The sequence below is a fragment of the Pseudophryne corroboree genome, unplaced genomic scaffold (assembly GCF_028390025.1).
Source record: "Pseudophryne corroboree isolate aPseCor3 unplaced genomic scaffold, aPseCor3.hap2 scaffold_1457, whole genome shotgun sequence".
Lineage (NCBI taxonomy): Eukaryota > Metazoa > Chordata > Amphibia > Anura > Myobatrachidae > Pseudophryne > Pseudophryne corroboree.
The window spans coordinates 87-72175 of NW_026968086.1; the positions used below are offsets into that span (position 1 = coordinate 87).

Sequence of the window (72089 nt, forward strand, 5' to 3'; positions counted from 1 at the left end):
GTTTCCACTCACAGGAAGCGCAGGCAACATCAGCCAGCCCCAAAAAGGACCGAGACACACCTGCTTTTCCTGCCCTCCTCCCTCCCAATGCCACAACACCGCCCCCGGAGGCCAGCCGTCTGTCAATGACTATGTGATCGCATCCTTCCGGTATGTGATCGCATGGTGAAGGGTCACGCATGCGCACTACAAACTCATTATACTCGCCACAGCACTGTGGGCCATAACAGAGGAGGATGCCAGGATGCCGTGTGGTCCAGCAGCAAGGGAGCCGCAGGCGGCATCTTCACTTCAAATGCACTTAAGGGTGATGAGATTAATGTTCACCATTCATACTGGTGCTGCGCCATTGCGGCAGGGTCTCTAGTTTGTGCTAGGGATGACCATCGACCAGCGATAATTCAGACTCATTGATGGTCTATGACCAGGAGCGTCTCTAGAGAGGAGCGGATCCGTGTGCAGACTCCATGTGTGGGCCTCCTCCTCTCCCTTAGCCGTTGCGCCACTGCTAGCGCTCTGAGCACTGTAGACTCTGGTACAGTGCCAGAGTCTACAGCACATGCGCAGGACTCCGAAAAATGTCTGCCGTGCCATTTTTTCGGAGTCCTACGCATGCGCTGTAGACTCTGGCATTGTGCCAGAGTCTCTAGTGGTCAGTGCGCTATCAGCGGCGCGATGGCTTCGGGAGACGAAGGGGCCCACACACGGTCATCGATGGACTCCGGAAAGGTAAGTATAGGAGAAATAGGTGCAGTGTGCAGTGTGGGCCCCCCTGGGACTCAGGGGCCCATGTGCACCGCACACACTGCACCCATTATAGAAATGATAATGTCTATGACTGATGTTGAATACTTCAGCACTTCCTGATGGTTTCCTGCCATTGATAGTAAAGACCAACCAGATACTTTTTTTCTGCATGGTGTAGGGCAGGGGTGGCCAACCAGTCAGAGGCAAAGAGCCAGAAAAGATCTGTAGTCAAGGGCAAGAGCCACACCCCATTTTGTGCGCACACCTTTCATTATGACGTTTGTAGGAGTATGACCTTGTGTCATAATTCCGTTTTTAGTCATGTTGTACAGTGCCAAATACATATAATGCCCCAGTACAGTGCCACATACATATAAAAATGTCAAAAAGTGGGTGCCTCCACACTGCCAGAAACATATGTCCCCACAGTGCCAGATACATATATGCCCCACAGTGCCACATACACATATGTCCCCACAGTGCCAGATACATATATGCCCCACAGTGCCACATACACATATGTCCCCACAGTGCCAGATACATATATGCCCCAAAGTGCCAGATACATATATGCACCACAGTGCCAGATACATATATGCCTCACAGTGCCAGATACACATGACCCCCCAGTGCCAGATATACATGTCCCCCCCAGTGCCAGATATACATTTCCCCCCAGTGCAAGATATATATATATCCCCACAGTGCCAGCTATGCCCCTAGTGCCAGATATATATGTCCCCAAAGTGCCAGCTATGCCCCCAATGCAGGGTCCCCACAGTGCCAGATATGCCCACAGTGCCAGATATACATGTCCCCACACAGTGCCTGCTCTGCCCCCAGTGCCAGATATACATGTTCCCCCAGTGCCAGATATACATTTTCCCCCAGTGCCAGCTATGCCCCCAGTGCCAGATAAACTTGTCCCCACAGTGCCAGCTATGCCCCCAGTGCCAGATATATATGTCCTCACAGTGCCAGCTATGCCCCTAGTGCCAGATATATATGTCCTCACAGTGCCAGCTATGCCCCTAGTGCCAGATATATATGTCCCCACAGTGCCAGCTATGCCCCCAATGCCAGTGTCCCCACAGTGCCAGATATGCCCCCAGTGCCAGATATACGTCCCCCAAGTGCCAGATACATATGTCCCCACAGTGCCAGATATATATGTCCCCACAGTGCCAGCTATGCCCCCAATGCCAGTGTCCCTCACAGTGCCAGACATGCCCCCCAGTGCCAGATATACATGTCTCCCCAGTGCCAGCTATGACCTCAGTGCCAGCTATGACCCCAGTGCCAGGTATACATGTCCCCACAGTGCCAGCAATGCCCCCAGTGCCAGATATACACCGCTGCCCTGCCCCTCCCCCGTGCTGCTCACCGTGCTGCTACTGCTTTCTGTGAGGGGAGGAGAGCACAGCGTGCACCTCTCCTGCCCCTCACTCTCCGGCGGCGGCTGTGTCTCTCTTCAATTAGGCACCGTTCCGTGAGCCAATCAAAGCTCACGGTCCGGCAGCTTAATTAAAGCGTGACACAGCCGCCACCGGAGAGTGAGGGGCAGGAGAGGCGCATCCTCCCCTCACATTCAGCAGCAGCCACGCGGTGAGCATCATGGGGGTGGGGGTGGCCAGGAGCCGGCTGAGCCGCATGCGGCAGATGAAAGAGCTGCATGCAGCTCGAGAGCTGCGGGTTGGCCACCCCTGGTTTAGGGGTATGGTTTCTCCACCCCTGACACCGCCAGTCACTAATTGTCCAGCTGCCCACTCCATGGTAATGAATGTGATGATCATCGGTGGGTGAAACCATCAATGGTTCCTTAGCAGATGTGTTTTTATATATATATATATATATATATATATATATAGTCGAAGTCAAAAATATGACATAAAAAGAACATACAAACTACACACATTATGAGTCACTATACTAGCAAATACGCGCAGCGAGCACAGCAATATATGGTAACACACGCATTTACACGGACATGCCACAGAGATGGATTCGACACTTATTTCATGCAGTACATAATTATAATAATATCAAGCGCCAGACATCATGATGATTTAAAATTATATAATGAAGTAATGTCATGTATGTGTATTATTTGAACGAAACCAGATACACCAGTCCTATTTGGTATTAAAGCAAGCAGATTAATGTGTAGATTCATTTGATACTTGTTATTAAGTTGTAGGACATTGCAACAAATAGTTATGATTAAATGGATGAAAGGTAAAATCACTTTTATTAGAACAATAGATATTCCAAACAGGTAGTGGACAGGAAGCTCAGGCCAGCCCCTTTGGACGTCCCCAAGGCTGAACCTGTTCAGCACACGAATAGACTAGTGACTCATCATGAATGAGAAAGTCCCCTCCCCCCAAAACTAGATAACACATTGCTGATCACACAGGAAGTCAGTTGCTGTTTGTCTCAGAGGATGATGGAGTTGCTTCTACACCAGTTCCTGCATGATTTTACACACAGAGAGAGAGTGATATGGTGAGACAAATTAATATAACTTAAGGATAATGGTATTGTATGCTGGCCTGTAATTGTAACTGTATGTATTTTGTATTAACTGATTACTGTGCTATTGTATCCATGTAACTATAGGTATACTGTACATTGTAATATATTTTGAATCCATATCCTTTTAATAACAAATATATACATCAATGAGCTTTGGAACTCAGATAATGTGTGGGTGTATTGTTTTCTCTTATGGGATGCAGTGTTTTGCGATGTACAGCGTACATTCATGGCAAATGGTAATAAGATGTGCAGGCGTCTATAATATATATTAGAGCGGGCATTTTAAATATTTGTAAAAAAGCAATTTGGTATTTACAGATGAGGGCTCTTACGGGATATCATGGTCTTAATGATGCACTGTACATTATAAACGTGACGCTGTGGTCGATCAGCTTGTGATGGACGCATCCTGACGCTGAGAAAATCATATCCACGTGTATTGTTGTGATATCAGTAAGCCAATGATATGAAATTTCAAGGGACAATGCGTTTCTCATATTTAAAATGCTAAAATGTATTTTTATTGTTGCAAAACAAAGTTCAAATAAGTCATATTGTGTTTGATTCAGATTGGATTGTTTATCTGTTAAGTAGGTTTAAAAGTACATTTAAAAGTTGCTGCATAGCCTTGATATAGTTTTTTTTTAACTCAGGCCTAAAATAACTTCTGGTGCTTGTATAATGTGTGATTTCTTTGTGACAAAGGAAGCCGCATGGTCTGTCCTCCATTTTGGACTAACCACATAGCCTGTCCACCATTTTGTGTAAACCTCATGGATGTGGAAGGGGGAGGAGCAGTGGCCATTTTAGGAAGATCAGTTTCTAAATAGCTGATTTTCAGTCTGCTCAGAACAATCAATTTCCTTGGTCACATCAAGCACCATTTATGAGTTACCAATGCATTTATTTAACCCATGCCATAGTCAATTACAAATAGTTTCAATTGGGCCTAGTGAGAGTAAATGGTGAGATAAATGCTTGGTTTGGTGTAAGAAATTGCACGCAAATTTTTTTTTCTTCTTTTTTCCCAGGATTTAGTTAACTCTCTGTTTGCTATAAGATAGGCATTGAAATGCTAATTAACTGGTTCAACCACTTTTACAGGCAGGCAAAAGCCCATAGCTTTGATATGCAAATAAGAGGTAAGGTGTCTCATAGGAGACCAGTGAATGGTACATATATATAATATTATTATAATTATGTGTATATTTATATCAGTGTATGTTCTGCAAGATAGCTATCCAATCTGAATCATATCATTTAAATGATTGATTATTGCTAGATTCATTTAGATCTGTGTGAAATCGGATACATTTGTTGCTATATAGGTAAATTTGAAATAAATGTATTTAAGGGAGTAATTATAGACATGAAATGAAGTTCTGGCCCAGTTAAGAAAAAAACTGGGTGTTGTGCTAAGTGAGCGATTATAGTTAGTATTGCTCACATTTATAGAGACTGTGTGGTTTGTTTTATTGCGTAAGCACATTGGTACACGTGGTACGGAACATGAGGACAGCGTACAAAAACGTGCACGTGGCGCAAGGCCGCACACGTGACATAGGGGTACGTACGGTTGCGTAATCACGCAAGCTTGCGTAGGGTTGTGTGCGCATAATAAAACCATACGATATTTGTTCAATTAAGGTGGGATAGTAGCCATGCTACAATAGCACAAAACTACACGGTTTCTAAAGCAGATTAGTATAAAACTTTTATTTAAACTGTATTGCCTCTGGGGGTAAAGCTGCCAATCTGAATGAATTAAAATTTTCTGTACAGAAAAACAAAGTGTATTTGAGTGAGCGAACGTAGGAGTGAGTGGATTTGAACCCCGGAATTCGGGATCCCGTCGTGTGGTACACCAAGTAAGTGGAGGCTTGGTGGCGTGAGGCGGCTGACTCACGTTAGTATAGGATTTGGAATACGTAAGTCATGAGGAGACTTACACAGGAGCATGGCAGGGAATTGTGAATTATGAACTGTGTGACCCATGTAGTTTTTTGATACGCTCCTGCTGAGGTTTTGCAGCTTGTGATTCAATTCCAGTGGTCGTACGGCGTATAGGTAACAAGTACCTATACGCTGTGTGATTGGACCACGCGTTTGTGGGTGCTATATATATATAGCGCAACTTGATACCCCTTTTACGAGCTTTTGCGTAAAATCGCGGTATCATTAGCGCTGTATACAGCATACGCAAGCGTGATTTGTGTATAAAAAGTGCATAGGGAGTTTTCACTGGTCCCTCTCAGGAAAATCTCCAACGACAGATACTTTACTGGAAAGGGTAAGTTATTCCCAAAAACTTCCAGTAAATATAGGTCAATTAGGGGCCCTAGGTTGGGTACATCGCCTTCGCTTTCGACAGTGTATGGTAGTACTGGCCAACGTGGGCGAGAGTGGGTGAAAGCGCTCTGAGAACTTTCACTGTCACCTTATATTGAGTATTTTGGTGTTTGTGGGAAAAGGCCCACAATTATGGGAGCCAGTTGCTCAACTAAGGGACGTTTAGCCAGGGTTCAGGCTGAAGAGCCGTGGCCCAAGGGGTCAACGAGGTTTAAAAAAAAAAGGAAAAAGTATTATGTGGGGGAAATATGGTCCACACGCTGAAGACTTTTTGTCTGAATGGGTACGTATGACTGACAACGATGGGGTACCATTCCCTAAGGTGGGCAGCTTTGAACCAGAGGTACTGCAGACTGTAAGCAGTAAAATATGTCTGATAAAATCCAGAAAACAAAGGGTCAGACATACAAAGTATTTAAACCTGTGGCAGCAAGAGGGGTTGGTGAGTTTGATCCTAAGGTATTGCAGGTGGTATGTCTAACCAAAGTCATATAAGACAAGAATGGAAATATAAGAACTGTTTGAACTTGTAGCAACAATAAACAAGTAGGAAGAAAAAATAGAGAATGCAAGTACACCGCCATATGTAGATGTGGAAGCAGTTACGGCCAGCATACAAACTATAGAAAATAATAAAAATATGAAAAATATGACTGTAACCTATATATGTAATAATGAATGTTGAAGTTTTATTTAGGAGGAGAAGGTGACCTGATTGTTTTCAGCCATTTCTCATGCACCCAGAGGAGTATCCAACCGGTAAAAGAAGAGCAGTAGCCTGTGGGGGAAGTAAAACCCAAAAATAAAACAAAAACAAAAATCAAGAAAGTAACGTCAGAAATGGAGAAAAACCTGTCCGCACATCAGTATTTGCCAGTAGGAAAGCGGACAGAGACAGGGTAACACCTGGGTATTTCTTTCAGTTACCATATAAGAAGTATTCATTCCTAGTAATGCCCCTAGTCAAGATGAGCTTGGAAATGTTTGTTGGACCATGTACAGACCCTTAATACGGGATGAGAAGACTTGAATGAATACTTCGCATGACCTAGAAGCTTGTTATTTTTATTTTTTTTGTCTTTTGCAGTAATAGAAAACTCTGGATAAGACCACTGGTAAACACTAATTTTGCAAATGGGAGGTGGCTGTCTCTGTGCAAATGGACGGGCTCAATAAGGCATTGAGTGTCAGGGTGCAGACTTCTTTGCAAAATTGGAAAGGGGTCACAGTAGCTAATCTTAGATAGTGTGCTATTGAACATCACAAGAATAGTGCTGAGCGCAGAGAACAACAGGTGGAGAGGTTGAGGACGGTAAGTATACTGGCACATACAGGAAAGACCCATCAGTCCAAACCCCAGATCCCTAATGGTCAATAATATGTTACACTTGTAGAAAGGAAGGGCATTTTGCCAGAGATTGTAGGAGTAGTAGGACACATAGTCAATATAGATCCCCTAGACAGAAAACACAAGCCACATTATTAAACACATAGACGGGACCAAGGGACATATAGTAAGGAATCATAAGCCATGTAGAAAACACAGATTCGGCTAATGGGAAGAACAAAATAAATGCAACATTACCCTTTGACAAAACTTGCTGGGGTTAAGATGGGGCCTCTAAACTTTTGCTTCTTTTTCCCAGCAGAAATGGCCCCTGATTAAATTAATTTTGTTAGATATGATATACATATACTGTGCTCCCGCTCAGGAAGTACAAAGTATGTTAGACACCCACGAAGACTAATGTCGCATTCTACTGTTCTAGATGCATGTCCATCACAGGTAAAGAAAATTATCTCACAGATACCGGGTTCCCTATGAACTTAGGATGGACAGGACACTGGATTGATGGCTGGGATAGTCCCAATAGCGATACGATAAACACAGAATTTTTTTTAAGGGGAGTAGACCAAGTAGTGAATCACTTCCCCGTAGTGCCCAATCCAGTTGTCAAATTTTTATAAAATCTTCACCTCTACAAACTCATCTGTCACCAACCTCTATTCTGTTTCTCTACAGTTTCCTCTTCATCTTTTGCATTCACACAGGGTGGTACAATACATGGACCCAAGTACAGTTCAAACTCCACATGCCTAGGTCCTTCAGAGTTCTACCCAAGCCCAGTATATCTCAACAGCACGATAACACCAGTATTACTGCAGTGTGCCTTGTCATGCACAAAGGGTGGAGAATGGGAATACTGGTGAAGGGAAATTTTGTATAGACACTGATATGCCTGTTGGTGAATGGCAAACCTAACATTTTTCTTTTTCATTTTCTCCTTCTTTCTCTCCTCTAGAGATGTTTTTTTTTTAGTTATGCTCATGGTACTCTACATTGCAAACACACAATAGTAAATTAAAATGAAAAATGTGTGTTCCCTACAGGAAAAGGCAGTCTGGAGGACAAAAGGGGTATGGCCAGGAGTCCTCAGGACTGTGGACAGGTGGACACGGTATGTCAGTAGCCCCCAGAGCATACCTTCCAAGTCTAGCTGAGGTGGCACACGGTCTGACTCATCTAGGCAAAGAGGGTATGTGCAGGCTGATGAGAGCCTGCTGGTGTGCGCCAGGATTCTATTCTCATGCAGGTAAGAGAGCAATGACCTGTCTTGCTTGCTTGAGGAAGAATATTGGCAAAGCAATACCAACAGAGCCATCCCATATCTCTCCTGCAGATGAATCTTTTCAGAAAATACAAATCGACTTCGTACAGTTTACACCCTTTAGGAATTATTGTTATGTATTGGTGTGCACTGATGTTTTCTCAAACTGGGTAGAGGCATTTCCTGCTGCCACGGATGCTGCTGTGTTTACCACAAAGAAAAATTGCGCAGAAATTTGCGTGTAGATAATTGTACCCCTAGAAGTAGGAGCAAAGCTTGAAATTGTACTATTGTGATCATAGATACTGCCACTAGTATTATGTAGCATCGGAACCACTCCCAGATCTTCCATCAATGAATCACCCTCTTCGAAATTTGTTTTTGTTTTTGTTTTGGTATTTGTGTCTTTTTTTGGGTTGTTTTTGGAAGACAACCTCATGTCATGATTGATCTGCACAATGATCAGAAATACACCAATGAGGTGACAGTACAGTACCTTATTGAGATGAGCCAGCATTTGAGAACATGACAAAATAAATTGAAACTGTTGATTGCTGGTATGCCAAATACTAACTGTCTTGATTGTGAACCAAGAGACTGTGTGATTGTTCTTACGCTCAGGTTGCCTAATAGACAGGTGGGAAGGACCATACCAAGTTTTGTTGACAGCACTATCCCAGTGAAAGTAGCCGAGAGAGAGACTTGAGTCCATGATTCCCATCGCAGGAAAGTCAGTAGTCCGGGAGGAACTCGTAAATGGAGTGAGATCGCAAAAGTATCACCAGAGACTCTGTTCCGTGAAGACTGAGAGGCGGCACTGTTGAACACTACCTGAGCGTACTAAAGGATTGCAGAAAGACCAGTCATTGTAATTGATTTGTTATGAACAAGAGTTGTTTTGTTCTATTTCTCTTTTCTCTCTTTCCCGCTGACAAACATTTTCTTTCAGGATATTCTATTTTTGCGAGATTTTTTTATGAGGAGTCGAGTGTGTGACTGGAACTGGTTCTGGAGGAAGGAGTGATTTCCTCATAGGATCCCAGGATTAGCCGATCAGTTTGTTAAAGTCAGAGAAAAATCAAAGGTCTAGTAGTTATGGAGTTCGGAGGTAATCAGGAACAATCAGACAATGGCTATTCACACATTGCAGATAAAGAGCTCATTAATATATGTGGAAGAAAGGTTTATGAGTGGCTCTCCCCGAACTCCGAAGGTTTATGTTATTTAGGAAGGACACTACTTATAACCCTTGTTCAAATATTAAACAGACCTAGCATACGTTCCAGAAATGGAAACAATGTTCAGAAAATGATAGGAATATGTAGATCATGAAAATTTTATATGTCACTTTCACGATTTGTTTGTGTCTTCTTCATCTACCCAGTAGAACCTCAATCGAATCCAAACATCAGTGTACAAATACGTAGGTACATGTATGTATGAAATGTTCATTGCAAATCAGACATTATAGGCCAAAGCACTGTCCCAGCATACTCTATATGTTGAATATTGTCCCACACCCAACCAGTGGTCCCGTGACCGCCGAGTGCATATAGAGGATGTCTCGTCCTCCTCCCTGTCTTCCCCAAATATAGACAAGTGTCTGATTTGCGAAATGAATACATACTTGTGTCTAGGTCACCGATTATTGTATGAAATATTTTTTTTTATGTTAATAATTGATGGCAGTTATTGTTTACTGCCAAAGGGTGGACTGTCGAAGTCATAAATATGACATAAAAAGAACATACAAACTACACACATTATGAGTTGCTATACTTGCAAATACGCGCAGCGAGCACAGTAATATATGGTAACACACGCATTTACACGGACATGCCACAGAGATGTATTCAACACTTATTTCATGCAGTACATAATTATAATAATATCAAGCGCCAGACATCATGATGATTTAAAATTATATAATTAAGTAATGTCATGTATGTGTATTATTTGAACGAAACCAGATCCACCTGTCCTATTTGGTATTAAAGCAAGCAGATTAATGTGTAGATTCATTTGATACTTGTTATTAAGTTGTAGGACATTGCAACAAATAGTTATGATTAAATGTATGAAAGGTAAAATCACTTTTATTAGAACAATAGATATTCCAAACAGGTAGTGGACAGGAAGCTCAGGCCAGCCCCTTTGGACGTCCCCAAGGCTGAACCTGTTCAGCACACGAATAAACTAGTGACTCATCATGAATGAGAAAGTCCCCTCCCCCAAAAACTAGATAACATATTGCTGATCACACAGGAAGTCAGTTGCTGTTTTGTCTCAGAGGATGATGGAGTTGCTTCTGCACCAGTTCCTGCATGATTTTACAGAGAGAGAGAGAGAGAGAGAGTGATATGGAGAGACAAATTAATATAACTTAAGGATAATGGTATTGTATGCTGGCCTGTAACTGTAACTGTATGTATTTTGTATTAACTGATTACTGTGCTATTGTATCCATGTAACTATAGGTATACTGTACATTGTAATATATTTTGAATCCATATCCTTTTAATAACAAATATATACATCAATGAGCTTTGGAACTCAGATAATGTGTGGTTGTATTGTTTTCTCTTATGGGATGTAGTGTTTTGCAATGTACAGCGCACATTCATGGCAAATGGTAATAAGATGTGCAGGCGTCTACAATATATATTAGAGCGGGCATTTTAAATATTTGTGAGAAAGCAATTTGGCATTTACAATATATATATATATATATATATTAATATTAGAGATGTGCACCAGAAATTTTTCGGGTTTTGTGTTTTGGTTTTGGATTCGGTTCTGCGGCCGTTTTTTGGATTTGGACGCGTTTTGGCAAAACCTCCCTGAAATTTTTTTGTCGGATTCAGGTGTGTTTTGGATTTGGGTGTTTTTTTTCAAACCCCCCTCAAAAACAGCTTAAATCATAGAATTTGGGGGTAATTTTGATCCTAAAGTATTATTAACCTCAATAACCATAATTTCCACTCATTTCCAGTCTATTCTGAACACCTCATACCTCACAATATTATTTTTAGTCCTAAAATTTGCACCGAGGTCGCTGGATGACTAAGCTAAGGTACCCAAGGGGCCGGCACAAACACCTGGCCCATCTAAGAGTGGCACTGCAGTGTCAGACAGGATGGCACTTAAAAAAATTGGCCCCAAACAGCACATGATGCAAAGAAAAAAGAAAAAGAGGTGCACTGTGGTCGCTGGATGGCTAAGCTAAGCAACACAAACACCTCAATATCACAGTTATTATTCGTTCTAATCAATGGTATTTTTGGTCCAAATCACTGGAAGAAAATGACAAAATCACTGGAATTATTTGGCAAGATCGCTGTAATTAATAATTATAAATCACTGATATTAATTGGTAAAATCTCGCTATCGCCTGCCTAGTGAAGTGGAATCTAGATGGGATTTTGTACCGGGGACACAATAACTACATCAATTGTCTAAATCCCACTGCACTAATGGTGGAAAATGGGCACACGTCTAACAGCGCACTGATTATACTGAGAACTGATTATACTGAGAACTGATGATACTACGGAGAACTGACACTGAGCAGCAAGAACAGCACTGGACTATTGTACTATAGTATACTGGTCACCACAATGCAGCACTGACACTGAGCACAGATATTAAGTACTGATCAGGAAACTAGAAGTGACACAGAGCTGCAAGATACAGCAATGGCCTATTGTACTGTACTACTATATACTGGTGGTCACCACAATGCTGCACTGTACTACTATATACTGGTCACAACAATGCAGCAGATATTGAGCACTGATCAGGATACTAGAACTGAGTCTGACATGGAGCTGCAAGATACAACAATGGCCTACTGTACTGTACCACTATAATATACTGGTGGTCACCACAATGCAGCACACTGAGCACAGATATTACCAGGTGTATCTCACACATCGCTCAGTACAGATTACAGGATGTATAATCCCCAGGTGTATCTCACACATCGCTCAGTACAGTATATAGGGTGTATAATCCCCAGGTGTATCTCACACATCACTAAGTACAGATTACAGGATGTATAATCACCAGGTGTATCTCACACATCGCTCAGTACAGTATATAGGGTGTATAATCCCCTGGTGTATCTCACACATCGCTCGGTACAGTATACAGGGTGTATAATTAATTACCAGGTGTATCACACACATCGCACAGTACAGTATATAGGGTGTATAATCCCCAGGTGTATCTCACACATCACTCAGTACAGTATATAGGGTGTATAATCCCCAGGTGTATCTCACACATTGCTCAGTACAGTATATAGGGTGTATAATCCCCAGGTGTATCTCACACATCGCTCAGTACAGTATACAGGGTGTATAATTAATTACCAGGTGTATCACACACATCGCACAGTACAGTATATAGGGTGTATAATCCCCAGGTGTATCTCACACATCGCTCAGTACAGTATATAGGGTGTATAATCCCCAGGTGTATCTCACACATCGCTCAGTACAGATTACAGGATGTATAATCATCAGGTGTATCTCACACATCGCTCAGTACAGTATATAGGGTGTATAATCCCCAGGTGTATCTCACCCATCGCTCAGTACAGATTACAGGATGTATAATCACCAGGTGTATAACACACATCGCACAGTACAGTATACAGGGTGTATAATTAATTACCAGGTGTATCACACACATCGCACAGTACAGTATATAGGGTGTATAATCCCCAGGTGTATTTCACACAACACACAGTACAATATATAGGATGTATAATTCCCAGGTGTAGCTCACACATCGCTGAGTACAGTATACAGGGTGTATAATCACCAGGTGTATCACAAACATTGCACAGTACAGTATAAAGGGTGTATAATCACCAGGTGTATCACACGCCACACAGTACAGTATACAGGGTGTATCCCAGGTGTATCTAACACATCGCTCAGTACAGATTACAGGATGTATAAAATCACCAGGTGTATAACACACGTCGCACAGTACAGTATACATACTGGTCACTACAATGCAGCAGATATTGAGCACTGATCAGGATACTAGAAGTGACACAGAGCTGCAAGATACAGCAATGGCCTACTGTACTGTACCATATGTATACTGCTGGTCACCAAAATGCGGCACTGTCCTACTATATACTGCTCACAACAATGCAGCACAGATATGGATAGTATACTTGACACAGCTGCAAGATACAGTAAAGGCCTACTGTACTGTACTATTTTATATGTATACTGCTGGTCACCAAAATGCTGTACTGTCCTACTATATACTGCTCATAATAATACAGCACAGATATGGATAGTATACTTGACACAGAGCTGCAAGATACAGCAATGGCCTACTGTACTGTACTACTATAATTATATACTGGTGGTCCCCACAATGCAGTACACTGAGCACAGATATTTGCAGCACACTGAGCACAGATATAGAGCGTTTTCAGGCAGAGAACGTAGATATTTTCAGCACACTGAGCACAGATATTTGCAGCACACTGAGCACAGATATTTGCAGCACACCGGGCACAAATACGGAGCTTTTCAGGGAGAGAACGCAGCCACGTCCTCTCCGTTCCAGTTGACTGCACTATTGATCTGTGATGCTATGCTGTTTGTTTGACTAAGCTGTGAACTCTTTGACAAAGGTCCTGGTGTTGACCGAAATGTTGAAGGAGGAAATCGTTACTTGGAACTGTGAGATTGACCTTTTCATTAAATTTCCATTTCACTTGGTTGATTCAAATCTAGAGAGTGCTATTCTTTCCACACCAGTGGATAATACTGTATTGTACTTTGGGCCACACCCCCTAGGGGGTGTGACTTTGATGGGCACCCTAATAGTTGGCTGTGGTTTGTGAGAGTGCAGGGACTCCTGTTTGTATATATATATATATACAGCAAACAATAACAGGTGGCACTCACAGACTTGTAAATTGATGAAAAAGACTTTTTCATCAATTTACAAGTCTGTGAGTGCCACCTGTTATTGTTTGCTGCATGTTGGTGGATGGTCATGTCCACAAGGAAGTGTACCACAGCAAGCGAATCCAGAGGAGTGCCGGGGCAAACACTGGATATATATATATATATATATATATATATATATATATATAAATATATATATATATATATATTTATACTAGGTTTGGTGACCAGCATTCCTCTGGTTAATGCACAGCATGCACCTGTGCCCTTCCTCCAACTGAATGTATAGAAGGCAAATTGGACAGCACACAGGGGTAGATGTATGAAGTGACGTTATGGGTGACAAGCGTTATCAGCGCCATTATGTGCACTGATACCATTTCTCTCCCATGTAAGAATGCTGGGAAGTGTGCTCAGCGCTTTGCACCCCTGCCTATATTGGCGCTGCTATCTACAAGATAGCATGCTGATATGCAGGTGCAATGTAAGAACGGTCAGTGGGAGTGACAGTTCCACACCTGCAGCTGTCAATTTCGAGAGCTGCAGGTGTCATTGCCCATTCACCACAGCAGGGACAGACTTTAAACCTAGGATCGAGCACGGTGGCCAAAATGTAGTGCTCTGATTTCAACAGATTGACCACTCTTGAATCCTGGCAAAGCAAATGAAGGGCTCCATCTACGATTCCCACATACTTTGCGGAATCGCTCTATCTTAGCTCCTCCTTCAATTTCTCCAGCTGCTTCTGCAAAAGCCTGATGAGGGGAATTACCTGACTCAAGCTGGCAGTGTCTGAACTAACTTCATGTGTGGGAAGTTCGAAGGGTTGGAGAACCTTGCACAAGACGGAAATCATTCTTCACTGCACTTGCCTATATCGTAGGTGGATGTATAGGCTTGAATGGCCTTTTGCTGCTCCTCCATCCTCTGAAGCATATCGTGTTGAATTCCACCTCATTACCAACCACTTGCTTCAGGTGATGGCAGGGCAGGTTCAGGAGTGTTTGCTGGCACTCCAGTCTTCGGCATGCAGTTGGTGAATGTCGAATGTGGCCTGCAATTTTTTGGGACACTGACAGCATCTACTGCATGTCCCTGTCATTTTGAAAAAAATTCTGCACCACCAAAGTAATTTTATGTGCAGAACATGGGACGTGCTGGAATTTGCCCAGATGTAAAGCATGCACAAATTGGTGGCATTGTCAGATATCACAAATCCCCAGGAGAGTCTAAGTGGGGTGAGCCATTGAGCGATGATGTCCCTCAGTTTCCGTAAGAGGTTGTCAGCTGTGTGCCTTTTATGGAAAGCGGTGATACACAGCATAGCCTGCCTAGGAACGAGTTTGCGTTTGTGAGATGCTGCTACTGGTGCTGCTGCTGTTGTTGCTGCGGGAGGCAATACATCTACCCAGTGGGCTGTCACAGTAATGTAGTCCTTAGTTTGCCCTGCTCCACTTGTCCACATGTCCGTGGTTAAGTGGACACTGGGTACAACCGCATTTTTCAGGACACTGAGGATACTTTCTTAATGAATGCGTAGTGAAGTGCAATCTAGATGGGATTTGGTGACGGGGACACAGTATGTCCATCAACTGTCTAAATCCCACTGCACTAATGGCGTATATCGGACGAACGTCTAACACCAGCATAGTTGTTATGGCCTCAGTAATCCACTTTGCAACAGGGTGACTGCTGTCATATTTCATCATCCTCACAAAGGAATGTTGGACAATCAATTGCTTAGTTTAAGTAGTGCATGTGGTCTTCTGAGTTCCCCTCTGGGATGATGATCGACTCCCAGCAGCAACAACAGCAGCACCAGTAGGAGTACCACTCAAGGACCCTCTGGCGGAATCCCAGTTAGGAGAGGACTCGTCAGTCATGCCAGTGACATGGCCTGCAGGATTACTTACGTTCCTGACTGAGGAGGAAATTGACGTTAAGGGAGTTGGTTGTGTGGCTTGCAGGAGCTTGGGTACAACAGGAAGAAGGGATTTAGGTGTCAGTGGACTGCTTACTCCCTCACACAAGGTTTCTGAACTTGACAATGACTTCTGATGAATGCACTGTAGGTGACGTATAAGGGAGGATGTTCCTAGGTGGTTAATGTCCTTACCCCTACTTATTACAGATTGACAAAGGCAACATATGGCTTGACACCTGTTGTCCGAATTTGTGGAGAAATAAATCCACTTCGAAGAGGTGGCTTTTTTGGTATTTTGCCCAGGCATGACAATTTGCTTTCTCATCCCATGGACAACAACTGTCTCCACTGGTGCCTTATTCAAACAAACCACATCACCATCAGAATCCTCATCGTCAACATTTCTCCTTAGCGCCATCTACACCAATATCCACTCATCCTGGTGTACGTCTACAGTGATATGCTCAATCTCAATATCAGTAACTGAATTGGCAGTGCTTCTCCCAGCACATGCAGGGGGTGTGCAAATGGTGGTAGGAGCCTCCTACCTACAGTCTTGGGAATGTCAGGCCTAGACATTGCAACCGCGGACACACTTGGACTCTCCTTGGGGATTTGTGATATATCTGAACGCACAGTTGTTTTTTCATGTGCTTTAACAAGCTTAATTTTTCCTTATGAGAAGCTGAGCCACCAGTCATGAATATAGACCAATGCCTTAGCCTTTCCTTGCCACTATGTGCCGTGAATGGCATATTGCCAATTTTACGTTTCACGTATATTTATTTCTTTTTTTTCTCATTAATAATGTTTGCTTCTTGGATTTTACATGCCCTCTATGACATTGATGGAATTGCATCTTCAATATCATGACTAGTGACAGCAGCAGCTTCAGTACTAGTACTAGGAACTGGAAGTGGTTCCTGATCTTCCACTATTTTTTCCACCAAATTGTTGTTCTCCATTTTACAGAACATCACCCCTTTATTATAACAGCACACAGAACAGTGCCTCTTTATTTTCAAAGCACCCCTGTATTCTTACAGCATACAGGACCAGCGTGCTTTTATTTTAACAGTAGCACCCCAGTATTTTAACAGCATACAGGACCAGTGTACTTTTATTTTAACAACTGCACCCCTTTATTTTTACAGCATACAGGACCAGTGTGCTTTTAGTTTAACAACAGCAACACCCCATAATATTTAAAGCAAACAAGACTGGGCTAGCACTTCTGTATTTTTATAGCATGCATGACCAGTGTCCTTTTATTTTAACAACAGCACCCCTTAATTTTTACAGCATACAGGACCAGTGTGCTTTTATTTTAACAACAGCAACACAACTGAATGTTTACAGCATACAAGACTGGGCCAGCACCCCTGTATTTTCACAACATACAGGACCAGTGTGCTTTTATTCCAACAACAGCACCCCTGAATTTTTACAGCATACAGGGCCAGTGTCATTTTTTTTAACAGCAGCACCCCTTTGTTTTAACAGCATACAGGACCAGTGTACTTTTATTTTAAAAACTGCACCCCTGAATTTTTACAGCATACAGGACCAGTGTGCTTTTATTTTAACAACAGCAGCACCCCTGAATATTGACAGCATACAGGACTGGGCTAGTACCCCTGTATTTTCACAGCATACAGGACCAGTGTGCTTTTATTTCAACAACAGCACCCCCAAAGTTTTACAGCATACAGGGCCAGTGTAATTTTTTTAACAGCAGCACCCCTGTATTTTAACAGCATAGAGGACCAGTGTGCTTTTATTTTAGCAACTGCAGCCCTGAATTTTTACAACATACAGGACCAGTGTGCTTTATTTTTAACAACGGCAGCACCCCTGAATATTTACAGCAAACAAGACTGGGCTAGCACCCCTGTATTTTACAGCATGCAGGACCAGTGTGCTTTTATTTTTACAACAGCACCCCAGAATTTTTCCAGCATACAGGGCCAGTGTAATATTTTTTTAACAGCAGCACCCCTGAATTTTTACAGCATACAGGACCAGTGTGCTTTTATTTTAACAACAGCAGCACCCCTGAATTTTTACAGTATGCAAGACTGGGCCAGCACCCCTGTATTTTCACAGCATACAGGATCAGTGTGCTTATATTTTATCAACTGCACCAATGAATTTTTACAGCTTACAGAACCAGTGTGCTTTTATTTTAACAACAGTAGCACCCCTGAATTTTCACAGCATACAAGACTGGGCCAGCACCCTTGTATTTTCACAGCATACAAGTCCAGTATGCTTTTATTTTAACAACAGCACTCCTTATTTTTTACAGCATACAGGACCAGTGTGCTTTTATTTTAACAACAGCAGCACCCCTTATATTTACAGAATTCAAGACTGGGTCAGCACCCCTGTATTTTCACAGCATACAGGATCAGTGTGCTTATATTTTAACAACTGCACCAATGATTTTTTACAGCTTACAGAACCAGTGTGCTTTTATTTTAGCAACAGTAGCACCTCTTAATTTTCACAGCATACAAGGCTGGGCCAGCACCCCTGTATTTTCACAGCATACAAGTCCAGTATGCTTTTATTTTAACAACAGCACTCCTTAATTTTTACAGCATACAGGACCAGTGTGCTTTTATTTAAACAAAGACAACACCCCTGAATACTTACAGCATACAAGACTGGGCTAGCACCCCTGTATTTTCACAGCATACAGGACCAGTGTACTTTTATTTTAACAACAGCACCCCTGAATTTTTACAGCATACAGGACCAGTGTGCTTTTATTTTAACAACAGCAGCACCCCTGAATAATTACAGCATACAAGACTGGGCCAGCACCCCTGTATTTTCGCAGCATACAGGACCAGTGTGCTTTTATTTCAACAAAAGCACCCCTGAATTTTTACAGCATACAGGGCCAGTGTAATTTTTTTAACAGAAGCACCCCTGAATTTTTACATCATACAAGACTGGGCCAGCACCCCTGTGTTTTTACAGCATACAAGTCCAGTATGCTTTTATTTTGACAACGGCACCCCTTAATTTTTACAGCATACAGGACCAGTATGCTTTTATTTTAACAACAGCAGCACCCCTGATTTTTTACAGCATTCAAGACTGGACTAGCTCCCCTGTATTTTCACAGCATACAGGACCAGTGTGATTATATTTTAACAGCTGCACCAATTAATTTTTACAGCTTACAGGACCGGTGTGCTTTTGTATTAACAGCAGTAGCACCCCTTAATTTTCACAGCATACAAGACTGGGCCAGTGCCCCTGTATTTTCACACAGCATATAGGACCAGTGTGATTTTAGTTTAACAACAGCACCCCTGAATTTTTAAAGCATAGATGCCAGTGTACTTTTATTTTACCAGCAGCACCCCTGTATTTTAACACTATACAGGACCAGTGTGATTTTATTTTAACAACTGCACCCCTGAGTTTTTACAGCATACAGGACCAGTGTGCTTTTATTTTAACAACAGCAGCACCCCTTAATTTTTACAGCATACAAGACTAGGCCAGCACCCCTGTATTTTTACAGCATACAGGACCAGTGTGCTTTTATTTTAACAACAGATGCACCCCTGAATTTTAACAGCATACAGGACCAGTGTGCTTTTATTTTAACAACTGCACCCCTGAAATTTTACAGCATACATGACCAGTGTGCTTTTATTTTAACAACAGCAGCACCCCTGAATTTTTACAGCATACAAGACTGGGTCAGCACCCCCGTATTTTCACAGTATACAGGACCATTGTTTTTTTATTTTAACAACAGCACCTCTTAATTTTTACAGCATACAGGAGGACAGTGCCCCTGCCCCCTGTACAACACAATGACAGCCAGGACAGCAACGCCCATGTACAGCTGCAACACTCCTAACAGCACATGAAACACCAGTGATAGCCAGGACAGCACCCCTAACAGCACAGGTACACCTCAGTGACAGGAGCAGCACCCCTACAGAGCACACACTGACCCATCTGATGCCACCACCCACAGAGGAACAGAGGTCTTTCTCCCTCACTCTCCAAATCCAGAGTGAAAATGGCGGTGACACGCAGCTGTTTATATGGAATCCAAATCCTACGAGAATCTGACAGTGTGATGATGATGTATAGCCTCTTTTTGGTTTACGAGTCTGGCAGGGTGTATCGAGCCGGACTCAGATCTGGGCACAGAGCATGATGTTCGGGAGGGGGGTATGGTTCTCTGGGTACGGAACCCGCTTATCTCTAATTCTGACCATTTCACAGGTCACAATATTCATTTCATCCAGTTTAAGCCAAAAGGTTGCACCAAGCTAGCTCCTTTGAGCGAAATGCATTAGAGGGCCTGTTGCTGCAGTACATATTCACTGTGGATGTCCTCTGGGACACTGTTACACAAGGTGAAATACAGGTATGGCTCCACATTCACAGCCACGGACGATCATTTGATCGGGGCATTTGAGCCACGTTGAGACTATATAACAAGCCCTGGAGCCCCTTTTGTGTTCGCTATGAGGAGGAAATGGAACCAATTGTAGCTTCTTTCCTCACCACATAGAGAAGAGAGGGAGTGCTGCTTGAAGCAGTTGTCGGTAAACTTATTGGAAGTGGTAGCTATCCTCTTATTAATGACATTATATTTGTAACTATGCCACAGAGATTGCAAATTACATTTAACACACCCTGTTCCCAGAGTGGGGAGAAGAAAAAGGGCTTATATATTCATATTTTTTAAATACCAGTTAATCTGAGGATATTTGTCCCTTTGAGTTAGACTGACCAAGGTATGCACCTATATACATTTTTTAAAACATTTATTGTATGTATTCATAACAAATACAAATGTGTATATTTTATGCATTATGAATTGAACCGTTTTTAGTATTTTTTCAGTCATAGGGGTACATTTACTAACATTCGTAATTTCCGAAAATAGGTCAAAGTTCAATCACGAATGACATCGACAGTGTAAAACTGCAACTTTTTGAATTTATTACGATGGATTTACTAAGCTGTCGTATTCGGGTTTTTCTTTTCTTCCGATGTCGATGTCATTCGTTTTTTTTTACCTAATTTTACGGCAGTGATTAGCAAAACACTGCCGTTTTTTTTAACAATCAATCTCGGCCGGATCTGTGTGATCCGTGCTGGGGTTCTTTTTTTTTTTTTTTTTTAATTAAACAATGTAAAATCCCAAAAAAAAATGCGTGGGGTCCCCCCTCCTAAGCATAACCAGCCTCGGGCTCTTTGAGCCGATCCTGGTTGCAGAAATATGGTAAAAAAAATGACAGGGGTTCCCCCATATTTAAGCAACCAGCATCGGGCTCTGCGCCTGGTCCTGGTCCCAAAAATACGGGGGACAAAAAGAGTAGGGGTCCCCCGTATTTTTAAAACCAGCACCGGGCTCCACTAGCTGGACAGATAATGCCACAGCCGGGGGTCACTTTTATACAGCGCCCTGCGGCCGTGGCATCAAAAATCCAACTAGTCACCCCTGGCCGGGGTACCCTGGGGGAGTGGGAACCCCTTCAATCAAGGGGTCCCCCCCCCCCAGCCACCCAAGGGCCAGGGGTGAAGCCCGAGGCTGTCCCCCCCCATCCAATGGGCTGCGGATGGGAGGGCTGATAGCCTTTGTTGTAAAATAAAAGATATTGTTTTTAGTAGCAGTACTACAAGTCCCAGCAAGCCTCCCCCGCATGCTGGTACTTGGAGAACCACAAGTACCAGCATGCGGCGGAAAAACGGGCCCGCTGGTACCTGTAGTACTACCACTAAAAAAATACCCAAAAAAACACAAGACACACACACCGTGAAAGTATAATTTTATTACATACATACACACATACATACATACATACTTACCTTATGTTCCCACGCAGGTCGGTCCTCTTCTCCAGTAGAATCCAAGGGGTACCTGTTGAAGAAATTCTACTCACCAGATCCAGTGGTCCAGGCTCCTCGGCAAATCCAGGGTTAATCCACGTACTTGAATAAAACAAAAAAACGGTTGCCCGACCACGAACTGAAAGGTGACCCATGTTTGCACATGGGTCACCTTCCCACGAATGCCAGAAACCCACTTTGCCTTCTGGCTAAGTGGGTTTCTTCAGCCAATCAGGGAGTGCCACGTTGTAGCACTCTCCTGATCAGCTGTGTGCTCCTGTCTTCACTGACAGGCAGCACGCGGCAGTGTTACAATGTAGCGCCTATGCGCTACATTGTAACCAATGATGGGAACTTTCTGCTCAGCGGTGACGTCACTTTAGGTCAACCGCAGGGCACAAAGTTCACATCATTGGTTACAATGTAGCGCATAGGCGCTACATTGTAACACTGCCGTGTGCCGCCTGTCAGTGAGGACAGGAGCACACAGCTGATCAGTAGAGTGCTACAACGTGGCACTCCCTGATTGGCTGAAGAAACCCACTTAGCCAGAAGGCAAAGTGGGTTTCTGGCATTCGTGGGAAGGTGACCCATGTGCAAACATGGGTCACCTTTCAGTTCGTGGTCGGGCAACCGTTTTTTTGTTTTATTCAAGTACGTGGATTAACCCTGGATTTGCCGAGGAGCCTGGACCACTGGATCTGGTGAGTAGAATTTCTTCAACAGGTACCCCTTGGATTCTACTGGAGAAGAGGACCGACCTGCGTGGGAACATAAGGTAAGTATGTATGTATGTATGTGTGTATGTATGTAATAAAATTATACTTTCACGGTGTGTGTGTCTTGTGTTTTTTTGGGTATTTTTTTAGTGGTAGTACTACAGGTACCAGCGGGCCCGTTTTTCCGCCGCATGCTGGTACTTGTGGTTCTCCAAGTACCAGCATGCGGGGGAGGCTTGCTGGGACTTGTAGTACTGCTACTAAAAACAATATCTTTTATTTTACAACAAAGGCTATCAGCCCTCCCATCCGCAGCCCATTGGATGGGGGGGGACAGCCTCGGGCTTCACCCCTGGCCCTTGGGTGGCTGGGGGGGGGGGACCCCTTGATTGAAGGGGTTCCCACTCCCCCAGGGTACCCCGGCCAGGGGTGACTAGTTGGATTTTTGATGCCACGGCCGCAGGGCGCTGTATAAAAGTGACCCCCGGCTGTGGCATTATCTGTCCAGCTAGTGGAGCCCGGTGCTGGTTTTAAAAATATGGGGGACCCCTACTCTTTTTGTCCCCCGTATTTTTGGGACCAGGACCAGGCGCAGAGCCCGATGCTGGTTGCTTAAATATGGGGGAACCCCTGTCATTTTTTTCACCATATTTCTGCAACCAGGATCGGCTCAAAGAACCCGAGGCTGGTTATGCTTAGGAGGGGGGACCCCACGCAATTTTTTTTGAAAAAATAAGCACTTTCCCACCCCTTCCCACTGATATACATGCACGGATCTCATGGATCCGTGCATGCCTATCCAATCACGAATAAAAAAAAAAGGTCTGTTTTTTTTTAGCACTTTTTTACGAGTTGTAATTTTTCACGGCAGTGTTTGTTCTTTTTTGGCTTTGCACTTCTTAGTAAATGACCGAGATTCATACTTAAACAGCCGCGTTTTGACCGATGGTGTATTCATTCGTAATTTTTTACCTGAACTTGCAAAAAATTACGAATGCCCTCATCACTGCCGTGATTAGTGTTTAGTAAATGACCGAGATTAACCGAGATGACACTTTGAAGAAAAAACGGCATCTCGGTCAAAATCGGGAGCTTAGTAAATATACCCCATAGTGGTACAACTTCTATGGTTACAGCTCTATCTTCTATTTTGAGTAAGCTAAGCAACAGCGGTGGGCAGCAAACACATGGCAGTTAACAATATATTTTTAAATGCTGTAATCATATGTTAAAAAAATGTTTCAACTTTAATGTAGGATCAAGTTCTTCAGTTCCTGAAAGACATCTTTGACCTGGAGAAGGTTCGCTAATCATCTGTTTAAATTATTTTCAACCTCTATGTAGGATTAAGTTGTTCATCTCCTGAAAGACATCTTTGAAACGGAGAAGGTTTGCTCTTCAAGCTTGGAGAGATTTGTCAGAAGATATCATGCAGTGTTTGACTTTGTTCCATTGCACAGAGATGTTTTAGGCATATATTAGAGCCAATTTGTGTCCAATCCTATGTGAACCAAATTCAACCAATCATCTAAAACCTGGCCATCTGAGTGACTTCTACAGAGCACCTGTCACTAACATGCAAGGCGTGTGCAGCTATTTTGTGCCACATCTTTTGAATATTGATAACTATAGCGATTAGACCATAACTGGCTGCTCCCAGTGTGAATGAGTGACAGTTATGCTATATTTTTTTTGTAGATCTAATAGAAAGGTGGTGGCCTTGTTTGTTGAGGTGCTAATAGTACACACTGTAAACAGATGTTTATTTTGTGCTCAGGTTGGTTGTTGGGGATCATGGGACCAATATTTGCTGTTCTACATCAGAGAAAAGCAGCCTGTGGCTCTCCAGCTGAACTATAACTCCAAGGATCCATTCTGTCTGCTGGGCCTGCTGGAAGTTGTTTGTCAACAATGGGTGGGGTGCCTCAGGTTGCCTCAGCAAGCTTTGCACACAGTATGTACCATGTTGTAAATATGTATGTTTTTGACCAATATACACAACTCATGTTTGTATTTATTAATTAACTAGAGCAGGGGCCCAAGGGAGGTAGAGTACGTATGTAGTGGAAGGAAGGATTGATTAGTAATTTCATTTAATTTGTTTGATTCTACAAATGTAAATTAATCAATGGGGCATTGGTGATGGTCTTTATTGCATAGACAACAATTTTTATTGGTTATTGCACTAATCTGACTTTTACTTTTTCTTTGATTTTACATACCCTGACTTAAGCCATCTATGTCCTTAGGCATTGGCCATAGTAGATGATGTTGATGGACTTGTATCATCATAACTGGTGGCAGCTCCTGCAGCACTAGTATGTGCTTCCTGCTCTCCTCTCAATTGTTTGTCTTCCATATCTATCAACAGACATGAACCAAGTGGGTTACAGCACACACCACAATATGTACAAAAAATGTGCCACCTACAGTGTTACAATATGTGTATGAATCAGAGATAATAATCTAAAGCTGTAGTTTACGTTCACCTGCAGTGTCGCACAATACGCATATGAGTTAGAAATAGTAATTGAAAACGGCAGTTTAATTTTACCAACAGTGTGGAACAATATGTACATGAGATTATACACTGGGGACTAACTGGCAGTGTCACAGAAAAATGATAGTGTAGTACACTGGGGTTTAGCGCTAAAAGATATATATAGAAATGTTTTAAATGATATATTTAGCTTTTAAAACACTGTAGACAGCAGTACACTGGGGTTTAGCACTAGATAGATAGATAGATAGATAGATAGATAGATAGATAGATAGATAGGTAGATAGATAGATATATAGATAGATAGATAGATAGATAGATAGATAGATAGATAGATAGATAGATAGATAGAAGATATATTTTCTTTAAATTATATAATTTAGCTTTTAGAACTGGTGCGGGGCACCCCTAGATTGGCAGAGAACCCCTTTACGTACAACAAAGCACGGGCCACCTACAGTGTCACAATATGTGAATGATAAATAATCAGTATGCCCCAGTAATAAGTGCTCAGCTATGAGCTATGGTTTGTGAGTCTGGAGTCAGACACAGAACAGTAGTACAGTATGCCCCAGTAACAGTGTGCCTCGGCAGTACAGTAGTACAGTATGCCCCAGTAACATATTAATACAGTATGACCCAGTAACAGCATGCCCTAGTAGCACTGTAGTACAGTATGTCCCAGTAACAGTATGCCCCAGTAGCACAGTAGTACAGTATGTCCCAGTAACAGTATGCCCCTGTAGCACAGTAGTACAGAATGCCCCATTAATAACAGTATGCCCCAGTAACAGCATGCCCTAGTAGCACTGTAGTACAGTATGTCCCAGTAACAGTATGCCCCAGTAGCACAGTAGTACAGTATGTCCCAGTAACAGTATGCCCCCGTAGCACAGTAGTACAGAATGCCCCATTAATAACAGTATGCCCCAGTAAGATGCACTAGTGCGTTCCTGCCTACACAGCCCCTACAGCAGAGTACAGCATAGCTAAATGCGCACTACACATGAATGACGCTGAGCCTCACCCACGTCGCCTTTTAAGGATACCAATTCCTGTGAGAATCCGACACCAGGTGGTTCAGCCTCATTTTCGATTCAGAAAAAGCTATGCTATGACATAAAGCAGTTATTAATATCATATGGTCGACAAAAGCATAATTTTAATTACAGAAAGTGCTTATCACTTTATTGTGCTATTACTTTTATGTCAATGCATTATTGATTAAGAGCTAATTATAGAAATATTGTATTTGCAGAGGAAATACATTTGTACATGATATTATTTTTCATATATGTTTTTTATTTACCTTCAAAATAATTGAAAGAATAAAATGCAGGAATAATAATTGATTTGTGATCATGAAGCGGTTTCCTTTTCAGATCAGTTAATTGGATAATTTAGCTATAAAATCTACCTCAGCCACGTTATTTTATTTAAAGCATACCTTTCTGCAGAGTTTTAAAAGCTTATTAAAATTTAATAGTTTGAATCTGTGTTTAATCAAAACCTTTATCAACACATGGATAAATAGTGTTGCTCACACAATCCTCCAGTTTAGAACCTAAGATCTGGAATGTTTTAGAACCTTAGATTTAGAATGTTGTTGTTATAGATTAATATAACCATTGCAGAATGACAAATATAGCAGAAATTTTCTTTACGACATGAAAAAAACAAACTGTATTCAATATTAAGGGGTATATGCAATTGCGGTCGAATACCGGCTGGAATTCGACCGTTTTTAAATTCGACACAAATCGACAGTCGAATTCCGGCCGGGGGATGCCGGAATTCGACATATTCAATACAAAACGGATTTAACAGTCCCGCTGTTGAAAAACGGAGGAATTGACGGATAAGTGCGTCCTGGATTCGACTTTTCCGACGGCGCAGAAATGGTTAAAAAAGACGGGGAAAAAATGCGTGGGGTCCCCCCTCCTAAGCATAACCAGCATCGGGCTCTTTGAGCCGGTCCTGGTTGCAAAAATACGGGAGGAAAAATGACAGGGGATCCCCCGTATTTTAACAACCAGCACCGGGCTCTGCGCCTGGTCCTGGCGCAAAAAATACGGGGGACAAAAAGCGTAGGGGTCCCCCGTATTTTTTGTACCAACACCGGGCTTCACTAGCTGGGGAGATAATGCCACAGCCGGGGGACACTTTTATACCGCTACCTGCAGCCGTGGCGTTAAATACCCAACTAGTCACCCCTGGCCAGGGTACCCTGGAGGAGTGGGGACCCCTTCAATAAAGGGGCCCCCCCAGCCACCCAAGGGCCAGGGGTGAAGCCCGAGGCTGTCCCCCCCATCCAAGGGCTGCGGATGGGGGGCTGATAGCCTTGAGTAAAATGAAAGAATATTGTTTTTTGCAGAACTACAAGTCCCAGCAAGCCTCCCCCGCAAGCTGGTACTTGGAGAACCACAAGTACCAGCATGCGGGGGAAATGGGCCCACTGGTACCTGTAGTTCTTCTGCAAAAAAAAATACCCAAATAAAAACAGGACACGCACACCTTGAAAGTACAACTTTATTACATACATGCCGACACACATACTTACCTATGTTGACATGCTGAGTCTGTCCACATCTCCAATGTCGACGACAATCCGGGGTACCTGAAAATAAAATTATACTCACCTAAATCCAGTGTCCAGTGATATTTGTAATCCACGTACTTGGCAAAAAAAAAAAAAACGCATACCCGATCCACACGGACTGAAAGGGGTCCCATGTTTACACATGGGACCCCTTTCCCCGAATGCAGAGACCCCCCCGTGACTGCTGTCACAGAGGGTCCCTTCAGGCAATCAGGGAGCGCCACGTCGTGGCACTCTCCTGATTGGCTATGCGCGTCTGAGGTGTCAGACGCGCATTGCACAGCCCCCTCCATTATATTCAATGGTGGGAACTTTGAGGTCAGCGGTGATGTCACCCGCGGGTAACCTCACCGCTGACCGCAAAGTTCCCACCATTGAATAAAATGGAGGGGCTGTGCGATGCGCTGTCTGCCAGCTCAGACGCGCATAGCCAATCAGGAGAGTGCCAAGACGTGGCGCTCCCTGATTGCCTGAAGGGACCCTCAGTGACAGGAGTCACGGGGGGGTCACTGCATTCAGGGAAAGGGGTCCCATGTGTAATCATGGGACCCCTTTCAGTCCGTGTGGATCGGGTATGCGTTTTATTTTTTTGCCAAGTACAAGGATAACAAATATCACTGGACACTGGATTTAGGTGAGTATAATATTATTTTCAGGTACACCGTGGATTCTACTTGGACAAGTGGACAGAGGTCGGCGTGTCAACATAGGTAAGTATGTGTGTGTCGACATGTGTGTAATAAAGCTGTACTTTCATGGTGTGCGTGTCCTGTTTTTATTTGGGTATTTTTTTTGCAGTAGAACTACAGGTACCAGCGGGCCCGTTTCCCCCCTGCATGCTGGTACTTGTGGTTCTCCAAGTACCAGCTTGCGGGGGAGGCTTGCTGGGACTTGTAGTTCTTCTGCAAAAAAAACAATATTCTTTCATTTTACTCAAGGCTATCAGCTCCCCATCCGCAGCCCTTGGATGGGGGGACAGCCTCGGGCTTCACCCCTGGCCCTTGGGTGGCTGGGGGGGACCCCTTGATTTAAGGGGTCCCCACTCCTCCAGGGTACCCCGGCCAGGGGTGACTAGTTGTGTATTTAATGCCACGGCCGCAGGGAGCGGTATAAAAGTGTCCCCCGGCTGTGGCATTATCTGTCCAGCTACTGGAGTCCGGTGCTGGTACAAAAAATACGGGGGACCCCTACGCATTTTGTCCCCCATATTTTTTGCGCCAGGACCGGATGCAGAGCCCGGTGCTGGTTCTAAAAATACGGGGGATGCCCTGCCTGTTTTTCCCCCGTATTTTTACAACCAGGACCGGCTCGAAGAGCCCGAGGCTGGTTATGCTTAGGAGGGGGGACCCCATGCATTTTTTTTCTTGATTTAAACCCATTCCTCCCACCCCTTCCCACTAAAAACCATGCTCTCTCTATTTTAGTCAGTTAAAAAAAATATATATTATTTAAAAAAATATATAAATAATACTTGTGTCCCTCTAATAGACAAACCATGTTTCCCTTCTAATATAACTATATATGCTATTAGCAATAAAAAAACACACACAAAAAAACATGTTTTAAATTTTTTTTATTAGATTCCGCCAGCAAAGTGAGGCGGAAGGAAATTTACGATATTACTGTCGAAAAGCACTGAAGTCGAATCGACATTCTTCAATTGAATATACTTTTGTCGAATTGCCGCATTTTTACCACTGCAGATATGTCGAATTTACAAAATGTCGAATTGCAAAAAGTCGAATCTGAAAAGTCTGTTTTTTTGTCGAAAAGTACTGTATTGCATTGTCGATTTTTTTTGTGTGTCGAAAATGCCCCGTTTTTCGACATTTTCGTGAATTCGACTGCAATTGCATATACCCCTAAACATGTTTCTTAATTTTTTAATACATAGGACACCATATTGTCCAGAGGGGTTCAGTATGCTTTACCGACGTACGAGATGCCGAATGTCAGTATACCGACATCGGCATCCTGAGCGGTGGAATGCCGGCAGGGGGGTGAGTGCAACTCTATTCTCTCTCTATAGGTGTCGTGGACACCCATAGAGGGGGAAACACCTACCTCGCCGGTATACCGCGGCGGTATGGTGCAACCTTTGGGATCCTGGCGTCTGTTTTGTGACTACCGGGATCCCCACGATCGGTATGCTAACCGCATACCGTCCAGAGAGATCTGAACACCAAACATGGAAAACGCTATTTATTGGTACAGTACTGTTTTGTGACTTTGCCATGTACACAGACTTGATCAATTAGTATCTGTTTTTATAATTACTATGAGAAGCGCTATAGCTCATTTAGAGGAGGTCAAATTTGCTGTCTGTAAACAAACAAACAAACAAACTCACTTACTTAAAGGTGGGTACACACTGGCCGATATATCGCTGGTCCGTCGGCCAGTGTGTACAACTCCGTCATTCACAGAGGTATATCTACCGATATATTGGCACTTCGCTGTGTGTGTACGGGCGGTCGGCCGACCGCCCATACACATGCTGCGGCGGCCGGCGGTTATTGACAGCTGAACTGGGCGGGCATGTGTACACGCCCGCCCAGTTCATGACGTCAGTCCCCAACGGATCGGGCAGTGTGTATGCACAGCACACTGCCCGATACGTCCATAGATATATCTGCCGGTCAATTGGTCGGCAGATATATCTTCCAGTGTGTACCCACCTTAAGTATATTAAGTTAGGTGGATCAAAACATGCATCCTACTCAAAAACAGCTGTACTGTATATTGTATGTGTCAGGTGAACGTCAAGTATACAAGCGTGTAGACTTGCACCTAAAAATAACAGAGATGTGTTGCGACAGTGTTAGTACAATTGCCATAGGCATTCCAGGTAAGTGGCTGGGGGTATGGCTTGTGTCAACAAGCGTGTTGGGGGGGAGTCCATGTCTGGGACTGCGGTGAAAGACACAGTTCCACTGGCACCAGCAGCCATGTACCGTCGGACATTCTGAGCAACCATCGGGTTGCAACAATGGGCCTAATTCAGACCTAATCGCAGCAGCAAAATCTTTCTCTAATGGGCAAAACCATGTGCACTGTGGGTGAGGTAGACATAACATGTGCAGAGAGAGTTAGATTTTGTGGCTTATTTTGGTTCTATGCAGAGTAAATACTGGCTGCTTTATTTTTACACTGATTTCAGTTTGAACACACCCCACCCAAATATAACTCTCCTTGCACATTTTATATCTGCCTCCCCCCCCCCCCCCCGCAATGCACATGGCTTTCCCATTAGAGAAATGTTTTGCTGCTGTGATCAGGTCTGAATTAGGCCCTATGTCTGATGGTGATGCCGATGTCCGCTCGATGATGTGACTTTCCACGGACCACAGCAGAATGGAGCTGAAGCCAGTGGCATCTCAGTTGGCAGCCCATCGGCAGCTGCGACAAAAAGCTCAGCCTCTACTGTACCTCCGTCCACCTCGGAATCAGGTCTCTCAGTCGCTATCAGATGCTTTAGGTCTCTAAACCTCACAAATCAATCAGCAATTACATAGAAACATGTTTGTGCAACATAACCCAGAGTTGCACAACCTAAGGAATATATTTCTATTCACAGACCCTGCCGCTAATGCAACTCACAACGCAGTTGCTGCATTGCAGCAGTGCGGCCACACACATTGCTGTCGCATCCCCAATGGATGCGAACGCAATGTGATTGACAGCGGCAGGCTTTTGAGGGGCAGCAACGTGGTATTGGGGGGCCAACAGGGGCGGGCCAGGGCCGTTTTCGGGGCGGCTGCGTGATGACACATGCTGTCGCTCTAAAAAAAAGCCTGCTGACCACCTGATCGCGCAGTCAGGCTGCGCTGCCAGGGGTCAACCGTAGATCCGATGCATTCACAATCAAATTGCGAACACATCGGAGGCAGCCTTACACATGCTGGACGGCCTTGCCCTGTGCTGGGCGGCCCCCAGCATGTGAGGACATGAACGCAGATCTGGCTGTGTATGCAGCGATCTGTGTTCATCTCTGAATAACCCCCTTTGTCCTGAAATGCTGCACTACAGATGGGCAGTGCTTGCTTCCTGACAACAATGTATTTTTGCAGTATGTAAGAAATCCTTAAACAAACATAGGCAATGTGCATGGTGGCACTATTTTGGCATTATGGTTAGCCACTCTAGAGACACAGGTTTGAATCCTATTGGGGCCCTATCTGTGCGATGAGTTTGTATGTTCTTTCTTTGTTTGTGTATATGTTTACCCCCACACTTCAAAAAAATCCTACTGCTGGGTTAATTGGCTTCTGTCAAAATTAACCCTTGCATGTATGTGACCATGTGCTAAGGAATATGGGGTAGATGTAGCAAAGCTTAGAGAGAGATAAAGTACTGACCAATCAGCTCCTGATATTTTTCAAACAGCCTGTAAAGTGACAGCCAAGAGCTGATTGGTTGGTGCTTTTTATTTTTCCACTTTATCTCTCTCCCACCTCTGACAAATCTGCCCCAGAGATTGTAAACTCCACTAGGGGAGAGAGTGATGGGAACGGCCACATATTCTATGTAAAGTGCTGCATTTTCACAATTTCATAAAATATCAAGTACAGGGATTAACACTCTATTTGTTATTCTGCAGAAATGAAATTTTTGAGGGGCAGTTACACCTTTTTAATAAAATATTAGAACTCACGTCCTTTTATTTTATACTGTGCATTTTAGGTGGATATACAGACTATAATATGGATAAAAGGGTTTGGTATGTTATCCTGGTCGTCAGGATGACATCGGAATCCTGACACTAAAGAGCCCAACGTGTGGGGGGGGGGAGTATTTTTACCCCCACTTCCCCTACTCTAATCCTCCGAGGGTGGCGTCTAGGGCTAACCCTCGGGAGTGGTGTCTACGGCTAACACTTGAGGGCTGGCAGCTAGGGCTAACCTCCCTAGTGCCTATGCCTAACCCTCCCTAGGGCCTAACCCTATCTCCCCAGGTCCTAACCCTAACAGTGGGGGTCATTCCGAGTTGTTCGCTCAGTATTTTTTTCTCGCAACGGAGCGATTAGTCGCTAATGCGCATGCGCAATGTCCGCAGTGCGACTGCGCCAAGTAAATTTGCTATGCAGTTAGGTATTTTACTCACGGCATTACGAGGTTTTTTCTTCGTTCTGGTGATCGTAATGTGATTGACAGGAAGTGGGTGTTTCTGGGCGGAAACTGGCCGTTTTATGGGTGTGTGCGAAAAAACGCTACAGTTTCTGGGAAAAACGCGGGAGTGGCTGGAGAAACGGAGGAGTGTCTGGGCGAACGCTGGGTATGTTTGTGACGTCAAACCAGGAACGACAAACACTGAACTGATCGCAGATGCCGAGTAAGTGTGGAGCTACTCAGAAACTGCTAAGAAGTGTCTATTCGCTATTTTGCTAATCTTTCGTTTGCAATTTTGATAAGCTAAGATTCACTCCCAGTAGGCGGCGGCTTAGCGTGTGCAAAGCTGCTAAAAGCAGCTTGCGAGCGAACAACTCGGAATGACCCACAATGTCCCTGATACTTACCTTCGGGATGTCGGCTGTCAGTCTTTTGGCATCGGTCTCCTGAGTGGTGTCGGATTCCAGAGTCGGCAACATGACTGCCGGCATCCCACCCATTGGGCAAGACTACAGTATATATGCATCTTTGAATATCTTAGGGCAATTTTGAGTTGGATGGATCTCACTCATTTCTGTGAAAGAGGCATTTCTGGGTGCAACTGGGCAGCAAAAATGCGGAGACATGCAGAAGATACTACTTATGGGAGTGTCATGGGATTAGCATGTACAGACAGAGCTGCTTCCTATTCAGAGTCATGCATATATTTATTATTTATTTATTATTTATTAACAGTTGCTTATATAGCGCAGCATATTCTGTTGCGCTTCACAATTTGGTCACCAGTAATAGAACAAAACTGGTTAATAACAGACAGACCTAGAGGTAGGAAGGAGGGCCCTGCTTGCAAGCTTACAATCTATAGGGAAATAGGTATTAATACACAAGGATAGGTGCTACCTGTTACATAATGGTCCTGCTAGACTGCAAAGGTTCTTAATGGGCTGTATGATATCATCATACAGCCCATTGGCCAAGAAACAGAAGAATGTGAAAGCTAAAAAAGAAAAAAATGTAAGGTTATGTGTGGACTGTACACAGAGGATGTAATTAGATAGGAGACATTGAAGGTTACGTTGGTAGGCCCGGAATTTGATAAGCTTGTCTGAATAGGTGATTTTCAGGGAATGCTTGGAGGTTTGGAGACTAGAGGTGAGTTTTATTGTGCATGGGAGGGCATTTCACAGAGTGGGTGCAGCCCGGAAAAAGTCCTGTAATTTTGAGTGGGAGGAAGTAATGCGTGTGGATGAGAGACGCAGATCTTGTGCAGAGCGGAGAGGTCGGGTAGGGAAATATTTTGAGATTAGTGAAGAGATGTATGTAGGTACAGTTTGGTTAATAACCTTGTTTGGAAGTATATGTATTTTATATTGAATACGGTAGAATACAGGTAACCAATGGAGGGACTCACATAGTGGATCTGCAGACAATGAACATCTAGCGAGGAAGATCAGACTTGCACCTGCATCCAAAATGGATTGTAGTGGTGAGAGCCTATTTTTGGGAAGACCAGTAAGGAGACTATTGCAATAATCAATGCGGGAGATAATGAGTGTGTGGATTAGAGTTTTTGCAGTGTCTTGTGTAAGATATTATTGTAATTTGGATACGTTTCTCAGATGAAAGTAACATGATTTTAAGATAGATTGTGGGGAACAAAGGACAGTTCAGAGTCAAGAATGACACCTAGGTAGCGAGCTTGTGGGGTAGGGTTGATTGTTGAGTTATCAACAGTGATAGAGATATCAGGTATTAGTGTCCAGTGGAAATATAATTAATTAATTTTAATTAATGTTTTGAAAATATTAAGTTTGAGGTGGTGAGATGACATCCAAGATGAAAGGCATTCAGTGACATGTATCAATACAGATGGTGACAAATCTAGGGGGATAGGTAGATTTGAGTATCATCCACACGCAGATGATACTGAAAACCGAAGGAACTGATTAGTTGCCAAGAGATGTTGTATAGATTGAGAAAAGCAGAGGACCTAAGACTGAGACTTGCAGTACTCCAACTGATAGAGTGCATACACAGAGAGGACTCCTGTTTCAGGTGGATTATTTGCTCCCAGCAAGGGGAACATTTAGATGCTGTTTGTAATGACTATGGTAGTGATGGTGGCTGGTAAAACAGTGGGCGGTGGGACTATTTGCATGAAGATGTGTACATAGCTGCATTCTCATATAGTGCCAATCTAGTTGCAGTAGCCATTTGGACTGGTATCCACTTGGCGACCCTGATTTTGCACAAACTCAGCTTGTTCTCAGAAATATAGCATTGCTAACTGTAATGTTTGTATTTGCTCATGTTACATTCAGTGTAAGGAAGTCAATAAAGACAGTGATATGCAGTATTACTGGCTCTACTTTATACTGTACCAGTAGATAATTAGGGGTGGTCTTCAGTATGCCGAATGTCGGGATCCCGGCGCACAGTATACCGGCGCCGGGATCCCGACACCCGGCATACCGACACATATTCTCCCTCGTGGGGTCCACGACCCCCCTGGATGGAGAATAAATAGCGTGGCACGCGTAGCGCGCCACTGTGCCCGCAGCGTGGCGAGCGCAGCGAGCCCGCAAGGGTTTCCTTTGCGCGCGCCACTCTGTCGGTATGCCGGCGGTCGGGCTCCCGGCGCCGATATGCTGGTCGCCGGGAGCCCAGCCGCCGGCATACCATACTACACCCGATAATTAGCCATAGGAAGGCTAGAATTGAATGGTACATGTCACGGTTAATGAAGGCAATCTATAATATAATCCTAAATGCTGTCCTATTTCTGTCAAGAGCAGTGGGAGCTGAAACATGCAAACACAGCGTACACCCCCCTTCCCCTTTCCCCGCTCTTGACTGCAAGTGGCTCCCACTGCAACAAAGGAACAACTTGAAGAAGGTGGCTCCCACTGCTTTGATGGAAAACATGAGGCAGAAGATGTACAATGTCACAGCAGTTCATGGCCTTGCGAGAAGCTAGCAGAAGATGCTCCATCAAAAAGAAAGAAAGAAAGAAAGGAAAGAAAGAAAGAAAGAAAGAAAGAAAGAAAGAAAGAAAGAAAGAAAGAAAGAAAGAAAGAAAGAAAGAAAGAAAGAAAGAAAGAAGGAAAGAAAGAAAGAGGGAAAAATAGGTAGCAGAGGGAAGAAATAATTAAATACAAGGAGCATAGAGAGAGAGAAAAAAGAGTGAGAATAGAGAAAAAAAAGAGAGAAAGAAAAAAAGAGAAAAAGAAAGAAAGAAAGAAAGAAAGAAAGAAAGAAAGAAAGAAAGAAAGAAAGAAAGAAAGAAAGAAAGAAAGAAAGAGAAAGAAACAGATGAATAGGGAGAGACAGATGACCACAATAACTAGCGGACTGGTGAATGACGAGTCCAAAATACTAGTTCTATTATTGTTATAATAATTTTTATTATCCTCCTGAAGATAACACATGCATAGCAACCATTAACAAAATAAATGTACAAAAGACAATAGTTTTATTCATACATACAAAGTTAGTCACATTTTTTAATAAAATGACATCAGCACACATCCAAAATAAGCTATTTCATTATAAACATTATACTTGGCAACATGCTAGAATCACAATTCATCTTTGTTAAATAACCACACAACAGCCTGTTTTCCACTAAATGTCATATAAACTGTGCTTAAATCCAAGTTATATTCCATAATCATGCACAACTGTCACAAACAGCAGACCTTGTTTATGCCTCTCTCAGATTTTATTTCCTTTTTTTTTTTTACATTTGTCTTTTATCTTTGAATTTTACATACAACTTAAATCTGTTTGGAGTAGAAAATTAACTTTTTGTTTATTGACATTTGGAGTTGTATGCAGATTTCTTTAGAGAATGTAAGAAACATTGTCCATTGGCTTCAGCTCTGTGAGAGGGGGAGAGAGAGGCGGTAAGCTATTCTTCTTTGTTATCAAGTGAAATGACTCTTCAAATATGACAATAAATCACTCCCAAAATCAATCTGAGAGGAGGCAACTGTGCAACGCTGATAATGCATTAATCAATATTTAATGTTTACACTTTAATTAATGTGAATGTTGAAAGCTAGGGGAAAATTGTTGAAAAATAAACCACCTTTTTATATCAGCTCTTTGTTTGTCTGCAAGACTTTGATTGGGACTTAAATTGATCACTATGGATCCTCAGGCTTTTGTGGGGGTAGTGGATATGGGTTCAATATCTCATGGTCACAGATTACTTCTAAGCACAGAGAACAGGACAAGATAATATAATTTAGTATCATTTAAAGACATACACTTTAATTCACTTCCTCCCAGTGACATGAGAGTGAGCTTTCATGTGCATAAAAAGGGGTGAGGTACAACAAAAAAATATTACGCAAGTGCAGAAAGAACATTATACTCTGAAGTACAGTTTTGGAGAACTGTTTTATAGATTTTCCTTGGATCATATTAAGAGGCAGATGTACTAAGCCTGGGAAAGTAGTACAGGGGAGGGAGATAAAGTATCAGCAAATCAGCTTCTGTCATTTGTCAAACACAGCATGTAATGTGACAGTTAGTAGCTGATTGTTTAGTATTTATATCTCTCTCCACTTTATCTCTCGCCAAGGCTTGATACTTCTCCCCCTAAAAGATTAACAATCCTTGTGATCTTGCAGAGGCTGTGTCAGACCAAATTTTTTTTAATACATAATATCATGGAACATGGGGCTAATTTATTAAAGTGATGGTTAATGTACAATTATTATATAACACTGTGACATCAGTTACAAGCTAGCTGTCAATTTTCAGGTACAGTTATTAAAATGAAAGGAAAATATTCAAATCACTGCAAGTTACAACTGTTTTGGCAATGCAAAAGCTGTAAAGAATATAGCCACCATTTACAAGGGACAGGGAGAATTGCAATTATTCAATCAATTATTTTCCCAAAAATTCTTTATTTTATGCAGCTGTTACCTATTGCTCTGCAGAAATCAGATTTAGCTAAATTGGATTCCCTATTCTCAAAATTTATATGGCAAAATAAAAGGCCACGGGTTGCTAGAGCTAAATTGAAAACTCCTAAAGTGTTGGGTAGATTGGGATGTCCAGATTTGATGACTTACTCGTCATCCATTTTTTTCAGATATATCAGTGATTGGATATTAAATAAGGCTGTATACACTGATTCTGACTTAGATCGAGCCATTTTCCACCCCTTTGCCCCAGTGGCTTTGCTTCAGACTACCCCATCTAACATACCTACACGAATAAAAACGCATATTTTGTTCAAAGATACACACTCCTCATGGCTATATATTAATAAAAGGTGTAACAGAAACCCTAATTTTTCTCATTATATGCCACTCTGGGGTAATACATCCTTTATACCATCAATGGCAAACTCCCTATTCTTCTTTGGAGAAGTAAAGGGTTAGATTCCTCATATAAGGTCTTTGACCCAGGAGGGATTATAGTTAATTTTCAGGCCCTCGCCCTGCAATATCAATTACCCTATACGCATACATTTATGTATTTTCAAATGAGACATTACCTGACTACCATAAAAGCACCTAGCCTAACTAACGTTTCCTTCTCTATTACTTTGTCCCAAATTACCTCTATTGATAAGTTATTACAATACCTGCTACATAAAACATATAAACTGCAGTTTTTATATTCACTACTCATGAAGTCAGGTTATGCGAATCACCCGCAATGGGACTTATTGTTTAATAAATGGAAGAGTGATATTCCGACTTTAACGCAATTAGACGATAGGGGAGCAGATGTATTAATCTGGAGAAGGCATAAGGAAGTGATAAACCAGTGATATGTGCAAGGTGATAAACACCCCAGCCAATCAGCTCTAATATGTAAATTAACAGTTAGGATCTGATTGGCTGGTGCCTTTATCACCTTGCACATATCACTGGTTTATCACTTCCTTATGCCTTCTCCAGGTTAATACATCTGCCCCATCATTTGTTATCAGTCTTCTTCCATGAAAGCCTTGGAATCTAGCTATCTACAGGAAGTTTCTATATGCACTCTTCATAGGGCTTACATTACTCCTCATCAAAGGTGTCATATGTCTCCTGACAAGGATGGCAGCTGTCTTAAATGTGGAAAAGCAACCGCTGATTTGTCACATTGTATGTGGGATTGTTTCAAACTAAGACGGTTTTGGTGTAAAGTAAGCTCCTTTGTTAATTTTATTTTTCATATCCAGGTAATGCCTGATCCAATAGCTTGTATGGGTTTGAATCTTCATGTCTGGTCACTAAAAACTGTCAGGAAAACTGCGTTTCCACTCCTTCTTACGATCCTTACTGTAGCTAGGAAATGTATCTTGATTCATTGGACCAAAAAGTCAGCTCTGCAATTGGCGGAAGTGAAACAAAAGCTTATACAGATTTTGTATTTTGATAGAAAATATGCAAGGTTGAATATGCATTCGGGCATGCCTAAGTTTTTACAAAAATGGTAATTGTTCATAGCAGTGCTTGATACTCATACAAAGTTACACATATTGGGGGTAATTCCAAGTTGATCGCAGCAGGATTTTTTTTAGCAGTTGGGCAAAACCATGTGCACTGCAGGGGAGGCAGATATAACATGTGCAGAGAGAGTTAGATTTGGGTGTGGTGTGTTCAATCTGAAATCTAATTTGCAGTGTAAAAATAAAGCAGCCAGTGTTTATCCTGCACAGAAACAAAATAACCCACCCAAATCTAACTCTTTCCGCACATGTTATATCTGCCTCCCCTGCAGTGCACATGGTTTTGCACAACTGCTAACAAAATTCCTGCTGCAATCAACTTGGAATTACCCCCATTGTCAATATAGAACTGCTCCTACTAAAAACTGTACACTGCTCTTGCCGGAATCGCATTTAACTCATGTTGTATTATATAACTTATTTAGGTCATGATTGTACAGCGGACTGGACTAGAGGTTTATTTTCTTTGATTGCAAGTATTTTTACTAATGTGTTCCATATTGTATACGAATGTTTCTATTCAACACTATTGGGAGTTTGGCGAAGACTTGACACTTTCTCTCATCCCATTACAGTGTTGAAAAAAATCAATATTGCTGGACACTTTATTCTTTTCAAATTCTTTTATATGCTGTGCACATTCTATACTTGTATAGGTTTTGCATGTGTTTCTATATCTGAAAATTGTAATAAATATATATAAAAAAAAAAAGCACACTGCTCTTATTTGCTGTAAGAATCAGGGACGTGCAGTCAGGGGAGAAGAAGATACTTACGACACATATTCTGTGTCATAACTATCTGCTTTAGCCTTTACATTATTTTAATCTTTTTTACTTGTGTAAAAACTGTCTTCAGTGTGTTTCGGAGTCACTGCTGCCAGTGCCTCCCGCTATCAATGGGAAATGGCCGGAAGCAGGGGGCGGGGCTAAGCTTTGGGCAGTGAAATTCACAAACATATGTGTGATTTGAGGGTGGAGGAACCTCGTTAGTGATACCCGAATAGCAGCTGTAGACAGCGCACTGATATCCAACCAATTCTTGTTACTCTCTTTGGGCAGTGAAAGCCCATTAAAAAAATCATCCGAAGCGGCACTTACTATAAGTGCCTCTTTGACAGGAGGCGTGCTTTCAGCCTAAATGAAAGCACGCCTCCTGTCACTAACACTGATGTCATTGGCCAGTCGCGGGGATGGAGGGGGGGATGAAACACAGCATGTATTTTTTAATACTTGTCATTAGCTCCCCCCCCCCCGGTAATGCAGTCTGGGCAGAGGGGAGATAGGAGCCGCGATACCCTTTACACTGGAATATCCCTCGCCCGCCCACTGGCCTACCTGCCTGCCCACCTACCCGGCGCACAGACTCCCCCGGCCGCCCAACCACCCGGCGCATGGACTCCTCCGCCCGCCCAACACACGGATTCCTCTGCCTGGGCGCCCGCCCGGCGCACGGACTCCTCGTCTGCCTGGTGTGAGGCAGCCAGAGCAGAGGGGAGCAGCTTGTAAATAGGATGGAGGGAGAGATCGCGGCCGGGAGCTACAGGTGAGGTGACATGCTTAACTGGTCGCTCCTTCCCAGCACTGCTTCCATCCTGCCCAACCCCCCTCACCCTCCCCCCTCCAACTCAGCACCGTTACTCCCACCCTGCCCCTGCTGCTCCACACCACTACTCCCATCCTGCCCCCCAGCTATGCACCACTACTCCCATCCTACCCCCTGCTATGCACCACTACTTCCATCCTACCTCCCTACTATGCACCACTACTCCCATCCTACCCCCCAGCTATGCACCACTACTCCCATCCTACCCCCAGCTATGCACCACTACTCCCATCCTACCCCCCAGCTATGCACCACTACTACCATCCTACCCCCCCTACTATGCACCACTACTCCCATCCTACCCCCCCAGCTATGCACCACTACTCCCATCCTACCCCCCAGCTATGCTCCACTACTCCCATCCTACCCCCAGCTACGCACCACTACTCCCATCCTGCCCCCGAGCTATGCACCACTACTCCCATCCTGCCCCTCTGCTATGCACCACTACTCCCATCCTACCCCCCTGCTCTGCACCACTACTCCCATCCTGCCCCCTGCTATGCACCACTACTCCCATCCTACCCCCCTACTCTACACCACTACTCCCATCCTGCCCCCTGCTATGCACCACTACTCCCATTCAACCCCCCAGCTATGCACCACTACTCCCATCCTACCCCCTGCTATGCACCACTACTACCATCCTACTCCCCCTACTATGCACCACTACTCCCATCCTACCCCCCAGCTATGCACCACTACTCCCATCCTACCCCCCAGCTATGCACCACTACTCCCATCCTATCCCCAGCTACGCACCACTACTCCTATTCTACCCCCCAGCTATGCACCGCTACTCCCATCCTGCCCCCCAGCTATGCACCACTACTCCCATCCTGCCCCTCTGCTATGCACCAATACTCCCATCCTACCCCCCTGCTGTGCACCGCTACTCCCATCCTACCCCCCCAGCTATGCACCACTGCTCCCATCCTACCCCCCTACTCTGCACCATTACTCCCATCCTGCCCCCTGCTATGCACCACTACTCCCATCCTGCCCCCCAGCTATGCACCACTACTCCCATCCTACTCCCAGCTATGCACCACTACTCCCATCCTGCCCCCCAGCTATGCACAACTACTCCCATCCTGCCCCTCTGCTATGCACCACTTTTCCCATCCTACCCCCCTGCTCTGCACCGCTACTCCCATCCTACCCCCCCAGCTATGCATCACTGCTCCCATCCTACCCCCCTACTCTGCACCATTACTCCCATCCTGCCCCCTGCTATGCACCACTACTCCCATCCTGCCCCCCAGCTATGCACCACTACTCCCATCCTACCCCCAGCTACGTACCACTACTCCCATCCTGCCCCCCAGCTATGCACCACTACTCCCATCCTGCCCCTCTGCTATGCACCACTACTCCCATCCTACCCCCCCGCTCTGCACCACTACTCCCATCCTGCCCCCTGCTATGCACCACTACTCCCATCCTACCCCCCTACTCTGCACCACTACTCCCATCCTGCCCCCTGCTATGCACCACTACTCCCATCCTACCCCCCAGCTATGCACCACTACTCCCATCCTACCCCCTGCTATGCACCACTACTACCATTCTACTCCCCCTACTATGCACCACTACTCCCATCCTACCCCCCCAGCTATGCACCACTACTCCCATCCTACCCCCCAGCTATGCACCACTACTCCCATCCTACCCCCAGCTACGCACTACTCCCATCCTACCCCCCAGCTATGCATCGCTACTCCCATCCTGCCCCCCAGCTATGCACCACTACTCCAATCCTGCCCCTCTGCTATGCACCACTACTCCCATCCTACCCCCCTGCTCTGCACCGCTACTCCCATCCTACCCCCCCAGCTATGCACCACTGCTCCCATCCTACCCCCCTACTCTGCACCATTACTCCCATCCTGCCCCCTGCTATGCACCACTACTCCCATCCTGCCCCCCAGCTATGCACCACTACTCCCATCCTACCCCCAGCTATGCACCACTACTCCCATCCTGCCCCCCAGCTATGCACCACTACTACCATCCTGCCCCTCTGCTATGCACCACTATTCCCATCCTACCCCCCTGCTCTGCACCGCTACTCCCATCCTACCCCCCCAGCTATGCACCACTGCTCCCATCCAACCCCCCTACTCTGCACCACTACTACCATCCTGCCCCCCAGCTATGCACCACTACTCCCATCCTGCCCCCCAGCTATGCACCACTACTCCCATCCTGCCCCCCCTACTATGCACCACTACTCCCATCCTACCCCCCCAGCTATGCACCACTACTCCCATCCTACCCCCCTGCTATGCACCACTACTACCATCCTACCCCCCCCAATATGCACCACTACTCCCATCCTACCCCCCCAGCTATGCACCACTACTCCCATCCTACCCCCCAGCTATGCACCACTACTCCCATCCTACCCCCAGCTACGCACCACTACTCCCATCCTGCCCCCCAGCTATGCACCACTACTCCCATCCTGCCCCTCTGCTATGCACCACTACTCCCATCCTACCCCCCTGCTCTGCACCGCTACTCCCATCCTACCCCCCCAGCTATGCACCACTGCTCCCATCCTACCCCCCTACTCTGCACCATTACTCCCATCCTGCCCCCTGCTATGCACCACTACTCCCATCCTGCCCCCCAGCTATGCACCACTAATCCCATCCTGCCCCCCAGCTATGCACCACTACTCCCATCCTGCCCCCCCCCCCTGCTCTGCACCACTACTCCCCCTGCTCTCTCCCCCAACTCAGCACCACTGCTCCTATCCTGCCCCCCGCTCTGCACCAATGCTCCCATCCTGCCCCCCTGCTCCACACCACTACTCCCATCCTATACCCCTGCTATGCACCACTGCTCCCATCCTGCCCCCCTGCTATGCACCACTACTCCCATCCTGCCCGCTGCCCCACACTACTCCTCCGCCTCAATGTACTGTGCGATGTGACCCGATGATGTCACACCACGCGAACGGCCGCCCACCTTCCCGTGTTCTCCTGCTGGGCCCACCAACTCCACTGATGGGGCTGAGAGACAGTGAAGGGCGGGCGACTGAGAGGCACAGACAGAAGGGTGGGAGGCTCAGAGCCACAGAGTGAAGTGGGGAGAATGAGAGACAAAGTGAGGGGTATTGCGAGAGATTCAGATGGGAGAGGATGGCGTGGCTGAGAGACGACACAGGGAGGAGATGATGGTGTGGCTGAGAGACGACGCAGGGCGAAGATGATGGTGTGGCTGAGAGATGCAGAGAAGGGGTAATGGTGTGGCTGATAGATGCAGAGGGAAGGAGGTGACACGAGTCTGGTTGAACCTCTGTTGTATGATGATCACATTGGTTATATTCCTACACAAACAGGCATCTTCCAGATCATGTGATCTCCTACATGAATAGTGATTACCGACTGAAGACGCTGTCTGCCCAGGAAGGATACATTTCTTCAGAGGTTCCCCGTTATGAGAAACCACTATAAAGGTAAGGTGCATATTGAATAGAAAAGAATGCCAATAGGCGGTGCTAGACACACCCAGTAGGCGGTGCTAGACACGCACGATAGGTGTTGCTAGACATGCCCAGTAGGTAGGTGGTACTAGACACGCCTCTACGACGGTGCACCCCCTAATAAAATGTGCTGCGCATGCCTATGTGCAGCGGGGCCTGCGGCGGGGGAGAGTGACGGGTACTTTAGTTTGTAATGGGCTGAGCTCACCCATGCTTTATCAGGGACCCAAGGCTCAGGGCTGTACTCCTTATGTTGTATTCTATACTGCTGGTAGATAGGACAGTAATGTGCTCTCCCTGGCGTCACCCTCTTCCTGTCACCCTCTCACTGTCACCGACTGCTGTAACCCACAGCTGGCACCAACTGCTGGTACCCCCTCACTGTCACCCTCTCCCTGGCTTCACCCTCTCGACATCACCCACAGCTGGCACTGACTGCTGTCACCCTCTCCCCGTCAGCCACAGCTGGCCCCGACTGCTGTCACTATCTCCCTGCCTTCCTCTCCCTGGCGTCACCCTCTTCCCGTCACCCACAGCTGGCACCGATTGCTGTCACCCTCTCCCTGTCGTTACCCACAGCTGGCACACACTGCTCTACCCTTTCACTGTCACCCTCTACCTGGCGTCAACCTATCCTTGTCACCCTCTCCCTGTTGCCCATAGCTGGCACCAACTGCAGTCACCCTCTCCCCCTCTTCCTGTCACCAACTCCCTGGCATCAACCTCTTCCTGTCACCCTCTCCCTGTGACCCACAGCTTGCACAGACTGCTGTCACCCTCTCCCTGTGACCCTCTTGCTGTCACCAGCTCCCTGGCATCATCCTCTCCCTGGCGTCACTCACTGCTGTCACCCTCTCCCTGTTACAAACTGCTGTCATCCTTTCCCTAGCATCACCCACTGCTATCACCCTCCCACTGGCAACACCCTCTCCCTGTCACCCTCTGCCTAGCATCACCCACTGCTGTCACTCACTGCTTCTCCCTAGAATCGCCCTCTGCCTTTCTTTGTCTCCCACTGACCCAGGGACAGCGGTGGTAACAGGCATTGGCTTGGGTGCGGTGGCGGGCATCGGCAGAACACAGCAGACATTATGGCTGCAGTGCCTCACTAGCCACTGAGCTCACCGCACACCACTGGTAAGAATACAGGGGTGCTGTGAAAATAAAGAGGCACTGTTCTGTGTGCTGTAATAATAAAGGGGTGCTGTCCTGTGAAATGAGAACAACAATTTTGGGGGGAAATAGTGGAAGATCAGAAACCGCTTCCAATTCCTAGTACTAGTGCTGAAGCTGCATCTGCCACCAGTCATGACATTGACGATGCAATTCCATCAACGTCGCCTCCTAAGGCCGATGCCCAATGTCATAGAGGGCATGTCAAATCCAAGAAGCAAAAATTAATAATCAGAAAAAATACATAAATTATCTGATGAGAAACGTAAAATTGCCAATATGCAATTCACGACACAAAGTAGCAAGGAAAGGCTAAGGCCTTGACCTATGTTCATGACTGGTGGCTCAGCTTCTCATGAGGATGGAAGACCTCCTCCCTCTCGAAAAATAAAAAAAATTAAGCTTGTTAAAGCAAAGGAAAAAACAACTGTGCATTCAGATATATCACAAATTCCCAAGGAGAGTCCAAGTGTGTCCGCGGTTGCGATGTCTAGGCCTGACCTTCCCAACACTGGACGGGAAGAGATGGCTCCTTCCACTATTTGCATGCTCTATTCAATTGCTGGAAGGAGCACCCACATTCCAGTTTCTGATATTCAAATTGAAGATGTCACTGTTGAAGTACACCAGGATGAGGATATGGGTGATGCTGGGAAAAAGGGATCTGCATCAGAAGTACCTAAAGCACCTAAAGTTGGAATTCCATGCAAAGGAAAAAAGCCTATGACAGGAACGTATATAATTACTGCTGAGGCGTAACTAGAAATTTTTCTCTCCCAAGCCAAAAATTTCTCTGGCGCCCCCCCCCCTCTCCTCATAATTGGCACTAGCAAAGTGAAGAGTTTGCACGGGGTGTGGCTTCATTAGAATGGGTGTGGCTTCGCTGAAAGTGGCGTTGCAGGAAAAGACTACCTTATACCCCAGGTTTGCAACCTGCATGCCGAGACATTGGCCACCACAGGAATAAAAAATAATAATCCTGATTCATGCCCCTTACATTATTTGTCATTATTCCTCCTTATAGTAATACCCCTTACACATTATGCCACACACTGCAATGGCCCTTAGACATTATGCCACACACCGTAATGCCTGTGACACATTATGCCACACCGCAATGCCCGTTATAAATTATGCTACACACTGCAGTGTCCCTGAGACATTATACCACACACCATAATGCCTGTGACACATTATGCCACACACCACAATGCCCGTTATACATTATACCACACACTGCAATGCCCGCCCCTAAGATATTATGCCACACACTGCAGTGTCCCTGAGACATTATACCACACACCATAATGCCTGTGACACATTATGACACACACTGTAATGCCTGTGACACATTACGCCATGCATCACAATGCCCGTTATACATTATGCCCCTGTGACATTATACCACATACAATGCTCGTGATACAGTATACCACACACCGTCATGCCTGTGACTCATTATGACACACAACGCAATACCCGTTATACATTATACCACACACTGCAATGCCCCTAAGACATTATGCCACATACAATGCCCGTGATACAGTATACCATACACCGTCATGTCTGTGACACATTATGACACACACTGCAATACCCGTTATACATTATAATACACACACTACAATGCCCCTAAGACATTATGCCACATACAATGCCTGTGATACAGTATACCATACACTGTCATGTCTGCGACACATTATGACACACACCGCAATGCCCGGTATACACTATACCACACACCGCAATGCCCGGTATACATTATACCACAATGTCTGTGATACATTATGCCACACACCACAATGCCTGTTATATATTATGCCCATTACACATTTAGCCAAACAGTAAGGTCTCTAATTACTTTTAAATTACCTGATCGTTGATCTTGGTTCCATGCACGGTGCCAGGGTTTTTCATGCTCAGTGTGTCATTCTCATTGCCAGGGGTTTCATGCGCTGGGTGTTATGCTCGTTGCCAGAGGTTTCATGCGCTGGCTGTCAAACTCATTGCCAGGGGGTAATGCTTGTTGTCAGGGATTTCAACAAGCTCTCCTCTGTTTAGTGTTCGGGCACCACTGCCCGATCCCCCCGTTGCTGTTGCTGTGCCAGCTATGCCCCAGTGCTAGATATACATGTCCCTACAGTGCCAGATATACATGTCCTCACAGTGCCAGCTATGCCCCCAGTGTCCCCACAGTGCCAGATATGCCCCCAGTTCCAGTGTCCCCACAGTGCCAGATATGCCCCCAATGCCAGATATACATGTCCCCACAGTGCTAGCTATGCCCCCAGTGCCAGTGTCCCCACAGTGCCAGATATGCCCCCAGTGCCAGTGTCCCCACAGTGCCAGATATGCCCCCAGTGCCAGATATACATGTCCTCACAGTGCCAGCTATGCCCTCAGTGCCAGTGTCCCCACAGTGCTAGCTATGCCCTCAGTGCCAGTGTCCCCACAGTGCCAGATATGCCCTCAGTGCCAGTGTCACCACAGTGCTAGCTATGCCCCCAGTGCCAGTGTCCCCACAGTGCCAGATATGCCCCCAGTGCCAGTGTTCTCACAGTGCCAGATATGCCCCCAGTGCCAATGTCCCCACAGTGCCAGATATGCCCCCAATGCCAGTGTCCCCACAGTGCCAGATATGCCCCCAGTGCCAGTGTTCTCACAGTGCCAGATATGCCCACAGTGCCAAAGTCCCCACAGTGCCAGATATGCCCCCAGTGCCAGATATACATGTCCCCACAGTGCTAGCTATGCCCCCAGTGCCAGTGTCCCCACAGTGCCAGATATGCCCCAGTGCCAGTGTCCCCACAGTGCCAGATATGCCCCCAGTGCCAGATATACATGTCCTCACGGTGCCAGCTATGACCCCAGTGCCAGTGTCCCCACAGTGCCAGATATGCCCCCAGTGCCAGATATACATGTCCCCACAGAGCTAGCTATGCCCCCAGTGCCAGTGTCCCCACAGTGCCAGATATGCCCCAGTGCCAGTGTTCCCACAGTGCTAGCTATGCCCCCAGTGCCAGTGTCCCCACAGTGCCAGATATGCCCCCAGTGCCAGATATACATGTCCTCACGGTGCCAGCTATGACCCCAGTGCCAGTGTCCCCACAGTGCCAGATATGCCCCCAGTGCCAGTGTCCCCACAGTGCTAGCTATACCCCCAGTGCCAGTGTCCCCACAGTGCCAGATATCCCCCCAGTGCCAGTGTGCTCACAGTGCCAGATATGCCCCCAGTGCCAGTGTCCCCACAGTGAAAGATATGCACCCAGTGCCAGTGTCCCCACAGTGCTAGCTATGCCCCCAGTGAGAGTGTCCCCACAGTGCCAGATATGCCCCCAGTGCCCCCACAGTGCCAGATATGCTCCCAGTGCCAGATATGCTCCCACAGTGCCAGATATGCCCCCAGTGCCAGTGTCCCCACAGTGCTAGAAATGCCCCCCTCCCCTTCCGCCCATGCTGCTCACTGTACTGCTGCTGTTGTTTTGTGAGGGGAGAAGAATGCAGCACGCTCTTCTCCTGCCTCTCACTCTCCGGCTGCAGTAACTGTCTTCAATTAGGTGTCGGTCCGTGAGCCAATCAAAGCTCGCGGTCTGGCAGCCAATCAGGAGCCTCAGCTGCCGGTCCACAAGCTCTGATTGGCTCACTGATCGGCGCTGAATTGAAGAGACACTGCCGCCGGAGACAAGTGTATGTGCCGGGCAGCGGTGGCCAGGAGCCGGCCGAGCCGCATGCGGCGGATGAAAGAGCCGCATGCGGCGAATGAAAGAGCCACATGTGGCTCGAGAGCCGCGGTTTGGCCACCGCTGTCTTAGGTGCTTGAGGTCAAGTATGACCTCTAGCATGTTTCCTCCATGGCGGCGGCCATTTTGGAGGCAATATTTAGCAGATTGACATGCGGACGACTAGTCCGCATGTCAATCTGCTCTGAAAGTGGTGGCGTCCCCGCAGCCCTGCGCCACCAAGCCTCCGCAGTGGCTGCGGGGGCAGTAGTTACGCCACTGAATTACTCCATTATATCTGTTTATGCCTGAATAAGTTTGCCCTATTGATCTGTATTATTGATGCAACATTGTTGGTGTATCTTAGAAGGAATCAACTATGCAGATGCTTACCTCTATTGTCACCTCACTGCCAGCATGTCGCAGAGCTCAGACACTGGCAGAGACGAGGTGGGGAGCGGAGAACACGTGGCAGGCAGCTTTAGTGCTGTATTAGCAGCGATGTGTCAAACACCGCTGCAGTTACTTTACACAGTTTGTAGCCAGGGCCGGCCAGAGCCTATTTTTTTTAGTAAGCAAATAAAAATTTTGGAGCCTTTTTATGGGATAAACTTCTTAAAGAAACAGCGCACACGCCACACAAAGGGGTCTGGTCTCACAGAAAAGGGGCATGTTCAGACAATTTTACCCCAATCTGCAGTGCCAGATACACATATAGTCCCCATAGTTCCTGATACACATATGCCCCACAGTGCCAGATACACATATGACCCCACAGTGCCAGATACGCATATGCCCCCACAGTGCCAGATACGCATATGCCTCCACAGTGCCAGATACATATATGCCCCAGTGTCAAATACACATATTCCCACACAATGCCAGATACGCATATGCCCCCAGTGCCAGATACACATATGCCCCCAAGTGCCAGATGCGCATATGCCCCCCAGTGCCAGATGCGCATATGCCCCCCAGTTCCAGATGCGCATATGCCCCCCAGTGCCAGATGTGCATATACCCCCACAGTACTAGAAACACATATGCCCCCCAGTGCCAGATACTAATATGCCCCCACAGTGTTAAATACATATATGCTCCCAGTGTAAGATATACAGTACATACCCCCACAGGATGCCTGGTGGGCGGGTGCAGGAGTTGGTGGTCCCTTCTTCCTCTTGTACTCAAGCTCCTGCACCACCAACTCCCTCAACGTCAATTTCCTCCTCAGTCAGGAACATCAGTATTCCTGCAGGCCATGTCACTGGCATGACTAACAAGTCCTCTCCTGATGGGATTCCTCCGGAGGATCCTTGAGTGGTATACCTACTACTGCTGCTGCTGCTGCTTCTGTTGTTGCTGCTGGGAGTCGATCGTCATCCCAGAGGGGAAGATGGAAGACCACTTGTACTACTTCAACTAAGCAATTGACTGTTCAACAGTCCTTTGCAAAGAAGATGAAATATGACAGCAGTCATCCTGTTGCAAAGTGGATAACTGAGGCCTTGACAGCTATGTTGGTGTTAGACGTGCATCCGGTATCCGCCATTGGTGCAGTGGAATTTAGATTATTAATGGAGGTAGTGTGTCCCTGGTACCAAATCCCATCTAGATTCCAATTCTCTAGGAAAGTGGAGCAGGGCAAACTAAGGACTATATGACTGTGACAGCACACTGGGTAGATGTATTGCCTCCTGCAGCAACAACAGCAGCGGCGGCACCAGTAGCAGCATCCCGCAAACGCCAGCTCGTTACTAGGCAGGCTATGCTGTGTATCACCGGTTTCTGTAAGAGGCACACCACTGACAACCTCTTACAGAAACTGAAGTACATCATCGCATAATGGCTTACCCCACTTAGACTCTCCTGGGGATTTGTGATATCGGACAACGCCACCAATATTGTGTGTGCATTACATCTGGGCAAATTCCAGCACGTCCTATGTTATGCACATACAATTAATTTGGTGGTGCATAATTTTTTGAAAAATTACAGGGGCGTGCAGGAGATGCTGTGGGTGGCACGAAAAATTGCGGGCCACTTTCGGCATTCAACCACTGCATGCCGAAGACTGGAGCACCAGCAATCACTCCTGAACCTGCTCTGCCATCGCCTGAAGCAAGAGGTGGTACGAGGTAGAATTCAACACTCTATATGCTTCAGAGGATGGAGGAGCAGCAAAAGGCCATTAAAGCCTATACATCCACCTACGATATAGGCAAAGTAGGGGGAATGCACCTGACTCAAGCGCAGTGGAGAATGATTTCTGTCTTGTGCAAGGTTCTCCAACCCTTTGAACTTAGAAAGAGAAAAAATTAGATGTTCACCCTGCGCTTATCTGTTAAAACATGTATAGATATTAAGCCTCAGTGAAGAGATAAAAACAAATGTGCTGTAAATACACAATAAACAATAATACTGAGCTTTTCAAATGATAGTTCAGGCTTAAATTGCTAATTTTTCTTTGTGGTGTGCGATCCATACTTTTTGATAAGGGGATCTGAAACAACATATGTGCTACCCTCACAATCGCTTTGATAGCATGGGAGGGATAAGCACAATAATAAATTAATAGTGCAGCGTTCTTCATAAAAAAGCACCACCTGCTTACAACATAGAAGTTAAAAACAGCATGTAAACATCCTTTCAGGACAGACACAGCTGCATAAAGCACATCTCATGGAGTTCCACTATTGTTCCAGGAAGTAGTGAAGTGGTGGTCAGCAGGTCCGGAAACTGCAATCACCCTCCGAATGAATGTCCAGTGCCAAAGAATGTCCAAGCAAGTGATGCCACAGCTCACACTTATGGTGTGCCGTGACGCGGGTGTGACTTAATAAGCTGGGCTGCAACTAGACGCAAATGCTGTGTAAACTGTATACATCTCTGAATGAGGCCCATAGCTCACAGAAGGGCTTTTCCTCATTTTGAGGTGTTAAGATCACAAGCACTTTGAGAAGAGAAATAGAGGAAAAGCAGCAATAGACATATTCAGTGGGGAGCACTCGCTGTAACTCACTCCATCACCCACTGCTTCTCTCTGTCATCCACTGCCTTTCTCCAACACCCACTGCCTGTCACCCTCTCCCTGTCAGCCACTGACTCTCATTCACTGCTTCTCTCCCTGTCACCACTACCTCTACCTGGCATCCACTGCCTCTACGATTACCCACTGCCTCTCTCTGTCACCCACTGCTTCTCTGTCTCCTACTATCTCTTCCTTTCACACACTGCCTCCCTCCTGTGGCAATATCTTCCCATCACAATCTCTCTCCTGTCACCCTTTGCCTCTTCACGGTATCACCCTTTGCTTCTCCCTTTCACCCACTGCCTCTTCCTGTCACTTTCTACCCATCACCTTCTCCATCTCAACCACTGCCTTCCCTGTCACCCTTTCCTGTCACTCACTGCCTCTCCATCTCCCTCTATCTCTCCCCATCACCTCTCTCTCTCCTGTCACCCACTACCTATCCTTGTCATCCTTTACATCACCCACTGCCTCTCCCTGACATCACCCACTTCCTCACCATGTCAACCATTCCCTGGCATCACCCACTGCCTTCCCCTGTCACCCTTTACCTGGAGTCACCCTCTGCCTCTTCCTGTCACACACTGCCTCTCGGTCTCACACTATCTCTCACCTAATGCCTCACCCCTCACCCCCTCCATCTCCCACTATCTTCCCATTACCCTCTCTCTCCTGTCACCCTCTGCCTCTCCAAGGAATCACCCTTTCCCTGTCACATGGCTATACCATTCCTTTTTAGGCCACATCCCTTGTTGAGAGGCCACATCCACTTTTTTAGAAGTGCATACATAAAGCCCCCCCCCCTTCCCTGTCAAGGTGCCCCCTTCTCCCCCGTATTTTGTTCTGGATTCGCCCTTGACAACAGGCACCCCAAAACAAACACTTGGCAGGCATTTTCATGTATTTTAATTTAAAATACAGGATACTATAGGTAACTTTGTCAAATGTGAATATTAGCCTCTTCAGAGAGAATTACTAAAGTGCAGTTTGGTATGTGTTTTGTAAACTGCCGTGTATTGAATATGGATTTCACACCGAAACCATTTACTATTCTGCAGCCTGAGAGCTGAGTACAAGAACCGCATGAAATGTTTGGTAGTTTGCAAACATCATGTGGCTTAGTGCAAACCACATGCTAAAGCCACTTGTAATAGATAAGAAATGCTTACTTGAAAATTTCTGGGGTATGTAATGCATAAAGGGAATGAAAAAAAAATAGACATTATGAAATGGACCATTTGAGATGAAACACCAACTGAAAAATTTGTGAATCTCTAGCAAGTTTGCTTATTGAATAACCAGACAACCAATCACATGTGGCCTCTTAAATTGATCAGCCAATCACAGAAAAGAAACAAATGGAACAAGAAAAGGAGAGTATTTAAAGTAAATATTTATTAGGGACACAGCATTTGTTAAAAATTATGGGAGGAATAAAAGTATTAATGCAGTCAATACCAATCTATCTATCTACTGAGAAGTTCAGATTATTTCTAATAAATATTTAAAATGCCAGCGTTAATATATGCTGTGGATGCACAGAGCATCTTATTACCATATACGATAAAAGTGCGCTGTACGTCGCAAACACTACATCTCTTAAGAGAAAACAAGTACTCGCACACATTGGGGGGAATTCAAATGTTTAAAAAGTCGGTTGGGTGTCTGTTTTTTTCCTGTCTATTAGATAGGAAAAAACAGACACCCAACTGACTTTTCAAAACATTGAATACCCCCCATTGTCTGAGGTCCAATGCTCAGTGCTGTATATATTTGATATTAAAAGGGTATGCATACAATATAACACATGTACAGTATATATATAGTTACGGAGTTGCAATTACACAGGAAGCAGATAGTTACAAAAGAATCCATTACAGTTGCAGCCAGCATACTTCACCCTATTTGCTCAAAGCACATTCCACTCCCTCTTTGAATCTACCCCAACAGCAACAAAACAGCAACAGAAAAACAGCAAACAGCTTCTTGGGTGAGTGAAAATGCCTATATACTGTGTATTTTGGGGCAGTACATGTCTGGGACTGATTCTTCTGTTATTGGTCCAGGGGAGAGAACTTTCTCATTCATAATGTGTTATTGGTCAGTTCATATGCAAGCAACGTCCAATTTGCTGATGTAATCATAGGGGTTAGCCACTGGTTCCTTTCCACATGCTTTCACAGGAATGTCCTTTTGTTCTCAATAGAATTGTGGCTTCATATTCCTACATTTAGTCTTAACTAATCGTTGCAATGTGCTACAATCGAACCACAGCTATCAAACAAACACACTCATTCCCCTCATTATTTTGACACCAAGCATTACATGTTTATCTTGTTCTGTTCCAATAATACATATATACATGATGTTATACTCTATTATATAAATACATTATAATGTCTGGTGCTTGACATGTCTAATTTGTGTGCTGTATGAAACAGGGACGTGCATATAGGGGAGGCAGGGGAGGCAGTGCCTCCCCTGTTATTAATAATTAAAATAATATAAAGAAGATACTTATAACACATATTCTGTGTCATAAGTATCTTCTTTAAAATATTCTAATAATTTTAATGCATTTAATTGGTTTGGGAGGCACTGATAGCAGTGCCTACCGGTGACAATGGGAACGATAACAGAGCGGGGGGTGAGGCCAATTAGTGGGCTGTTAAAGCCCATTGAAAATAGTGGGGAAAGCGGCACTAGTATAAGTGCCTCATTGACAGGGACAGCACGCCCCTGTCACCGAGGCAGATGTGATTGGACAGCGGATCCAGCGCTGGATCCGCTGGTCCAATCACCTGTACCCATACGCAGCGGTGGGACGATATAGCATTACCTCTTCAGTTCAAATTCTTCCTGACTGAATGGAGGTGAATGGGGGCGGCTGGCTGAAAGGGGGTGCCGCGGCGGAAGGAGGTACAGGCGGCGCAATGCTTTTGAAGTCCCTGCCGGAAGACGCGCATGGACTCACTGGAGCAGCTGGGATGGCACCCTGCACCTTGTACAGCAACCACCGGCCGAAGCTGTCCTTGCGCTCCATGCCGATAGCGGAGGACGTGAACCTGCTGCTGTTGTAGTGAGGCTGGGTGCCAGGAGAGCGAGCTGTAGAGGATGGTGCGGGGCTATGTCACCTAGCTGTCCAACAGCGGGAACCAACGGAGTCCAACAGCGGGAACAGCTGTGTCGCAGGGAGAATGGATCTCTCTCCTGGCAGCAGACACTACACAGCGCAATATGGTAATGATGGGTTTCTGTGTGTGTGGGGGGGGTAATGCTGAAGGGGGTGCTGTGTGGGGGGTAATGCTGAAGGGGTTTCTGTGTGGGGGGTAATGCTGAAGGGGGTGCTGTGTGGGGGGTAATGCTGAAGGGGGTGCTGTGTGGGGGGTAATGCTGAAAGGGGTGCTGTGTGGGGGGTAATGCTGAAGGGGGTGCTGTGTGGGGGTTAATGCTGAAGGGAGTGCTCTGTGGGGGTAATGTTGAAGGGGGTGCTGTGTGGTGGGTAATGCTGAAGGGGGTGCTGTGTGGGGGGTAATGCTGAAGGGGGTGCTGTGTGGGGGGTAATGCTGAAGGGGGCGCTGTGTGGGGGGTAATGCTGAGGGGGGTGCTGTGTGGGGGGTAATGCTGAAAGGGGTGCTGTGTGGTGGGTAATGATGAGAGGGTGCTGTGTGTTGGGTAATAACAGAGGGATTTTCTTTTGTGGGGCACTTATTTTCATCACAATGATTTAGAATAACAAGCAAATTGTGTGTGTGTGGGGGGGGGGTGTTACCAGTCCCCTACTTTGCCAGGGGCACTCAGACTCCTAGATACACCCTTGCCCCTCAGGTAGAGCCAAGTGCATCGTGAGGCAGCAGTCTCAGCAACAGCAACAGTGCCTCTGCACAGGACACATAGACCCAGGTGAGAGGGGGAGGTGATTGGGCAGGGGGGCAGTAATGTGGGCAGCTCACACCCACATCAGGGACCCTCCCGGTACAGGGTTGCATACAGTGGTGGATTCAGGGGGGGAGGGAATGCCAAGGCACATACCCTCCCTGTTATTTTCGGGGCACATAATAATTTTTTTAACTCTTGTTCTTTTATCATTGTTGCTGCCAGGCAGCTGTTTCAGTTGCTGCTACTTGCACAGGACCTCCGTTCTGTGTCTTCCCCCACTATCTCCCTATCCTCTCTGTGTCCTCTGACCCCGGCTGCCCACATCCAATTAAGGTGTTGGAAAAAGTAAAAATGGAAGGGGACAGGGATCGCTGATGGGCTGGTGGGAGGATGTTGGCTGCATCAGTGCGGGGGTGTTGGTTTTGCACAGTCCAGAAAACATTTTATTACCTGTTGCTTTGCTGCTATGCTAGTACTCAGCTACTCAGGTAATGTAGCAGCCCCTCGGCCCCAGGTCTCCCTGGACCCAGTATAAAATCCCGACGGTCGGGATCCCGGCAGACAGGAGACTAACGACAGAATCCTGATATCAAGGCAGTGAGTCCCACACTATTCTATTCCCCCTCGGATGGTGGTGTGGACCATCACCCGAGTGTGAATACAGGCCTTTGGTCAGGATTTCGACTGATAGCATTTCCCCTGCTGTCGGGATTCCATTGTCAGTATTTCAACCACCGGGAAATGAACCGCATCTTCCCTCAGACAATGCAGCATTTTTATCCCATTTAGAATGCAGTCCGGACTCCAATGTGTGAGGGCCTCTGGGAGCCCACTCCATCCACCCCCATCCTATATTCTGACCCCAAGAATGGGGCTTCACTTGGTGCCTCCCTAGCCATTGACCTCACCGCACGTCACTGGTATGAAATATATGTTAAATATATCTTTGTGGCATGTATGTGTGAGTGCGTAGGCTACCATATATCCTGTGCATACTGCATGAATGCAAACGCACAGAGACCCATCTGTTTGGAGTTTGTATGTTTTCTGTATGTAATATTTTTTTTTACTTCAACAGTCCATCCTTTGACAGTAGACAATAACTGTCATAACTGTCACACTAAACATAATTACAAAAAAATAATTCAAGCAATAATCGGTGAACTAGACACACGTATGTATTAATTTTGCAAATCAGACATTGAATATATTTGGGGATAACAGGGAGGAGGATGGGACAACCTCTATATGCACTCGGCAGTCAAGGGACCACTGGTTGGGTGTGGGACGACATTCAACCTATAGAGTATGCTGGGACAGTGCTATGGCCTATGATGCCTGATATAAACGAACATTGCACACATACATGTACCTACGTCTTTGTACACTGATGTTCGGATTCGATAGAGGTTTTGCTGGGTAGAGGGAGAAAACACAAACAAATCGTGAAAGAGACATATAAAATTTCATGGTATATATTCCTATCACTCCCTGAACATTGTTTCCATTTCTGGATCGTATGCTAGGTCTGTTTCATCATTCAACAAGGGTTATTATTTCAGGTAGTATCCTTCCTAGATAATATAAACCTTCGAAGTTTGGGGAGAGCCATTCGTAAACTTTTCTTCCACATATATTAATGAGCTCTTTATCTGCTATGTGTGAATAGCCATTGTTCCTGATTACCTCCCAATTTCCTGAAATTGGTGAGATTTAAACATACCAGGCATTTATCTATGGCACTGGTGGATCTTAAGACTAGGGGGTCTAGTTATATTATATTCCTTGTCCACCGGTCCCCCCCCACCCCACTCCATGTAATTCAAGTACCTCAGCTAACTCTAAAGAATATGGCACTAATCCTGCATTGCTTGGTCTTAGAGGTACCTGTGAGCACATCCAACATTCCGTTTGGTTCACTCAAGGGATGTCTGTCAAATGCTGCCTTATTGCTAGACTGACATCTCTGGATGCGCTCATCTTCAATTATGAGGTCACAATAACCACAAAATACAGTATTCCTCAGACAATAGCCTATCACGTTACCTTCGAACTCTGTAACTACTAGACCTTTGATTTTCTCTGGCTTAAACAAAGTGATAGGCTGATCCTGAGATCCTATAAAGACATCACTTCTTTCTCCAGAACCAGTTCCAGTCCTGCACTCGAGTCCTCATGAAAACCTCAGAAAAATAGAATGTCCTGGAAAAAAATGTTTGTCAACGGGAAAAAGAAAAAAATAGAACAAAACAAATCTTGTCCATAGCAAATCCTTTACAACGACTGGTCTTTCTGTAATCCTTTAGCACGCTCTGGTAGTGTTCAACTATCCGCCTCTCAGTCTTCACGGAACAGACTCTCGGGTGATACTTCTGCGATCTCACTCCCTTTACGAGTTCCTTCCGGACTACCGACTTTCCTGCGATGGGAATCGTGGACCCAAGTCTCTCGGCTACTTTCACTGCGATTGTGCTGTCAACAAAACTTGGTACGGTCCTTCCCACCTGTCTATTAGGCAACCTGAGCATAAGAACAATCACACAGTCTCTTGGTTCACAGTCAAGACAGTTAGTAGTTGGCATACCAGGAATCAAGAGTATCAAGTTCTTTTGTTAAGTTCTCAAATGCTGGTTCATCTCGATAAGGTACTGTACTGTCACCTCATTGGTGTATTTCTGATCATGGTGCAGAACAATCATGACATGAGGTTGTCTTCCCCCCAAAAAAAGAGGGTGATTCGTTAAGTGGGGATTTGGGAGTTGTTCCGATGCTACGTAACACTAGTGGCAGTGTCTATGACCACAATAGTCCAGTTTCAAGCTATCACTTTGCTCCTACTCCTAAGGATACCATATCTACACACACATTTCTGCACAATTTTCTTTGCAGTAATCACAGCAGTATTTGTGGTTGCAGGAAATGCCTCTACCCAGTTTTAGAAAACATCAGTGCACACCAATACATATTTCAAATTCCTACAGGGTATTAACTGTACGAAGTCGATTTGTATTACCTGAAAAGGTCCGTCTGCAGGAGGAGTATGGGATGGCTCTTTCAGTGCTACCTTACCAAATGTTCTTCCTCATGCAAGTAAGACAGGTCATTGTTTTCCTGCTTGCCTGAGAAGAGAACCCTGGTGCACGCCAGTAAGCTCTTACCAATTTGCACATACCTTCCCTACCCTAGGTGAGTCAGACCATGTGCCACCTCAGCTAGGCCTAGGAGATACGTCCTGGGGGCCACTGGCTTACCTTGTCCATCTCTCCAGAGTCCTGAGGACACCTGACCATACCCCTTCACCTTCCAGACCTCCTTTTCCTGTAGGGAACACAAATTTGCATCTCAATTTAATTGTTGTGTGTTTGTAAATGTAGAGTACCATGTGCATCACTCAAAAAAAAAGGAAAAACAAACCTCTCTTGAGGGAAAAAAAGGAAAAAAAATAATATCAGGTCTGCGTTCACCAACGGGATGGCACTTATGTCTGGTCTCGTAGTAAAGGTCTGATTCAGATATTCCATACCATCATGCATATCAGTGTCTATACAAAATTTCCCTTCACCAGTATTCTCATCCTCCACCCTTTGTACATTACAAGGCACACTGCAGTAATATACTGGTGCCATCGTGCTGATGAGACATACCGGGTTTGGGCAGAACTTTGAAGGACCAATATGGTGGTGTATGAACTGTCAAATCATGTACCAGTACTATGTCCCAGGTATTTGACCCTTGTCCTACAAAACTGTAGTTTATCCCTTGAGACCTGGTGTCCTGTCTGGAGGAGACGAAACAGAAACTTCTTCGTATCTGCCAGGGACGACTAAAATGAATCAGCACACAACAAGTCATCAACATATTGTATCAGCACCACCCATTCTCAGGCTGAAAGGACTGTAAACAGTCATGTAGGGCTTGGGAGAGAATACTCAGGCTGTCACTGAAACCTTGGGAGAATCAGGTCCATGTATTGTACAACCCTGTGTGAACGCAAAAAATGAAGAGGAAACTGTGAAGAAAAACAGAATAGAGGTTGGTGACAGATAAATTTGTAGAGGTGGAGAGGATTTTATTAAAATGACAACTGGATTAGTCACTACGGGGAATTGATTGTTAAATACTTGGTCTACCCCCCTTTAAAGCTTGTACTTGCTGTGTCGCTACTGGGACTACCTCAGCCATCAATCCAGTGTCCTGTCCATCCTAAGTTCATAGGGAACCCGGTATCTGTGAGATAATTTCCTCTACCTGTGATGGACATGAATCTAGAATAGTGGAATACAACATTAGTGTTTGAGGGTATCTAACATACCTTGTACTTCCTGAGCGGGAGTACAATATATGTATTTCATACTTCAATTTACATAACAAAATCTCTGTCGATTAAGTTAGCCAGAGGCCACAGCTGCTAGGTGAAAAGAAAAAGGGTTTAGCTTCATAGAGGCCCAATCGTAACTTCAGCAGGTTTTGTCAAAGGGTAATGTTGCACTTCTCTCGTTCCTCCCATTTGCCGAATTAGGGTTTACCAGTGATCTTAACCTGATGGAGAATTTTTTAGTACTGCAAAAAAACAACAACAAAAAACAAGCTTCTAGGTCATGCAAAGTATTCATTCAATCCTTCTCATCCCGTATTAAGGGTCTATACATGGTCCAACAAACATTTCCGAGCTTATCTAGACTAGGGCATTACTAGAAATGGATACTTCTTATGTGGTAATTAAAATAAATACCCTGTGGGTGGGTCTGGGACTGAGGGTCGACAGCACAAAGGTCGACACACTTTAGGTCGACGCCAATTGGTCAACACACCTTAGGTCGACATGGACAAAAGGTCGACATGGACAAAAGGTCGACAGGAACAAGGTCAACATGGAAAAAGGTCGACATGAGTTTTTTATGTTTTTTTTGGGGTCGTTTTCTTTGTAGAGTGACCGGGAACCCCAATTAGTGCACCGCGTCCCCTCGCATGGCTCGCTTCGCTCGCCATGCTTCGGGCATGGTGCCTTCGCTTCGCTCAGCACACTTTACCGTTCCAATCGAAGTCCACGTGGATCGTTAAGTATGAAAAGGTTCAAAAAAAGAAAAAAATCGTGAAAAACTCATGTTGACCTTTTTCCATGTTGACCTTGTTCCTGTCGACCTTTTGTCCATGGCGACCTAAGGTGTGTCGACCAATTGGTGTCGACCTAAAGTGTGTCGACCTTTGTGCTGTCGACCTGGAGTCCGGATACCCCTGTGGGTTACCCCATCTCTGTCCGCTTTCCTACTGGGAAATATAAATGTGCGGACAGGATATTCTCCATTTATGATGTTACTTTCTTGATTTTTATTTTATTTTTGGGTTTTACTATATATGTACTTGAATGACTCCATACTTACCAGTTCCACTGGTCTCAGCCACTTCCCCTGCAGGCTACAGCTCCTCTTTTACCGGTTGGATACTCCTCTGAGAAATGGCTGAAACCATAGTTGGGTCACCATCTCCTGCTAAATAAAACTTTGTCATTCGTTAGTACATATATAGGTTACATTCATATTTTTCATATTTTTATTTTTATTATTTTCTATAGTTCGTATGCTGGCTGTAACTGCTTCCACATCCACATATGGCGGTGTACTTGCTTTCTCTCTTTTTCTACTTATCTATTGTTACTATGAGTTCAAACAGTTATTATGTTTTCGTTCTTGTCTTATATGACTTTGGTTAAACATATTTGTTTTCATATTACCTGCAATACCTCAGGATCAAAACCACCAATCACTGGAAATGATATTCCACAATTCATACGTACTCAATCATTACAAAAAGCCTCTGCGTGTAAGAACCATACTTCTTACACCTAATATACCGAGCGCACCCTCTTGGTCTCTGCTCCTCAGCCTGAACCCTGAACGCCTCTCGCGTGCACATCTGGCTCCCTTCGTGGGCCTTTTAACACGATCAACAAATGGACAACACAAGACGATGGTGAAAAGTCCTCTGAGCACTTTTTACCCGCTCCTTCTCCGCTGGAAATACCATGGTCCACTTCTGTAGTGACTGCCGCATACCCAGTGAGGATCCCTACCAGACCCCTCAGCACTGGAAGTATTGACGTATTGACAGCAATAAATCAATACGCCACCTTTTTCAATGGAGGTTACAGACCTGCTCTTGTCGGTATCTATTGTGACAAGAACACTGGGATAGTGTTTGAGGGCAGGTATGTTTGTCCCAGGTTCTTGTCTTACATGTTTTAGAAAATGAAAACTTCTAGGAAAATGCTTTTGTTTTGTTAGAACCTTTTCAGTTTGCTGGAAAAGCTGGAAAAAGGCCCTGAGAGAGAGATAGGGTGAGTTCCAGACATTGGGCCCAGTTCGGATCTTTGGCCTCACAGAGGGCTAATCAGAGCTTTCAGATGTGCAAGAGTCTTATAGGGCTTCTAGCCTGATTAATGTGTGCAGACTGCCTGGGAAGACTGCAGGATCTCTGTGAGAGAAACACGCTTCCTGATACAAGTGAGCTATACAGGGTACTGGAGAACTCTGTGTTTTTGTTTAGTGATAGTTAGGAACATCTTGTGTTTAGTTAGTGCCGGACAGGCAAGGTATTTTCTTTTGGTGTTTGTTTTATTTTCTGTATAATAAAACTGGCTGGGGCCAGTTGTACCAGAAACTGGACTTGTGTGGTTCCTCAGCTGCTGCGTGCTGCCATTTAACCCCAGGAAACGGCACCTTGTACCCTTACAGTGTTACAACTTGGTGGAGAATGCGAGCATGCCGTTCTGCGCATAAGTGAAAGCCGCAGCTTTGTGAGGCCTGCAGAAAATGGTGGTTTATGCAGATACAGCCCAGTGTGAAGTTACTGAGACTCGCCCTGAGGATTTGATATATGTCCTGGGTGAAAGCAGCTACAAAGCCGCCTGAAAAGTCTGTTGACATGGAGGAACTGCTCAAAGCCTTACTGCAAGCTACAGCGGCTCAGCAGGAGGCCAACAGACAGCAGCAGGTGGCAATGGTGGAAAATTGGAGACTACAGCGAGAGGCCTTAACAGAAGTGATGCAGAGCCTTGCAGCCCGGATTGGAGATATGGCCGTCAGTGCTCCGACCAGCTCTAGTTCTATACGGGCCAGTCACTTCCTGCAGAAAATGACAGAGGCTGATGATGTGGAGGCCTACCTGACCACGTTTGAAAGGACTGCCGAGCGTGAGATCTGGCCGAAAGCACAGTGGGCCAGTCTGCTGGCACCTTTTATGTCAGGTGAGCCCCAAAAAGTGTACTTTGATTTAAGCCCTGCTGAGGCTCGGGACTATGATAAACTAAAGACTGAGATCCTGACCCGCCTGGGAGTCACGCTGTCAGTACGAGCACAACGGGTGCACCGTTGGGTGTACGCCATGGAGAAACCTCCTCGCTCCCAGATGCACAACCTTATTCAGCTAACAAAAAAATGGTTACAGCCAGAGACATTAACTGGTCCCCAGATGGTTGAAAGAGTCGTCATGGACTGCTACTTGAGATCTTTGCCCATGGTCCTGCGCAAGTGGGTGAGCCATGGAAACCCGGGTACTGCTGACCAATTAGTGGACATGGTAGAGAGGTATTTGGCAGCAGAGGAACTACTGATGACCACCCAGCAACCCATAGATCCTTGACAGCGCCCTTCAGTAAAGACTGGTAAGACTGTTCCGTGGGAAAACTTTGCTGGGCGGTTAAGAGAACGCAAGGCTGGAGAGACTGTAAACACTGGCCCTGGAGACAGGCCAATGGGGCTAGAACGGTCTATGCTGCCCAAAGGGGTTGATAATCGTGTGGTTAAATGTTTTAGTTGTGATATGCCAGGTCATGTTATTGCCAATTGCCCAGTCACGCAAGAACCCATGCAATGTGATTCTGCCTTTGAATGTCGCAGAATGTTTCTTTGCTAGGTTAGCCTGTACTGTGGTGCCTTCACCTGAGCTGGAAAAACAAATGTGTGATGTGTTCTTAGAGGGTAACCGGGTAGAGGCCTTGCTAGATTCAGGAAGTTTTGTTACCCTCGTGAAAGCTGGGTTAGTGAACCCCTTAAAGGTCCAGCAAATACCTATTGGGGTAACTTGCATACATGGGGATACCCAACATTATGTCACTGCTGAAGTAATTATATAAACTTGTTGTGGGTCAGCAATTGTTAAAGTAGGACTGGTCCCCACCTTGGTGCATGAGGCCATAATAGGGAGGGATTTTCCTCATTTTTGGAAACTGTGGGAATCACGGTTATCAACAGATGTGGGAAGTAAAGAGCCAGTTGATAATACCGGTGATTTTATGGATGTACGTGAGTCTTCGGAACTTTCTGACCCTTTGACTTTTGCTAGTTTGGCTGGGGAAGTGACAGATGGGGAGTCCAGTGAGGACCCTCTTGCTGGGAATAGAGACATGGTAGTTAGAACTGAAAGCGTGCCTGACCTGGAGGTAAAGAAGGATCTGTTTGTGTCTGAACAGTTAAAGGATCCTACCTTAATAAAGGCTAGAGAGAATGTTAAGGTTGTTAATGGGGAACCTGTGGTACCAGGTGACAGGGTTACGTATCCCCACATGGCCATCTGTAATGAGCTCTTGTACCACATTGTCAAAAGGGGTGAGGATGTGGTGAAACAGCTGGTAGTTCCCCAGCCTTATCAGAGAACGGTACTAGATTTAGCTCATAGTCACGTTACTGCAGGACATTTTGGGGCAGAAAAAACCACTGAAAGAGTTTTACAAAGGTTCTTTTGGCCAGGGGTTTATAAAGAAGTGTCTGAATATTGTTCTTCCTGTCCTGAATGCCAGTATCATGCCCCTAGACCCCATTTCAGGAGCCCACTAGTTCCCATGCCTATTATAGAGGTCCCGTTTGACAGAATAGCCATGGATCTTGTGGGGCCCTTGTTAAAGTCTGCTCGGGCCCATCAGTATATCCTGGTAATTATGGACTATGCAACTCGATATCCTGAGGCTGTCCCTTTACGCACTATCACAACCAAGGCGATAGCTAGGGAGCTGGTGCAGGTTTTTAGTAGAGTGGGAATACCAAAATAAATTTTGACTGACCAAGGTACTCCATTTATGTCAAGGATCATGAAAGAATTGTGCAAATTATTTAAGGTCACTCACCGCAGGACGTCCATCTACCATCCCCAAACTGACGGGTTGGTGGAAAAGTTTAATAAAACATTAAAAAGTATGTTAAAAAAGGTTGTTGAGAGAGATGGGAAAAACTGGGATTGTTTGTTGCCCTACTTGTTAATGGCCATCAGAGAAGTTCCTCAGTCCTCTACGGGGTTTTCTCCATTTGATTTGTTGTATGGTAGACACCCCAGAGGGCTGCTGGACATTGCCAAAGACACGTGGGAAGGACAGCCCACTCCTTATAGAAGCGTTATTGAACATGTAACACAAATGCAGGATAGGATTGCAGCCGTGGTACCTATTGTCAGAGAGCACATGGAACAGGCCAAAAGTGCTCAACAGAGGGTGTATAACCGGAGTGCCAAGATATGGGAATTTGCTCCTGGAGATAGAGTTCTTGTTTTGGTACCCACTGTGGAAAGCAAATTCCTAGCTAAATGGCAGGGTCCATTTGAGATTAGGGAAAAAGTGAATGAGGTTAATTACAAAGTATACCAGCCGGGAAAGAGAAGGCCCGAACAAATCTACCATGTTAACTTAATCAAACCCTGGAAAGATAGGTTGTCTCTGTCAGCGGAGCCTTGCCCTTCGGTGTCTTCACCTCGGTTGCTTCCCGCAGTAAATGTGTCAGAGACATTATCAGCTGATCAGAACAATCAGGTTAAAGAATTTCTCATCCAAAATAGGGAGATATTTTCAGAGCTGCCTGGCCGAACGACCATAATAAAACATGACATTGTCACAGAACCAAGGGTCAGGGTTCATTTAAAGCCATATAGGATTCCTGAAGTTCAGCGAGAAGCTGTTTCCAAAGAAGTTAAAACCATGTTAGAACTTGGAGTCATAGAGGAATCTAACAGTGAGTGGTCCAGTCCCATAGTTCTCATCCCGAAGCCCGACGGTAGCATACGCTTCTGTAATGACTTTCGTAAGTAAAATGAGGTGTCCAAGTTTGACGCATACCCCATGCCCCGTGTGGATGAGCTTATAGAAAGGCTGGGAACAGCCAGGTTTCTCACCACGTTGGACCTGACCAAAGGTTACTGGCAAATAACTTTATCTGATAGCGCAAAATAAAAAACAGCCTTTTCGGTTCCGGAGGGGCTGTACCAGTATAAGATGTTACCCTTTGGGTTGCATGGGGCTCCAGCAACCTTTCAATGGGCGATGGATAAAATTTTGAGGCCCCATAGAAAATATGCAGCTGCCTATTTGGATGATGTGGTATTTCACAGTACAGACTGGGGGTCCCATTTGGTTAAAGTACAAGCAGTACTGGACTCAATCAGAGAGGCAGGGTTAACTGCTAACCCAAAGAAGTGCTGCCTCGCAATGGAGGAAGTCAAATACTTGGGCTTCAACATAGGCAGAGGTCTGATTAGGCCCCAATTGAATAAAATTGATGCTATTCAAAACTGGCCTTTTTTGGGAATAACTGGGTACTATAGACGGTTTATTCCCAATTTTGCGGCCACAGCGGTGCCGTTGTCAGACCTTGCCAAAGGGAAGCAGTCAAATATGGTGAAATGGAACCCTGATGCAGAAAAAGCGTTCCAAGCGTTAAAAGTGGCTTTGTGTTCACAACCAGTATTGATAACACCAGATTTTTCAAAAAAATTTGTGGTACAGACACATACCTCAGAGGTAGGGATAGGGGCTGTGTTGTCCCAAACCAGAGATGGGGACGAACACCCTATCATTTATTTGAGTAGGAAACTCAATGAGCATGAAAAAAGGTATGCCATTGTGGAAAAGTAGGCTTTGGCCATTAAGTGGGCACTAAATACCTTGAGATATTACCTCTTGGGTTGACAATTCCGACTAGTGACAGATCATGCCCCTTTAAAATGGATGTATGTAAATAGAGGCAAGAATGCTCGTGTAACTAGATGGTTTCTAGCGTTGCAGGATTTTAAGTTTACTGTCGAACATAGACTGGGTACACAATTGGCAAACGCAGATGCATTGTCCCACATCTTCTGTTTGGGGGCTACAAGTGTTCCGGCCCCTAGGTCGAAACAGGGGAGGGGGATATGTGACAAGAACACTGGGATAGTGTTTGAGGGCAGGTATGTTTGTCCCAGGTTCTTGTCTTACATGTTTTAGAAAATGAAAACTTCTAGGAAAATGCTTTTGTTTTGTTAGAACCTTTTCAGTTTGCTGGAAAAGCTGGATAAGGGCCCTGAGAGAGAGATAGGGCGAGTTCCAGACATTGTGCCCAGTTCGGATCTTTGGCCTCACAGAGGGCTAATCAGGGCTTTCAGCTGTGCAAGAGTCTTATAGGTCTTCCAGCCTGATTAATGTGTGCAGACTGCCTGGGAAGACTGCAGGATCTCTGTGAGAGAAACACGCTTCCTGATACTAGTGAGCTATACAGTGTTTACTGGAGAACTCTGTGTTTTTGTTTAGTGATAGTTAGGAACATCTTGTGTTTAGTTAGTGCCGGACAGGCAAGGTATTTTCTTTTGGTGTTTGTTTTATTTTCTGTATATTAAAACTGGCTGGGGCCAGTTGAACCAGAAACTGGACTTGTGTGGTTCCTCAGCTGCTGTCTGCTGCCATTTTACCCCAGGAAACGGCACCTTGTACCCTTACAGTGTTGCACTATCCACTGTAATTTTCTTGGTTGAGAAACAACTTATTGATCACCCTTTCCAATGAATGTCTACCAGGAAGATTTCCTGAGAGAGTCAGTGAAAAATTCCTTTACTTTACACAAATCACATCTGCGTATGCTAACACAACATGTATGATGACGCAATTTGCACAAAATTACGCAAATGGTATCACGTTGCGCCACGTATCACAAACACACACGCGCGGTACAACGCACGACTCACAAATACTTGTTATTTGTGTGCCTTACGACTATGAAGACAATTTTACTTTTTTCAGTAGGCTATGTCTCCGTCACCTGGAGTGTTTTATAAATGGGCTAACTCCACACCTCGTTTTGAACGGCTTAACTTTGTTCAATCTGTTTAACTTGCGGTTGCGAGCAGCCATGCCACTGAGCCTCTGCTAACTCAATGCCTTCTACGGGAACCCAAATTGGTCATGGAGTTCAATGCATTCACACTTTCTTTTCAATAACCCATACTTTTAGGTTTTCTGAACAGAAAAAAAGTAATTTACCAGTGATTGATAACATCCCCTTAAAGCAGTGATTTTCAAACTTTTTTTACTCGCGGCACACCAAACAATATTTAAAAATTTCCAAGGCACACCATCAGTTCCCCACAGTAAAAACAAAATCCACACATACATTGGCCTACACAGAAAAAATAATCACATTGCTCCCCACATAAATCATGTTGCTCCCTACATAAATCCTACTGCTACCCACATAAATCAATCACATTGCTCCCCACATAAATACTTATTCTCCCCACATAAATCCTATTGCACCCCACAGGAGAAATAACATAACAAATATTAGCCCCTACCGGTCAGCTCTCCTCCTTGTCCCTCAGTGGCGGGGGTTGTTCATAGTGGAGTTCTGTGAATACTGAGCAGCGGGCGGTCGGGCATGTGTGGATGTGGGTGTGCAAAGAAAGCTGTGTATGCAGGCAGGAACTGGAAGACGCATATGCTGGCGGGTTGGCTGGCTCAGTGGTGAGACGCGGCAGCCGTAACCTATGATATCACACTGCCGCGTCTTCAAGGCATAGGTCACAGCCAGAGCACGACTGATCCTTTAAGAAGAGCCCGGGCCAACAGTTCACTCTGAAGGTGCAGGAAGCTCCTCTGGCTCCGCGGCACACCTTGCAACTGGTCGCGGCACACTAGTGTGCCATGGCACACTGGTTGAAAAAGCCTGCCTTAAAGGTATTACACTTTAAACAAATATTATAGTAGTCTACATTTAAAATCGGATAGTTACTCGTTAATGTATAACTATGTCTTTTATCCCACCTTAAATTGAACTTCTATTGTGTGTTTAAAAACCTGCATTCGCTACTTTACACAACCTTGCATAAGCATGCAACCATGGCCCTCATTCTGAGTTGTTCGCTCACTAGCTGCTTTTAGCAGCATTGCACACGCTAAGCCGCGGCCCTCTGGGAGTGTATCTTAGCTTAGCAGAATTGCGAACGAAAGATTCGCAGAATTGCGAATAGAAATTTCTTAGCAGTTTTTGTGTAGCTCCAGACTTACTCAGCCATTGCGATCAATTCAGTCAGTTTCGTTCCTGGTTTGACGTCACAAACACACCCAGACACTCCCCCGTTTCTTCAGACACTCCCGCGTTTTCCCTAGAAACGCCAGCGTTTTTTCACACACGCCCAGAAAATGGCCAGTTTCCGCCCAGAAACACCCACTTCCTGTCAATCACACTACGATCACCAGAACGATGAAAAATCCTTGTTATGCCGTGAGTAAAATACCTAACTTTTGTGTAAAATAACTAACCGAATGCGCTCTGCGAACCTTGCGTATGCGCAGTAAGCGACTAATCGCAATATAGCGAAAATCGGCAACAAGCAAACAACTCGGAATGACCACCCATGCGCGTAAACGTGCACATGTGCGCGTTCCCGTATGCACAATTCACGTACTTTTCTATCGTGCCACGTGTACACTGTGCGTTCGCACCTAAATATTCCACACTTATCATGATCAATGTAAGCAAAATTCAACTCCTCACTACACAATACACCTTTTGTTCCTCACACCCGCTGGAAGTCACCAACAAGGGTAATCCTCCTTTGCGTGCTACCTAAACTTTTAGGCCGGAACTGCGTTTTGTGTTTTTACAATTTACCCACTTAAACAAATACACAAAATGTATAACAAATAAACGTATCCGATTCTATGCAGATCTATAATGACTATTGACTATAATTTAAATGCTATGATTCAGATTGGATAGCTATCTTGCAGAACATACATTGATATAAATATACACATTTTATATAATAATATAATATATATACACTGCTCAAAAAAATAAAGGGAACACTAAAATAACACATCCTAGATCTGAATGAATGAAATATTCTTATTAAATACTGTGTACTTTACATAGTTGAATGTGCTGACAACAAAATCACACAAAAATTATCAATGGAAATCAAATTTATTAACCCATGAAGGTCTGGATTTGGAGTCAGACTCAAAATTAAAGTGGAAAAACACACTACAGGCTGATCCAACTTTAATGTAATGTCCTTAAAACAAGTCAAAATGAGGCTCAGAAGTGTGTGTGGCCTCCACGTGCCTGTATGACCTTCCTACAACCCACACAAGTGGCTCAGGTAGTGCAGCTCATCCAGGATGGCACATCAATGCGAGCTGTGGCAGGAAGTTTTGCTGTGTCTGTCAGTGTAGTGTCCAGAGCATGGAGGCGCTACCAGGAGACTGGCCAGTACATCAGGAGACGTGGAGGAGGCCGTAGGAGGGCAACAACTCAGCAGCAGGACCGCTACCTCTGCCTTTGTGCAAGGAGGAACAGGAGGAGCACTGCCAGAGCCCTGCAAAATGACATCCAGCAAGCCACAAATGTGCATGTGTTTACTCAAACGATCAGAAACAGACTCCATGAGGGTGGTATGAGGGCCCGACGCCCACAGGTGGGGGTTGTGCTTACAGCCCAACACCGTGCAGGATGTTTGGCATTTGCCAGAGAACACCAAGATTGGCAAATTCGCCACTGGCGCCCTGTGCTCTTCACAGATGAAAGCAGGTTCTCACTGAGCACATGTGACAGACGTGACAGAGTCTGGAGACGCCGAGGAGAACGTTCTGCTGCCTGCAACATCCACCAGCATGACTGGTTTGGCAGTGGGTCAGTAATGGTGTGGGGTGGCATTTCTTTGGGGGGCCGCACAGCCCTCCATGTGCTCGCCAGAGGTAGCCTGACTGCCATTAGGTACCGAGATGAGATCCTCAGACCCCTTGTGAGACCATATGCTGGTGCGGTTGGCCCTGGGTTCCTCCTAATGCAAGACAATGCTAGACCTCATGTGGCTGGAGTGTGTCAGCAGTTCCTGCAAGACGAAGGCATTGATGCTATGGACTGGCCCGCCTGTTCCCCAGACCTGAATCCAATTGAGCACATCTGGTACATCATGTCTCGCTCCATCCACCAAAGCCACGTTGCACCACAGATTGTCCAGAAGTTGGCAGATGCTTTAGTCCAGGTCTGGGTAGAACCCTCAGGAGACCATTCGCCACCTCATCAGGAGCATGCCCAGGCATTGTAGGGAGTTCATACAGGCACAAGGAGGCCACAGACACTACTGAGCCTCATTTTGACTTGTTTTAAGGACATTACATCAAAGTTGGATTAGCCTGTAGTGTGTTTTTTTCCACTTTAATTTTGAGTCTGACTCCAAATCCAGACCTCCATGGGTTAATAAATTTGATTTCCATTGATAATTTTTGTGTGATTTTGTTGTCAGCACATTCAACTATGTAAAGAACAAAGTATTTAATAAGAATATTTCATTCATTCAGATCTAGGATGTGTTATTTTAGTGTTCCCTTTTAGTATTTTGAGCAGTGTATATATATATATATATATATATATATATATATATATAAAACGTCCTTGGTATGGGCGGCACTCAGAGACTTGAAAGGCAATAACTTTGGTGAACAAAAAGCCCTGCAGGGCAACTTTATTGTGACTGATATGCAAAGGAGTTTGTTGAGAAAATTAGATGGCGCTCTTATTCA

General features: G+C 45.1%; 1 long non-coding RNA gene across 1 annotated transcript; it reads right to left on the reverse strand.

The window, feature by feature from the left end:
- Positions 1–10243: 10243 nt before the first annotated feature.
- Positions 10244–26303, reverse strand: LOC134997688 (uncharacterized). The gene is made up of 3 exons (XR_010200082.1): positions 26233–26303; positions 24928–25066; positions 10244–10563 (listed from the first exon to the last, which is right to left on the reverse strand). It is a non-coding gene; the product is annotated as an uncharacterized LOC134997688 (long non-coding RNA).
- Positions 26304–72089: the final 45786 nt, after the last annotated feature.